This window comes from Nicrophorus vespilloides, unplaced genomic scaffold (assembly GCF_001412225.1).
Source record: "Nicrophorus vespilloides isolate i.1.1-1 unplaced genomic scaffold, Nicve_v1.0, whole genome shotgun sequence".
Lineage (NCBI taxonomy): Eukaryota > Metazoa > Arthropoda > Insecta > Coleoptera > Silphidae > Nicrophorus > Nicrophorus vespilloides.
The window spans coordinates 30,283-102,371 of record NW_017097424.1 but is presented as its reverse complement, the minus strand read 5'-3'; the positions used below and the strand labels follow the sequence as shown (position 1 = coordinate 102,371).

Genomic DNA, 72,089 nt, shown 5'->3' with positions numbered 1-72,089 from the left:
ATTAATTTTGTTTAGCTAAGTTTACAACTAATTCCAAAATATCTACTTAGCTTGACTTTGACTGACTATTTTTTATACAAATAAATATTTTATCTATTGAAACGTATGAATGTTTTGGTTTGCGAAAATTTGTGGTAGGAAGTTCATGTCGGAGATGTTGGAAAATTTTACATATTGAAAAAGTTCTTTCTGATAAATTTATATAAATTGTAGCTCTTTAGCTTTAAGTTGTGGAAAGATGTTTTATGGTGTTATATAACTATTATTTTTGATATAATTTAGTGCAATATTTTGTAGATACAATGACAAATTATCATTCTTTCTAAGGAACATTATTTATTGAATAAAATGCAATAAAACAAGTTGTTACTTTTTATTACATTTCTCTAGTCAGAGTTAGTAGTAGCTTTAAATTAAATTTAGCTCTATTTAAGTTTCTATCTTTGAGAAGTCTATATTTATATAAGATACTTCCTAATATGCGTTCATATATAAATCAATAAATAATGTTCCTTGATTTACGGATTTAGATGTACGTTAGATGTTTGATTATCATAGTTTATATATCGAAACATAGATATATTTTGTGTTCTAAATCTTTTCATTAAAATTAGAAAGAATCCTTACGCCGGATTTAATACGGGGCTTCCGTTTTTCTCTTCATGTTTCAAGGAAAAAATGTATTATAAAGTAAACAAACGAGAAAAAAAAGTAATTTCGGTATTCATTTAGATGTTCATTACGCAGTGCCTTTAATATCTTGCAAGATACACACGCTGCACAACAAAAAAAAATCAAAAAACAATGGCTAATTGATTTTTTTTTCCTCTTTGTTGGCTCCGGGGGCTGAAGACGGAAACACCCAAAAAGCAACCACCTGAGGTCCTCATCCTCTGGAACCGCCGCCACCGGCTGGTAGGGTGGTTGCGCTCTGCGTTCTGTTTGTCGCCGCGATAAATAATCATAAAGTGAAGGGAATTCATCGGGCTAATGCATTGTGTTTGTTATCTATTACACCCTGTCCTTGCGGGAGCAGTAAGGAAGATAAATTAAAAAAAATATAATTACGAGCCTCCACTCACTCTCTCTCTTTCACCCTGTCTGTCTGCTTGTGTGTGTGTGTACGTTCGTCGTGCGCTTTTTTTTACCCTCTTCCTCCCCATTGATATAAAAAAAAATGCCACCCCACGGACCCCTCAGACACCCACAAATTAAAGCAGCGGTCCTAAATCCTGCAGAACGGCACACGATTTTTCAACTAACTCAATTTCATCCTTCATTTGCCCATCAACGTGAATAATAACTTTCTGGAATACTTAAATACTTTACGTCCCCCGTCATAAAATAGATGTTAAGATGCAGGCATTACTCTTCACTTATATAACTCGTGCAATTTACGAACAGGAAAAAAATGCTATTGCTTTTTATATATATAAAAAAAGAAGAAGAGGAAAACTAATAATCGTAATGTCGCATTGATTATTAAAAAGGATCTCTTGAATAAATTTAAAATCGATATTTGTTGAAATCTGAATTTCTTAATAACCAATTAATAATTTACTATTACAAGTTTAAACCAATAAAAAAAAAGTTTAAAAATTGTTGCTTTAGTAAAATTTCTATGGTTTATATTAGTAATATTTATTGAAACAGTTAAACATACATCAAAGAATCAACTGATTTTTTGTAACTTACAATAGTAAGTTGAGTATGTGAATACAAAACTTTTAAATTGAAAGAAACTAAGCACCAAGATGCTAAATTTCAGCTAAACAATTTCTGTAATTTCTTCATAAAATCTTCAATTTTCATTTATTTTGTGCAATCTAGTTTCTCCAACTTAATGAAATTTTATAGGATTAGCTTTTTCAACGTTTCCATGTTTAAAAATTACAATTAATTTATGTTCATCATGTGATTCTTACCTTAATATTCAGTTTTATAACTTATTACCAAAATACAAAACTGTTATATTAAACATGAAGATGTCAAACTTTAGCTAAACAAAATTTGTAATTTGTTCAAAAAAACGCGTCCCTGATTGGATTATTCAGTTTCCGAACATAAAACCTAAACAATAAACTTTCCACTATTGGAATATAATTTCGGTTCCCAAACATAATTCTAAAATTGTCGGTAAAATGAAATTTGATTTGATTATAATATAAAAAGAGATCAATTACGTACGTTAATATATATGTTCAATTACATTTTTTTGATAAACATTTGTCTCATCGTTCGCACGAAAGTACTTAACATTTCATACGGACGTACACTCTGCTGGAGCCTGAAATTACTCAATTGGATTTAAGGACGATAAGTGTATGCAATGTAGAAAGTGTATTAATTTTGGTTGATATTAGTTGTAGGTGAGAAACAAATGCTGTTTCTTGGTAAAATAATCGCATTAGTTTTTTTTGTATTACACTTGAAAGCAGTGATATGGTAATTTTATTTATATAATATTTTTTTATTTCCTCTCGAACCCTTCGACCGTTTTGGAACCGCTAGTTAACGGCGGTGTGCATGGAGAGGAAAAAAATAGCAGGAGAGAAGAAAGGAGTCCCTATAAAAATGCATGAACCCTGGAGAAAGGGTAGCAGCGAGCGTCTCACCCCACGGGACCAAGGGGTAGGCCGAGGGTAGAGAGGCAAAAAAAAATCTACATAAAAAATAAGCGTGCATATATAGCGGAGGCAATTTCTGCAAACGGGCACCATTAGCGGGGCGGCCATTGTTTAGCGCGCGCGGCAAATTAATTTAATCTCGACCCCCTTTCTTTCTCCTCTGGGGGCGCCCAGAATCAACCACCCTCCTTTCAAAGAAGTATACGAAAAACCCTCCCTTCTCTTCCTCCCGAGCCCTAAGGGCGCACGTTACGCATTCCGAGCGCGGACTCTTCTCCTACGCCGCTCCCTCATCCGCCGTCATCTCCACCACCGCCGCCTCCTTCGACGCCGTCGCCTTTGCTTCATTCGCCTTCCCCCTGCACCATCACCGCGGAGATAATGCCTATCTCGGTTGAAATTTTAAAGAACCTTTCTTGAATATTAAAATCAACAAAAACCTTAATTGCACCGCACCGCATACACACGCCGGTGGATTTTGCAGGGATGAAAAGTTTGCCGCCCCTCGCTAAAACCCCACCGCCCCAATCCAACAACGCAGCCAACTTATAAATAATTGATACGTCACGTATACTAAGCTCAGACGCAACGTGATCAGACAACACACAGATTCCATCTTTAGATTTACTATATAACTTGAAACATTAAAATTACACTGATAGTTTATACCTGTTTGCATGTGAACAACAACTGCTTGATTTCATTGACAGTCCTTTTATATCAAACATATGTTTTCTTGGTATAACTATGGACGCTGGGTATTAAATTAAATAATATACGACATAAGTCATACGTGTCAATGCGGTGGCAATCGAAATGCCGACAACCGATGCGGAACAGCTTGTTTTCCAGGTACTGCCCAACGCAATTCGTCGATGCTGTAGATGCAGCTGACATCGAAATCTTCCAAATACGTTTGATCTCTTAGATGGAAATGACCTATGACAAAATCTGCTTGCTTACGTTGCAAAGCTCCAATTGCACCATCATAGTGGGAATCAGATTTAACTCCCCAACTGGTATAAGCTGTTTCATCAAATACTATTTTACATTTAAGGATGTCAGCTAATAGTTGGACGACTTGTACTTCAATACCAGAATTGTTGGATTCAACGTAAGGTGGTAATATTAGATAAGATACTTTTAAAGTTGAGTTCCTCCACTGCTTATTCAATTTGGGAGGAAATGCAGATTCGCACGATTCTAATTGGACTGGTTCTAGGTTTGGATTGACAAAATCTTCAAATTGGTAAGGAAAGTACGTGTAAAGTTTATTGTCGTTTAAGACTATTACGTTATAGATATTGTATTGATGTATTAACTTGAAGACGAATGCTGGATTATGATTGAGTATTATGAACTTGGCCCTTGAATTCCAAGCGACGGAAGAAGCTAGAGCTTCGAAAGTGCCAAGTAAATCCTCGGGCTGCACAATATACACATCGTATTTCTTGAGGCCCAAGCTTTTTCCGGCTTTGATTATGGGGAAATGTATTTCAATCTCCGGCTCTCCCGGAACGTCTTGCAAGTACAAAGCGCGATCGCTCGCTTCGAAGCGAAAACAGTTTAGTAAATCCGCGCCGATTCGTAGGGGTGGTGCGAAAGCTAACAGTGTCAACGATAGGAGATCCATCGTTGCGACTGAATCATATTCACACCTCGATTGCGTTTTAATTATACGCTCTGCTTTGTTGTTGTTTCCAACGTTGGCATCGATCGTGGCCTCTTTCTACACTTCCTTCCTTCTTGCTGCTTCTGAATTAATTATATAAAGGAAGAGCAATTAAGAAGGAAGCGAGGCGAGGCATTAGCAGGTATCCTCCTTTGAAGTTATGCGCTGATAAAATTCCTTTTGGCAGTAAATACGAGGGCGTCTCCTTTAAATTTAATAATTACTCGCTAATTTGGATGAGAGACACACACAGAGAGATGGAGATGAGGAAGAATTCCGAGAGGGCGAAATTGAAAATCATCTCATTAATTCGGGCGAAGCAAGCCGGGCCTTGGTTCGCCCGGGCTGATTTAATATACGCGATGAAATATGCATTCGGGGGATGTAATGAAAAAAATGTAGTGTGTAAATTTAATATTCCAGAGTGTTTCACTACATTTATTTAGTTTTTTTTCTCTCTCCACCCGGACACTCCTTGCCTATTTCACGTGTGCGCGAGGTGCGTGGAGAGGAAGGATGGAGGGCTGTGAAAGTAAAATAAAAAATCGCCGGGACTCGGTGTTTTATGGTAAAGGGTGAACCTGTACGACCCTACTAGCTGGCTGGGCCCATTCGGGGATTGATCGGGGATCGGGGAGGCATCCAATTTGTGACGTGTCAATAACCGAAACGGTTCATCGTGGATCGATAACCGATTAATAAAGATGTAGGCTCGAAGTGGGCCTAGGTGCGGACGAGCCCTCATCATCCCCCCATCCTCCGCCCTGTTCCAATCATTAAGACGTGAATTATGATGGATTAATGCTAACTAATTCTGTAATGGACCTAATAGAATAACGTATGCCAACACCCACAAAAAATGTTTTGTTTGCATTTTTTTTGTCAATGAATTACATAATGGCAGCTTTTGTTTTTAGCATTACAAGAAAATGTACTAATTAAGTATCATAAAGTTACTATTAATTTATAAAAATTGGAGTTTCTTGTAAAATAATATCACTGACCTAAACTTCTTAAATTAAGTCTATATAGAAAACTATGTAAACTTAATAAAATCAACATATATAGTCATAATCATTTAATGGTGAGTTTTAGACAATAAATTGTATATTACAAAAATTCCAATAAAAATGATTCAGAAAAGATTACTAAATTTTAACACTGAAGATATTATTCCAAATATATTGCCAAACAGTTCTAACAATTAGATTAAGTACATACAGAAAAATCTTTAGAAATCTTATATTTTTGAACTAACATGAAATAAAAATATAAAATATTTAGTTCAAAGGTTTTCATTTCTTGTATATTGTCCAAAATCTGAGAACATTGTCAAGTGTGTTCTTTATAAAACAAACCTTTTCTTTGGCTTTTAATTTTATAAATAATACTGATATTATTTCTTTTATAATTTCTAAGTATTCAATGAAAAATATCCACGACACTCGGAAATTAAATCTGTATTTTTATTGTCTTATTAATTTTATATTTAATAATCTTTCTAAGATTCAGTCATCAATCCTTAATTCATTTGAAGTTCGGAAACAACGTAATATTTTTGTAACACAAAAATATTGATTTGATCCATTTTTTTCTGTAAAAACGAAGATTTTTGTTTTTGAATATATTTAGTATTTTTCGATTTCTCAATGATAAATATTTCACTAAAATTTTTTTTAAAGATTCAGTTGAGCAATTATTATTTTTTTTGTCAAAAGTTACGAAACATTTATATTGTAAAATTTGTTAGAAACAAATTCTTAAAAATGAATATTAGTCGATTATAAACAAACTTTTAAACTTTCTCATGTCCAAATGTTAATCAATATTTATTTTAATTGTTAAGTATTATTGTCCAAAATTGTCAATTGATTTAGGGCAATTTTAGATTGGTGTAGTAGTTAATGGTAAAAATATATTAGTAAAGTAGTAATACGAATTGTACATTGTTGTACTAATAGTAGTTCAGTAGTTGAAATATTCAGATTTTTTTCTAAAATAAATAACAATAATTTTATCAAATTTAATTATTCACTGAATTTTAAATAAAATAATAATAATTACCGGTTAATCGGGACAGCCGCTTATTAGAAACAAATCATAAAGAACGGAAACACAATCGCGAAAATAACAAATTGAAATGGAACTTCGAATAATTGGGACACATCGGGATGTCCCGATTAACGTTCCGATGTGTCCCGAATAAGCGGAATCGACTGTACTTTTGATTCCTTAAAAAAATGAAATTTGACATGGAAAGATCAAATTGAAGGAAAAAGAGAAAAATTAAAATACAGAATAGGGCGTCAGCCGCAGGATCATGGATGCTTCATGGTATATTATCTTCAAATGGAGACAGTAGAGAAAACTATTATGAAAAACAGTAGCTGATACCAAAATCGTCTAGAAAAACATCAAAATATTAGTTGCCAATATTCTTGACACTAGATGAAAATTCCAGCGATTGAAGCGATACGTACCACAACGATCTATACAATTGAGATTGCTAATGGTATCCAATAAAATTTTGTCAACCGGTAAACCAATTACTAAATATTTTTATGAAATAGATTGTAAAGAATGAATGATATAAAAAAGTCAAATAAAATAATTATGACAATATAAATTGTTTACTTGTATTATAGACATAGAGAAAAATTAGGTTAAACTTTTTCAATTATATTCTTATCAATAAATAACTTAATAACAGGTTTCCTTTCCACCGTTTCGTGTTACACAAAATACAAATTAAGTATCATCAAAAGCAATGAAATAGTTTATTTCTACATTTGCTATTCGAAAATAATTACATGTTATATCATAAGGAAATAAGTATGTAATAGAAACGTGAATTTATTATTCATGAAGCTGTTGTATAAATCTGTTGAGGTTGATCTCTCTTTCTTCTCTATCACTCTTCTTTCGTGCGAATTTTATGCGATATTATGATGGAAGGAGCGACGAGGAGAGATGTTAACAGCGGCAGAAGAGGAAAGGCGAATCCTGGCAACAACCTGATGAACGAGCTCGAGAACCCGAACGACGTGTCGATATGTGGCTGTCAGAATAAAACATGCTCAGCTTCCTCAATCCCATCCAATAATCTATATATATACATCCACGTGAATGTGTGTGTGTATATATACGTTTGGGAGGGTTGCAAAGCGCATCGAATGCCGCGAACTTCTTTCTTATCCGCACATCCATACACAGACACAACCATACGGAAATATATTTATATAGGTTTGAAAGAATAACTTGTATATTAACTTTCCTTCGATCGAATCCTCCCATCCCCTATATTTATGGTGAAGATAAAACAGCTCCAATGAAAACTTCATAATCATATTTCATATTTGGATAAAACTTGTTGAATTGAATATATTGTTAATACTATCAAACTTACTGCACATATTTTTAGTTTCAGAATACAGTGGAACCTCGCTTAACAAGCACTTCGCTTAATGAATTATAAGAAAAATGACTCCCATAACGAGTGGCGATGATAAGAGAAGTCCCGGATTTCGCGCCAGATACATCATTTTTAAAACTTGTGTATACATATTATGTGTATTTTTGAATATGTTTCGCTATATCACGTATTTCAGAATACCAGTAAAAATCCGGAAATTTTGAAACGGATTAAACTCGTTAAACAAGGTTCCACTGTATAATTTATTTTCAGTTGTCTGAAATGTGCAAAATATTCAGTAGTAAATACAGCAAATGTGTAACTTCGATTATTACGGATTTACTATAGTCCGGTTTAAAAAGTCCTAGTTTAGTCTTGTTTCAAATAGTCCGGGACAATAGGACATATCGTACATTATAATAACAAAAAAGAAGAAATACTCTAATAATAATTAAATATAATTGATTTGTTGAAACTAAGATACTTATAAAATTAATCTAAATTACTATACATTAAAATCAAACAAAAAAAATATCTGGTTTTAATTATATTTTGAGTTTGAATAAAGTACGAAGGTTTCTATGGTAATTACCTAATATTTTATCAGAAAATTCGCACAGAGGCAGCATGTCAAAAGTATATATATATAGTATATATATTCCGGAGAGCAGATAACGAGCCGCTTCTATTTACATTTAATCTAAAGACCAAGAAGCGTACAAAAAAAAGTGGAGGAGTTTGGAAAGATGAAGAAAGGGGGAAAAAGTAACTTTCATCCCGAAGGCGGCGGTCCTTGGGGGAGAAATTGCTATCTAAAATTAAAAGAATATTGATTACTGCAACCAACAACAAAAAAATGTGATAGCAAATAAATTAGTTTTTGCCTTAATGAATGATTTTTGATTTGAAACGAGTTTTGTGATTCGTAATGATATTTTTTTGATAAAAACCGTGATAGAAATAGAAGATATGACAGCATTTTAATGTTTGATATATTTCGTAACATTGTGACTTTGCTCATCAGAAAACGACTAATATGCATGAATTCTATTGTTTATAACTTATTTAATTATAATCAATTATGATTAGTATCCTTAACTACAAGTTTTGTTTAGCTATATTCTGGTATGATTATTTGTATTCATTATTCATATTTCGTCGTACGTACGTAAGTCGAGTAATTATTGTATTTAATATGAATTGGAATTTATTTAGAATGAGTTTTTTTTAATATAATTGGTTTTAGGCTGTATAATAATTGATTTTCTGACGAATTTTATAAGATTTATTCTATATTTAATAACTTCCGTTTATTTCTAGACGTTGTATTAGTTGTATTTAACATTTTGCTTAAATTTGATAATGTTGATAAATTATGACAAAGATGTTTATAGAATATACCGTTATAAAAACTGCAAGAAATTATTTGTTTGATTATTGTAATATATTATAAAAAATTGTATTGTAAGATATGGCTTTAACCTGGAATACCGGGAAGTCATCATCATCATCACCATCATATTGGACACATAGTTTACTATATTAATATTTCATGTACTTGATAAATAAGTAAAATAAAATTTTGCTATCGAAACTTGGATTAATTTGTTCAAATCTTCACCTATTTTTATGAAACCTAAAATCATATTATATTACTAATATAAGTTATCCAGAGCTTTAAAACATGAGTCTGTATGTAATATATATATATATAGTATTTTTCTATAAAAGAATGAAACTTCTATTAATACAGCTTAGATTAATAAAAAGTCTGCTAAAACCTTCACCTAAAATAATTTAAATCTACTGTTTTTCAAAGTTTCTGCAGAGCTGCTGAAGATATTTGTTTGTAGTTGCAGTGCAACCTAAGACTATTTGACACAAGGTGACAGCTGTTATTTCGACACCCATTAAAAAATTTACGTGGAAAACATTACAAAACAAATATATATAAATATTTGATTTAAACTTCTTTAATCTTTTGAGGGGCTGTAGGACACGCATTGTCCCACCTTTTGAACATGCCTAGTGGAACATTATTATAATTTTCAAGGAAATGTTCAAAAAGTGGAATTATCCTTTAATTTGTTTGGTATGTCAAATGATGAATCTTGATAGGCCATACCATCCGATGTTGATTCACTTGACGTAGCTTTCTGATTCAGTTTTCAAAGAGTTAAGGTAAAGTAACCACATTTTTGTTCTAATATAAACGAACATTGTATATTAAGGCACATTTATAAATATTTTTGTGAATATTATTGATATTGTTTAAAGATCTTATATTTTTTTTAATAGTAAATATAAAATTATATTCAATAGCCCTTTGTATAAGTTGACTTTTTTGAAATTATATATATTTTGTTCATTTTATTTAGTTTTTATATGTTTTTTTTTGTACGACATGATGCAATAAACATTGTTATTATTATAAAATTACAAATGACATTAAGAGTGTTTAATATTAATTTACTAACTTTTGTTATTACTGTTAATTTCTCAAAATTCCACTAATGCTATTCATGTTTTTTTTTTCTAGACTTGATCGTGCGGACAAAATAAATGCGTTTCATCCAAAGACTTTTAACCGATATGCAGGAACGTGCCGAAACTGCAGAGAACGCCTTCCGAAGAAGGAAGAAGGGAAACAACTCTTCGCTAATGTATACCTATAAAATATTCCATTTAAATTGATTTAATACCTGCAACAGCTGTGCGTTCGTCCGGTGGGTCGGTCTGCAGTACGAGCGAAAGGGAAAGCATTCGTTGCGCATCGATATGCAAATTGTCGAATAATTCAGTCCTACGATAAATTATTTACGTCGCGTGTAACGCGCCCGACGATTTTCTCGCATTTTAAAATTTAATTACGCGTCTGAAACAATATTAATCATTGAGATACACATCGAGCATATCCTCAGAACTGGATTATTAATTTTCAGACGATTTTTGTAATGATACTCGAACGTGCGCTCAGCCAAGATTTATTACCATTCAATGCATCCATTATCGAATACCTCTATACATTTACGAATATGTTTGTAATGATATATTCCACAAGAAACAAGCAACATTTCAGCTGCAAATGCTTTTTTTTTATTCAAAACTTGATTTGCATCTTGAAGCTTATATCCTGAAAAAAAAAACACATTTATCTGTTCATCAGTATGAAATATAACTTGAGCAGCTACTGATGCTTGTAATTAATATTATTACTCGTCATATTAATGTAGTGTAGATGAGAGTAACCCAATTTGGACCGGTTCCTAGATTGAACCATAAATTTGCACCATGTGATCCAATCAAAGTTGTTTAGGCGTTTCATATTAAAATGCCTCTTGAATACATATTGAGAATAGTATTGTCTTCTGGTTGTTGGTAAAATATCATTTTACTATAAGATTGTGAGCCATTAGGCTCCTAACGTAAGTAATAAAGTATGTCTAAAATACGAATATTTAACTACAATAAATTGTGTAAAGTAAACTATAATAGTTTTAATAATATAGTTCAAAATTAAGTTGGATAAAGTATACTAATTTTGCACATACAGTTGCCTAAATTGGAACAAAAATCCTGGAAATCCCCAGGAAGCAGTTGGATTTCATAAATAGTTTAAATATATCTATATATAAACAAGTTAAGGTAAAAATAAATCAAGAAATTAAATATTTTTAACAATCAATAAAAATATGTACTTAAATCCACATAATGTGCAGAATTGAAAAGCACCTTTGCTTATATTGTATCAGTTACAAAAACATAAATTAAGGCAATCGACCATCCTGAGAAACCAGTTGTTTTGATTGGACCGATAACTACAAATTTTACATTTTCTACCAATGTTAATTATAGTTTTTTGAAAACTAAATTGTATCATTTTGATAAACTAGACTTAATTTATCGAAAGATCACAACAGAACAATATTAATTATGCAGTATTTGATAAAGGCAACAAAAATATGCAAAATATTTAGATGAATAAATATTTATTTTTTTGATATCGATATATCTAAAACTGAATGTACTGTGAACCTTCGAACTTCGAACACAATTTTTTCCATTGGAGATTATGTATTAATATTTACGTAAGTAATTGCATTTATTGTGTTTAGTCGGTAAATGAGTAAACTTCTAGTTTTAAGTTGTTAGACTTTTGAGTTAATTTTTTTCATTACAAATATATAATTGAATTCATCAGTTTCCAATTAACAAAATTTACTAAATATAAAAACATTTTAAATATTTATTAACTTTTCATTTATTTGGAATCTAGTTAATATTTCTAATTCATTAACATTGCTTTTTCTGAGGAGAAACCTATAATTTTTTTATTTATATTTTTCCAATTTTTCTTATTTATTTGTTGTTGGATTTTAAAGGTATCGTAAGATTAAACCCTTTGATCGTCAAATTTCTTAGCAAATATATCAATCATCTAAATGTATTTGCAAACATTTATGTAAATATTTTTGAATTTTAAAAATTATTTAGATTTGTATGTGTATAAATTCTACTCAAATTAGTTCATCATTTTCAAGTTTAAAGCTACTTATGTAATAAAATTTAACGTGAAAGAGGTTTGGCCTTAAGGCTGATTGAAAACACACTCAATGAACATTTTAATACTCGAAATGAAAAAGCCCCCCAAAAAAAAATCAAAGAGGAAACTAATTACGCCACGAATATATATGAATATTGACAAAAAATACCTAAACTCATGTAATCGTTTCACTCGTCGGGGATTTGCGTTCCCCCTCTCCTTTCGTGTATTTTTTTTATCCGTTCTTATTTCTGCGAGATTTATTTTCGTTTTATTCTATTTTAATAAATCACTCAGAGGGTCCCGCGCAATTAAGGCCTTAAAAACGTTGAGTTTCCACGATAATGGATTGTTAATCCGGAGGCCTTCTTTAGTCGCTCGCAGCGGAAAAATGCACGAACCGTCGCTCTCGCTTTTACATTGTCTCTTTTTCTTCTGACTCCTTCCTTTTTCGCTCATTTTATTTACGCCCAAAAAGACATTACTTTCGTCGAATTAAATTAAACGTCACAAAATGTCTTTCAAAATATTCGTTTGTTAGATAATTTTTATTATATTCATAATTTGTACATTCAGGTGGTTTTAGAATGTTGATATATTAGATTGTAAAACATTTTGTCTGTATATTTAATATTAAGGTTTATACTAATAACAAAATTTATTATAACAAACTTAAATTTACATAAGACGAAAAATGTTACTTAATTTGGACAAAATCCAAAGACTGTATTAAATATGTACAAATTACTATAATAATTTTAATATAGTTCATAATTAGACTTAGATCAACTAGTTCCAAGTATTTGTCATGATTGTTTAACAATTATTTGCCTAAAATGGACCAAACAAATTGAAGAATATTGCCAGGTATTTGTCAATATTGTTTAACAATCAGTTGTATGTACAATTTAGTATAATGATTATAATATAGTTCAAAATTAGACTTAGATTAAATAGTATTCAAGTATTTGTCAAGATTGTTTAACAACCAGTTGCCTAAATTAGACCAAATAAATTGAGCATGAAGTTATAATAACAAATAGTTCCTACAAAGGTTTTCATTTGAAAAAATAGTCTTACAGCAATCGATCAGTGCTTTACTCAAAATAAAATAAATTTTAATTGACAAAATATTGATCTTTTTTTTACTATATAATCAAATCTAAGTTTATGTAGTTTTAAGGTCTTCGATTAGTCCGGTTTTAAATAGTCAGGGATATTGACTTAATTGGATTCGCACTATGTAAGGTTTTTATGAATTTTCTTACTTTATTCAGTTAACAAGGAACAAAACAACAACTTGAAAATTTTGTATTTTATTTGAAAAAGTTAAGGATGAAGACCTAAACTTGCACTAGAGATCAAATAACATTAGTGGTCTTGTGAAAAAAGTTGCTTTAATTGGACAGATTGACAAATATTTATTTTTGTAATAAGTAAATAATATTATTTTGTTAGCATAATTGTTGGTACTACTTCTTTAAATATTTTTTATTGAATAAATAAAAAGTCAAAAAATTTTCTTGTGGTATTTGTAATATTTGTCCAAATTAAAGTTTCAAGAGAGTTTTTTTTAATAAACACATTCATGAAGACTCTTCCCCTATTTTTTTTTATTAATATTTACTAATATTTCGTTTTCTCGTATCCATTTTTGAAATTTGACATGAAATATCGTTAGACTTTAACAAATTGATAAACCATTTTTATTTTTTCAGAAACAAATGAATTAACGCTTACTTACGTAACCTTCGTACATTGGAAATTCGGTTTTCGAACATTATATGTTCCTAAAGGTTGTGCCATAAGATTATTTATATAAACATATGAATTTGGTAAAAAAACAGAAATTTAAAAACCTACAAAATATAATCAAATTTAAGATAAATATATTAAATATGAAATTATTTATTTATTTACAATATTGTATGGGGCTAAAGAGCTAGAAAATCTTGTAAAGTAATAAAGTACAAAGTTAACCAAAGTAAATTCTCAATTTCAACGGTTGGAGCTGCTCAATGGTTTGTTCACGATAAAGTATCGGAACATATGCCAAAGTCAGGTCTCGTCGTCTGCCCTTACAAAAAAAAGAGGGTCAGTGTTCGAAGCTCGATAGGTGATTGCTATATAATCTACTCCTACCGAAACCGAAGATTAGTCATCTCGAGATATACAAACGACCGCACCAAAAAAAAAATTAAAAACGTATACTTGACTTTGGCAAAGCAAAACTGTTAATAATAATGTTCTGCGACGTATTCACTCAGCACTAATGCAAATGTATCACTTTTTAAATGGGACATTTACCATCAATCAAACGTAATTCAGTTTGTGACGAGTTTATCGAAGCGCGGATGGAAGGATCTGTTGTATTGATCCTGCACGTAATTGATTGCTTTAGCGTTATTTTTTTATCTATGTTTTTATATAATATACAATTAGTAATTATATGCAAATTGACTTTTTATTAGAAGAAAAAAAAGTTATGAGTTATAAAGTAAAGTTTAGCTTGTTTCAATAAATATATTATATAAATATATATTCTAGACTACATTTTATGAACTTGTCCCAAAAAATATCTATGAAACTCTTTACTTAACTTTTGACATAAAACTAAGTTTATTTCTAATTGAAGTAAAAAAAATATAGAAAAAGTAGAAATCTTTATTTACATACAATTGAGTTATAAATTATCATATTTTTTTGGAAGATAAGATGAACCAGTTTATAAGAATATTGTAACCCAATTCTAAATTGATCATACAAAAATAAACAGAAACTTGATTTTATAAAGAAAAATCCAATCATTTATGTATAATAAATAATTTTGTGTACCAATTATTTCGAATTTATTCTTATTTTGCTTAATTAAAATGTAGTTTGTTTCAAAACTTTCAAATTAATCTGCACTAATTGAAACCGAATTATAAATATTACTTAGATGAAATACATGATTTTATAAGAAAAGGTATCGAATAAAGTTTTCGTATTATTTATAGGATAATCCACTACGAATCTCTCAATCCATATCCGACTTTTGCTTACTCAATTTTTTTTATATTTTATTTTTCACCCGGCCCCGTCCTCAAAATTGTCTTTCGCTCTTCACATTTTCGTCGTCTGCGCGAAACGCATTGATAAGTGGAATCGAAGGCACAACAATGGTAAAGTAGAAGAGTTTCGTTCGCTCGTTCCCCCTTTTTTTTCTCCTTTTCTTTTCTCTCTTTATATTCTTCTTCTAGCGCCGCCGCCGCCCTTCCGCCGCCTCCACTCTTCTTCTCGTGCTTCTTCTCCTTTTCGTCCTCCGCTCCTCTCGAACACAATCAGGCAGTCGCGTAGGGCAGCAAAGAGTTAATATTGATCCGTTTTTTTATTTGAGTCACCCCCACGGTTTTTTTTTTCACCCTCGCTTTTTTTCATCCCCGGATGAGTGTTACCATAGAAACTGTACAGCAGGTGCCAGCAAACACGCAACATGGATATCATGTCATTTTTACTTTCTTATTAGAAGATATCATCGTATACAATTAACGTTGCAATAACTTGCAATTATTTATTGCTATTACCTTCCTATAGTTATTTATTTATTTTTTTGTGTTAACTCATTGATTTGAACACGCGAAACGAATTTTACGATCATTTCGATAACTGTTGCTCCCTTGTTCGTATTATCCTCGGGGAAAATGATTACAATTGTTATGTGTGTGCGTTTTTTTTTGTTTCGTTGGAATCGATCTTTAATGGTGGTGGCATGTGCGGTTTATTGACGATGCCTTTATTGGTAAGAATTCTGCGGATGCATTTGACAAGCATCGATAATTTCGGCGTCATTTATTCCATTTCGTTCTTCGGTTTCTTTAAATCTTTAATTTCCTCATGCGGTGCTCGATCAATCAACGCTGAGGCAAATGGAAAGTCTCGGGAAGTCGATCATTAAATCCACTCCATTCAACTACTGTTTCCTATTATTTGCACAAACCATAGCATCATCCCATTTCCACTTCATTCTTCATAATAATTATAACAAATCTAATATTTGCTGTAATTATAACATATGTAATATTTCTTAAGATTGTTATTTCATAATATGAAGAACTATTGATCAATATTATTCTAGTAACTATATACAACAAGATTCGTATTTTATATTACACAAAAGACAAATTCGAAATGTTTTACATCACCTTAAACCATTTGATATGTCTACAAAAATATACATTTAAAGCTAATTGCATTAATTTATAACTTCTTACATCATATTTAGTTTGATATGAACAATTAAGTTTCTACGTTTCAAAGTATCTTTGATGTAAAATGTAAAATGAATTATTTATTTAAGAACATTGGTACATTTAATCGTGACTACGGTTATATATTCTAACTTCTTACATAACTTTTAACATTTAGGTATCTAATAATATTTTAAATCATTATCTTTTCAATCAGCAAGCACAAACAAATTTACTCATTTTGGTCATATGTCAAAATCATATTTGATCTTATTACATTTTGTATAACTTTTTTTTCAAGACATTTGTATTTTGAATACTCTAATTATGCAATATGCACAAATCATTCGCATACTCAAATTATACCTTAACATCAATAATTGTATTATTTGATACTTTTTATCCTACTTCAGCTTGAAAGTATGAAATCATCAGAGCTTATAATTCAAGTAATTTTGCAATCCTAGCATCAGAGGAATCCTCTATACTTACAATATACTTACATTTTGATACTTACAACAAGAAATTGAAATATGATTTAGAAAATGGTAAATTGGTATAAACCAATCAAAATCTGTACATGTTACCTTCAATGTATAACGAGGCCCATGTCATCCAATAAGACTCAACAACAATGTAGTGCCAAAATCTTCAAGAGTGAGATAGTTAGGTATATGATATCATCTGGACAAGGCTCACTTGGGAGGAGCACATTCAGTATTCAATTGTAGGGAACTGCTAGCTCATGAAACAATAATCAGATCAAAATATATCAATCTAAATGTCTCAGAAGTATCGCAGATTCACTTTGGAATCAAGACAGTGGAAAAGGTTACCAAAGACTCCTTCACTAAATATCTATTGAAACTTCAAGAAATGCTGTCACTGCGAGTTCTTAAAGTCAACAGCGAACCGATTTGTTAAACGTTCCATCAAATATTTTTAACAATAAATTTGTTATTGCAATTGGTGATTTAGCAATTGTTTTGTTGTTGACATTAATTAATAACGATGTAAACTACTCATCTATTTTTCTTTTCAAATCAGTAAAAAAAAAATATTTTATGTGAATTTACAAAAAAAAATAGAAATAATTTTCTGCGTGAAAATAAGACAATTTCTTTAATTTCTTATTTTATCTCATGCTAAATACTGTTTTTATTACAGTTTAGACTTATGTGTATAATATTTTTTCGATACTTACGAGATTTATGTTAAGAATTAATTATAACTTAAATATTTTTATCTATAATTGAAACAAAATCATTATCAGAATATACAACGTACATTCAATAAATCTTGTCTGACTGATACTCGATTCTAGTTCAGGAAACAATGCTTGCTTTGAATTATAGTCCGGTTGAAGTCTAGGTCCCTAAATCCCCAACGTTATTTGACTGTACAAGTTGTAATACATTTAAATAAGTACCAAGTTTCAATCCTATTTAGTATATAAACGAAGTTGGATATAGTTCGAAATAGAAGCAATTTACAATGGATTTCTCCACAATTTTTTCGAATTTTATAATATATATTTTAATGATGGTTTTATAATTTTTATTCGTATGAGTACAATATATTGAAGCTAATATGTAAAGAAATATTTTTATTTTGAATTCATACATTTTTTAATATATTTATGTATACAGATATGCTTTATTTATAAACGTTGCTACAGGTGAATCATTATTATTTACTATAATAATAAAACACAATCATTATATGATATTCAAAACTGAAACTATAATCACAAATTGTTGAAATATTCTTGAACACATAATTTAATTGAATGTATCCTGTAATTATCCAACACAAAAAGGTGCTACCATTATTACCATTATCATGTACATGTAATTTTTCGTGTTTCTGTTAGATCCACCTAACTTCGTTGTCGTTGTATAACTATATAAAATCGAGCATGCGTTTCGGAATTACGATGCGGAAGAAATTAGAATAATTGAATTTTAAAAGAGTTAGGTTGGGTTATGAATTAGTTAATTATATACGCCTTTTACGTATTCTCCGTATGTGTACGCTTGAGTCCGTGTGTGATGATGATGATGCATGCCGGCAGCGAATTGTATATTTTAATAAATTATTCTTTCCTGCTTCTAAACAGCTCGAGTATCCCGAAAAACAAAAAGAACTGAAATAATAAAATGCAATTTCGTATGGAAATTCTGTTGCATTAATGGTATAGATCGGATCTTCTAACTATGTATATTTAACTAAGTAAATCCAGTTTTTCTTTTATAATTTAATGTTGAGCTTAAATATGGTAAGTGTAATCATAACATCGGACTAGAGTAAAAATTAAATTATATTTTTTTTCATATTTAAATAAAAAATAATTGTTATAACAAATTAGAGTCAATAAAAATTTGTACGCAAATTAGCTTTATCTTTGAATTTCCTAACTAAGGGTTATTTTTTAGCTTGGTTAACGTTACCCCCTCGTATAACGAAGCTTTGATATAAAGAAGTCCGCAATTGACTGAAAACATTGATAGTTGTTAGAAAGAAGTCACTAAGAAATGCTTAAATGGAGTATGGTACAAAATATTGTCACAGGTTGTACTAATAAAATTAAATAGCATTCCAGAAATTAGAAATGAAGTTATGGAGATGGCTCAATCAATAAGAAACTATTGATGACAAGGAAGTTAAAAATTTGTTGAATGCTGAAGTAGTTTTGCAGTAGAAGATTTAAAAAACTTTGTTAGTATTTATGAAAACTAACAGATTTTGAAATTATTTGGTTGCAGAAGATGATGGTTTTTCAATTTTAGACAAAAATATAACTCATTTTGCTTTGTATGTCATTTTTCGTTCGAGTATTTCGCTTAACGAGCAAAAAAAAATTGTAAGAAAAATGACTCGCAAAATGGATTATTGTATATTACATTAGTTTATATGGGGGAAATTACTATACTAGTAAGAATCTGGAAATTTTGGAACGGATTATGCTCGTTGAGCGAGGTTCCACTGTATTTTTATAGCAGTAATTTTTATCTACTTTTAAATTTATTTCAAAAATTAATTAGTTAAGAGCAATTTAATGTAAAATCTGGTATGCAGTTATGAAATTATTCATTCTTTTTTTTTTAAATAAAAAAGAATAGTTATATTAAATAAGTAAAATTTAATTAAACAAAGTTCCAATTAATATTTTTCAGTTAAATTTAATGAAAAATCTGTTAATGGTAGAGATATTGCAATGAAATTATTCATTCGTCTTCTGAAATAAAAAAAAATAGCTAAATTATAAAAGTAAAATGTAATTAGACAAAGTTGCAATAAATATTTTTTAACTAACCTTAATGCAAAACCTGTTCCTGGTAGAAACATATTTCTGTATTTTTTATTTGAAATGGTTGAAAAAAAAAACGTATTACATTAAATTTGTCTAGATCTTCAATTATAACGACTTATGGTTTTTCATCTTCGTTAAGATTTCCTATTAAAATACACGTATAAAATAAAAAATTAGTGATATCAATTACATAAAAATAAAACAAATGAAATGACCATTTTTTTGAAGAAAATATTTGTAAAGTAATGAATCGAATTAAGAATTGCTTGACGTTAAACAGAATATTTAATATTTTCTACAAAAAATAAAACATATGAATTTCAACATCTAGAAATTACACACTTTGCATAATATATTTGTAATTATACAAGCAATGAGAAATCTTAAATTTAATAATCGTATTAAATTTAAGATATCCATTGTGATCAAGAAAAAATATAAATATTTTAGTACTATAAAATTATAATATTTTATTATTAGTATAATTACAAAGCCTCTGATGATGCTTCTAGTGAAATTCATCTTATAATTATTTACTGTATCATGAACATTTAGGTTTTTTTCATAAAATTAATTGTGATTCCACATTAATTTACTGTATCTTCTGAAATAACTGAAACATTCAAGATTTTTTCAGAAAATAAAGTACCAAGCATTTGATGATGCTTGTATTCAAATTCATCATGAATTACACACACACATTAAACGGTATCTTTGTCACTATTTGTGCGAGCAAGGAAAAACCCCCCATTCTAATAGGATTATGTCCACTCTGGAAGATTGCGGTAACGGAGCGAAATGTTGTTACTCCTCCGTTCAGTCCCGAACCAACAACACAAAAAAATGATTTATTTATGTGGTCGTGATTTATGATGATTTGGGGCACGCTGCAAAGTCCCACACGTTTTACAATCCTTTTTCATATAAACAAGGGCGGGGGTTGGCCAATGTTTCCGAAATCCTTCGGCGTGTTTTATATACGTGTTTCTTCTTCCAACGCGCGACATAAAAAAAAGGGTAAACAGAGAAAACCTTTCTGCGACTAACGTGAATGTGCGTATGTGGAGGGTTGGAAGAGGTTTTTGTGCTGTTGCTTTTCTTTCTGGGATGAGGATAAGGTGTATAACGGGATTCCGTGTATAAAATATAGGGCAAGTTTTGCAGTTTCCTGGAAAGGGCTCCGCCGACATGTGCCCGTCATTATGTTTAAGAATAAACCACTATTATAAGGGTAGAAACGGTAGGAGAAGCAAAAAAAATGAGCGGCTGGCTAACGGGTGTTCGCAATTCTTAAATGCGAGGAAGGGCTGAAAAAAGAGTGTGTAAGGGAAGAAGCGCGTTTTCATGTGTGTGTTCGAGACGTGAGCGGGGGGTGTTTAGTTTCCCCTAAAAAGAGGAAAAAAGCGAGCAAGGAGGAAGGAAGAAAAAAACCCTTACACACATTGTGAACGTTCGAACGACCTTCCAAGGGGTTGTCAGACGACGTGTGAGTGGGTTAGACACGCTTACACGTTTATTTGACATGTTGCTCCTTCTTACTATTATGTCAATGTTTTCATCCGTTTACAACCACCCCGTCTAACCCATCACCAAACACACGATGATCTCGTAATCAGTTCAAAGCAATTAAAATCACTGAATTGTTTTTGTTTTTGCTGTTTCGTTTTTCATTTCTTTCGCATGCTTCCTTTATTTTAATTAAAACGTTCCCCTTGTTTTCGTGCCTACCGAAGAGCGAGCGGCGAGTGAAACGAACGAACAAAAAAAAAATATATATATACATGCCTGGCATGGGATTGAATTTGCCTTTAATGCTTGGGGAAGAAAAAAACGTGGGGGTAACCCTATCAGTGTTCTGGGTAAGACACAAGATCGATATAACTCTTCCGTGGGGTGAAACTCCGTACGCGTGGGGTGAACTCGCTACCCTCGGCCAGCGTAGACTTAACAAACGAAAAAGAGAGCGAATTTAAATTTTAAATCGAGTCCCAGGGTTGCTAGAGCCGTGCAATTCTTTTATTTACTTTGAAATATTGTTGTTCTACTTTAGTGAAAACTTTGTTTCGCACATGATTGTTATACATTTTTTATCGAATCGAAATAAAGACATTAAGAGTTATTATTTTAAATTTATTTTCTACAAAGAGTATAATCAATACTGAAGTCCAGTGTTTTTATATTAAGTTTAAAATGTATCCAAATTTTATATGTTTATCTAATTCTAAAGTAAAGCTAATAGAAATGTATAGATTTATTTCTCATTTCAAATTTATAGTTATATAAAGTTGTGATTTATACTGTATCAATTAGTTCAACATTTAACTAGTCTAAAATAATGTATGACAAAATATAAATGTATTATCAAGAAATCAATTAAAGTTATCTTTTTGGATAAATACATACCAGAGGATGCCTTTAATTGATAAAATAAGTAGAAGTAGTTTCCCTATTTAATAGCAAACAACATTAAGATACTTCACTTTTATCTAAATGAAGTGTTGAATCAGTATAATTTTTATTATTTGTATCCTATGTTCTCTTTTTGTAAAATGAATTAGTAAATTTTGTAAAAGTGAATAAATAGAAAATAATAATAATCTTTATTGCAACAGTCAAAAACAAAATGAAACATTTTCGTACACAGAAATAATAATAAAATAAAAAATATTAATTTAGCAAGAAGCAAAATTGCAATGCGTCTTTGGAAATAACACAGCTGATTTAGTAAAAGGGATTTGAACAAAAAATAATATTGTATTATAGTACAAAATTTTAAAATCTTGCAAAAAACTGTCAAAATATTAAAAGAAAATCGTATATAATACGTAGAATGTCTAAAATCGTACAAAGTTTTAAATTCTTGCGAATAACATAATCAAAATAGTAAAAAATGTATCAAATTCATGCAAGTGTCATAGTAATAAATTCGCATATAATACGAAGAATCATTCAAAATGTTGGTATAATACAGTCAAAGTAGTGCAAAAAATTAATAACACGCACAATGATTCAAAATCTAAAAAAAATTGAAATGTGCAAAATGTAATTAAATATACTAGTTAATTAATATTATTATTTATTATAGCACTTATTAAACATTAATTTTTAATTAATAAGAAATAACATTGAAAGATATACATATAATAGGTATATTTCTTGAGATTGATTTCATTACAATTAAATAAAATTGAAATTATATTACTATACTTGATAGACCATTGCTCCCTGCACAATAATTATAGTCATTGTTACTATTATAATAAGGCATACATTATTATTTAATAATATATGTTTGCTTAAAGTTGATTACTATTAGGAGGTACTATGTTCAGGGTAAAGAGAGATCGTGTTAATTGCAGCAGGCAACCGTTGCAAATAATTATTTTTTTAAATATCATCTTTAGTGTAGACACGTGCGCTTGTTTTGTTATATGCCCAGCGGAACATATGTGAGAGCGAAAGCGTAAGGGCTCTGAATAATGTTGAAAGTTGATAATTATGGAAACGGCGAGCGAACACGTGAAGCAATAAAGTCTGTCCGTTGATGATGCCCGTTGCTGTTTGATGTTGCTCCAAGCAGCACTTTTTATCCTTGTTCTCTGCACGCATTCGTTTCCATTCCCGTTCAGAATTAATTGCAGGACATTAAGGATGTGCCGCCGCGAATTACGGGATCGGAAATACGAAGGGCAGCCCAATTTGTCCGGCCGATTCATTATTCATGCGCCTCTCGCGATAATTTCGGGTTGCACGTAATTGCGTAACGAACGACGCGCCGCCCGTCCATCCCGAAACCGAAGCCGTCTCCCCGCCGCCGCACGGCCCTTCGCAAAGGGAAAAAAAAGGGGAAAAGGGCGCGCGCGATCCGTCGACTCGCGCCGTCCCTCTTCAGCGCACGCAAATGAAAGAACGAAGAGACGAAGACGGGTACGACGACGGTAAGGGTTCGTATATTTTTTTTTCTGAAGGGGGTGACTGAGATAGATAGGGAAAGCTCCGCCGACGTCGCGCACTTCTTCAATAATTCATATCTTATTCCTCATGCAAATCAGCAACGAGCCGTTGTTTTTATGTTCGATAAAAGAAATAAGGGGCAGTTTGATTAAAATTCCTCTCGCAAAGCCCGCGGGGGCTGCGAACCCCGAAAAACTCGGTGCGGGGTTGAGAAGGAGATGGAGGTGGTGGAGGGACGCAACAGAATTTGCACAGCGCTGCAGAATGTCTCTATATATCCATCCACCCTTCGGTATTCTATTGAACGGTAACTCGAATCCTTCATTCCATAAACAACGCGTGTTTACAAACAATGACCCATCCGCTCTCAGCTCCATCATCTGCAACTTTATAATGATCACGAGATGCTTTACTCGCTTATTGAATACCATTATTCGATAAACTTTAAAGCACAAAATAATAGATCAACATTTTTAACGAAATATACATGCAGCATTCACTTGACGTACAATATTTCGAAGTGTATTCGACAATAGGTTCATCATTATTCTGAGTATTAATTACATGAAGCATTAAAAATGTATATTACTGCTATTGTGAAAACTCATTTTAGGAAAATTTATCTTCACTGAATAACTAAAATGAAAATGTGTTCCATTAACAAGTTGTGTATGGGAAATTAAATATTTACTCGCTTATTGAATAACATTATTCAATAAACTTTATAGAACGAAATAACAGGTCAAATTTTAGTTTGAAGTGCATTCGATAATACGTACATAATTGTTCGGACTAAACCAATGTAGAAATGTTCGTATAAGTACAATTGTAATAATTACATGGAGTATTCAAATTGTATATGACTTTTACAGATAACTGCTTTATGAAAACTCATTTTATATAACTTCACTGTAAAACTGAAATAAAAATGCAGTCCATTTGCAAGTTAAGTACGGGAATTTACATGATGTGATGCAAAGCGTCCGACGGTAAGTCGTACGTTCGCACGAACATTGAGTACGTTCATCTGACAATAAAAAAATATTGTAAAAGCTTGTAATCAATTAATATGTATTTGCTTAGCGTGCGATATTTATCTTTCATTGCGTAAGTAATTAATTATAGTACAATTATGTTGTAATTTATAGCTTTTCTATAATTGGAAAGTATCAATTACAATTAGGCAATTTTAGTAAAAAGTTTTTTTTTTATAATTTAAAATATTTTTTGATGAAAATTTATTTATGTATTTTAATTTTCTAGTCATATTCTGTAACAATATTGAATAAATATATCTATTATTCAAATGTTGAAATTGTGTTTCTAAAAAATGAACTTATTCAACGTTATAATCATTCCATAACTATTACAGAAAACTCAATATTCAGTCATCAATTTGTCGTTTTACCTTTAAAAGTAGATGTCTCAGAATGGTATGTTTGGAATTTAATTTTCGCTGATAAAAGTAACCATATTTTTATTCATAAGTCAATATTTTGTAACTTTATTTCTTGTTTTCTTTTTGCTCTTTTCTTTTGAAAGAAGCTTACTTCCAAGAAAAAATTAGATTATTATTATATTTAGAAATATGCCTCAATATGAATATGCTTCAAATATTAATCTCTCGTTAAAAGCTATATTACTTATTATATAATATTCTTATAACAACATCAATTACAAATACTGACTTACTGTAAATACCAAATAAAGTAAAGAGTCTATTTGATAATGTTTTGATTAAAATTGACTAGATAATCTATCTTTATTTACAGATCAACTTTTTATATAATACAACTGCGCATTTGTTATTTATATTTAGATTAACTAAGACAATATTTTAATACTAGAAAGTACAATATTATAATCTACATCACGTAGCTATAAGGTGAAAATAAGTTATAATCAATTCATATCTAATTCACGACAAACTTGAAAATATATAATGCATATATTTATATAAAATTGCAGTTGATAATAGTTTTTATTTTCTATTAATGTTTAATGTTATTTGATAATATTTACACCTAGATCTTTATTTTATAATTATTGAAAAATGTATACATATTAGTATAATAATTAAGTTGTATTAAATCATTATTTGATTTATTAATTGTCTATTTTATAATTGAAGATTTATTTGCATTGGTTTTCTTTAAATATGTATACAATTTCTTCAGTACAGCAAAACCTCGAATAGTCCGAGTAATCGGTTCCGCCAATAACACGGTCGGTTTGAATCGAGAACTTTAGTACCGCACAAAAATTGCTGTATAAGTAATGTAAAAGTAAAGAAATAATTGTGTACTCAAATATAGTTCTTCGATACGACTATTTGATTGTAGTATAATCAACTAAAAGCGGATATATACGCAGACTTATAAGCACTTCATCTAGTTGCGCCTGTATCGAGCGCCTCTCTTGTAATGTAAATAAGATCATTATTTACGTTTCCAAATTCTTTATTTGCATTATTTTATACAATATCTATGCATTGTATAAAAAATCGATATTACCGCCAAAATATGTATGTCAAATATACATATTACTGATAAAATAATCGGTATAAAGTAATCGGTATTTCAGTATTAATCAGAAATTTATTGATGGAATATTCGGATAGAACATTCGAAATAGACGTACACGGAATTCTCGACCAAGGTAAATGGATACACCATGAGGTCCTTCTTCCTCGTAGTCATGATGAACATGGTGTAGTAGCCGTTAGCGAAGATCTGGTTGAAAATAATAGTGAAATGCCAGACGATCTCGATTTCAAACATGTCGTTCATCATGCGCGACATCGAGACGAGCTCCTGGTGGAGATCCATCAGCTGCGAGAGTTCCTTCTCGAATTTGTACACGTTGAACGAGTTCTGCTTCAACTTGGAACGTTTCTTAACGCTTCGGAAGCTTCCGTTCAAGATTTGAATGCGGTTCCTCAGCACCGAACACCAGATGTAAAAGTAACACTTATTCAACGTTCCCACATACGAAGGTAAGTAAATTAGATACTGTTAATTCTACGAAAATTTAAGTTTTACGCAAATGAATTTACTAAATGTTGAAATCTAATATTCTCTTTTAGATTATTGTACAATTAATCTCTAATTTTAGAACTGTTGTCAAAATTAAACTATACATTTACTATACATTTTTAAAAACGAAAAATACATCCGCACAGAGGATGAGATGAGACATTAAAATATTATTTTCTTTTTTGGTATTTTCTATCTAATTTCATCAATTATGGTAATTATATTGGTAGAATCAACATTTTCTTATAGAAGATTTTATATATTTTCACCTACATGAGTTCTATTCAGGACAGACGGGTTAACAAATGTTTTCAAATTTCTATTAGTAAATTCTTTTAATTTTTTTTACTTCTTTTAAATATTATTTCCTTCAGACCTTTTGTATAACAAATTTATTTAGAATTTTTGTAAAATAATGAAATATGTAAAAATATTTATTGATAATCTGTTTTGCCAATATTCGGGACTGTTTGAAACCGGACTATTCGAGTAAGTACACAAATAAATACAGAAATTTGTAAGGTTAATTTTTGTATGTATTTAGTTGTTGACTGTATAAAGGGAAAGACATGACTATAGTGAATCCGGACTGATCGAAGCCGCAATATGCGAGGTATTTATGTAATTATTGTTTCGATAAAATACAAGTTTATACAATTTGTATGTATTTAGTTCTTCGATACTTGACTGTATAAAAGGAAAAACATGACTATAGTGAATCCGGAATGATCGAAGCCGCACTATGCGAGATATTTATGTAATTATTGTTTTGATCAAGTACAAGTTTATAAAATGTTTTAAAGTTTACAATAATATATAATAACACAATTTGTATGTATTTAATTCTTCCATACTTGACTGTATAAAGGGAAGGACATAACTATATTGAATCCGGACTGATCCAAGCCGCACTATGGGAGGTATTTATTATTTCGATCCAATAATATATAATAATACAATTTGTACAATGCAAACGTTTTTAGACAATTGATCAATTTTTAAAAAATTTACTATGATTTATATTCAAACCATATATATATAATTTTACTAATATATTTGCAATCTTTGTTAAATATTTGTTGATATTAATTAATTTCATAAACTAAAATAAATAAAACTGAAAAAAATTGTAAGTAATTGCTTATATATGTTAATTATATGATAAAATACACGTGAATGTTGGTATTTTGGATAGATTTCAACGAATATTTAAAAGTATTTACATTAATATCTGCCTGTGCCTTACGTTCTATTTTGTTGATTATAAAAAGTATAGGATTTATTTAAGGACAAAGTAATAAAAAACATGTTTAATTTTTGTAAACGAACATATTATATTTATATCATATATATAATTTTTGGTAATTTTAAATTTTAATAATAAAATAGTTATTGACATAAAATCGTACATTTATATTTTTTAAGGAGACGGGTTTCAGGATATGGGGTAAATTGCATGGGATCAGGAGTGGTGGCAGGTTATCAGACATCAATCAAATATTTAGGTGATCACATATACATAGTATAACGGGGAAAAGAGCGGGCATTATAATACATTTTACATTCAAAAAATTTGTCCAAACCGGAGGGGTAGGTTTTCACATATCCACAGCTTAATATAATTACGTTACATCGAAACGACTAATTGGATTTCCCCAAAAAAGGAAATAGGTAAAACGAGAATGAAAGAGGACAGAAATAGAGAGGTATTAATAATAGAGCTTTAATAATTCGGAAACCTTTCGAGAAACAGCGATAATTAAATTGGTCGAATATCATTTCAAAAAGTTTTGTACTTGAATTGTTGAGGTAGAATCAGTATACATTTACAATAATTCGTTTGTTCGTCATTTTCTTCTTCTTCTTCGTCTTCTTGTTGTTTCTTTTAAAGAAAACATTAACAAAAGGATCAGAGAGCGAAACGAAACGTTGAGTGAGAAACGCAACGATCTTTAATCATATAGATCAAATTGCGTTTTAACAGCAAAACAAAAACAACCACGAAAAGATGCAACATTTTATGGTTTACTTGTTGTTTTTTTTTGTCATTCATTTACTTACACACGTAATAATTCTGTCTACTTAGGAATCTATGAAAAATCAGTCTTGTAAAGTTACATTCATATAATATATGGAAATAGTTCGTGTTTCACAACAACAATCTTAGGTACTGGGAGGTAGCGTTTTGTACCTTCTTTCGTATATATACAAAAATATATTTATATATCATCTTTTCTTCTTCATTTTTTTTTTTTGGTTTTAAATTCTCGGAATTAAATAAAAAAATCATAAATTATAAAAATAATATTAATATAATATTGGTAACCCTGTTATCATTTTTTTTTTGTTATAATAATATAGTTTATAAAATATAATTTAAAATAAAAACTAATAGGAATCCAAGGGGGACAAAGCTCCCTCACAAAATAAAAAATAGTATAGAATAACTCATAGATAGAGAATGGCACTTTACATAATTTTTTTTATAAGGTACCTGCAGAAACAACGTTTCTCTTCTAGTCGTATGGTTTTAGTTTTTTTTTGGCGCATTTTTATGTACAAGAGATGAGATGATTTAAGGACTATTTACATTCAATAATTTGGGGAACAAAAATATACCGAACCTAAAACATTGGTTGGCTATAGAGGAAAGGAAAGGGTAGTAGAAACGTCTAACAATTAAAAAATAATAACAATTAATACAGCCACAAATTTACAATAAGTGTCTCCTAGAACATTCACACAGATATCGAATTATATAGGTTTTAGGATTATTTACAATGACGGAAGGGTGCAATTCGATTACACATAAACATTTACAAACTACATCGAGCGGTGGTGGTGTAACTTTGCTTTTTAACCGTCGCGAAGGAACGGGTTTCGAACTATCCGCAGAACTAGTTTCTTTTCTATTACTTATTTTATTTCATTTTTTTGATAAATGAGCTTCGATTGTTCCGCTCCGTTGTGTCCATATAATTTTACAAACGCGTTTCCCAACTTTAATTGATCCGGGGATTTCCTTTTGTCTTGCGGTCGCGATTTGCACGGGTCGTAAGTAACCCAATAGGTCACCATTGTGAAATCGAGCGACGGTAAGAAAATAGGAAAAGCCGTTATGTCTATATTCGGGGAGGGTGCACATGTTTATCTTTTTTTTTGTGCACAACAAAAAATATTTGATAATTGTGTTACGGGCGTGGGCGATATTTGAGATAGTCCCGTTTTCTTTCCATTTTTTTTTGTGTGTTTTTGTATTTTTGCGAAAGGGCACCCTTGGCAATAATAATGACCACCCGAACGCATGGTTTCTCAAAACTGGAGCAGAAACGGCCTTCGATTTGGCCAGCCTCTTTTTATCTTTTTACCGGTATGCAAATCCAGGTATCGAAGGCGGACTTGTAAAATTATATGGAACTGGAGTAAAAAAAGGACGAACCGTTACGTCCTTCTTTTCATGTTTTTTTTGAAAGCACGATTCATCCTCGGTTATTTTCTGTCCATCACGAATATTTAGAATGAATTTAGAGATAAACTGGCCTTTTTTTATGTTAAATATCATAAATATATTTATTTTATGTACAGAGAATAAAATGTGATTGTTACCACTTCTGTCGTTTCGTTAAAAAGCAAAGTCTCCTCTCGTTCGTGCATTTGTTTGTGTGTGTTGAGTGCTTTTCTTATTTGTTTCTTGGAATATTGCGCAAATGAAAAGGAAACAACACTCGCGTTAAAACATCTACACGGAAGCAGTAACACATCCTAGGCTATTGTTTTTGAGGAACTTGCATACCTGACTGTACAACGAAAACATCCCGCAATATACACGAAAAACAAAATAATAATAATTTGTTAACAAAAGTAATAATGGTTAAGATTAATGACTTGTACTCTTAAACTATGCGCGACGGGTGATTCAACTAAGAGTTCACCCGCAGGAATTGGTTTGAATCTTCGATCTCGTCACCGTCGACGGAGGACTCCCTTGAGCTGGGCGATCGCGACATTGGGGAGTCGCCACTGCTGTGGGAGTGGAGGCCAGTGCTCATGGATAGGTCTTCGGGTTCTGTTTGTTCGGGGAGTCCCATCATGGAGATCGGTACAAGTGGCTCGTTAGACAAACGCATCAATCTCATGGGTTTCACGTCCATCTCGGGTGACTCGAATCTTTCGGGGGTGGTCTCCTTCTCTGGTACTCCGCACTTGTGGTGAAGAAGGTGGTGCCTCCTGCGGAACCGACCCTCACAGCGATCACAGGAGAACGGCTTCTCGTTGGTGTGAATGAGGACGTGCGCCTTCAACTGGTTGGAATCTGAGAAGCGTGAAGAGCAGTGCTCGCAAGAGTACGGCCTTTCACCTGTATGCACCCTCAGATGTCTCCTTAGATTCGCAACCTGAACAAATTGACGATCGCAGTGCTCGCAATGGTATGGCCTTTCACCTGTGTGCAGCCTCATGTGAGTCTTCAAATGATGATCACGGGTAAACCGTTTGTTGCATTCGGTGCATTGGAACGGTTTTTCTCCGGTGTGCGTCCTCTCGTGATTCTGGAGGACGTGCTTGTAACCGAAAGATCTATTGCAGACGCCGCATGTGAATTGTTTATCCTTGCTGCCGTTCTCAGATTGAGGAGAAGAACTGGACGTGGGCGACGTCAACGGGATCTCCGTTTCAGACTTCCTCGACACCTTCCTCTTAGGTGCTCTCGTCTCGACCATGCTGCTTGTGACAATGTTGTTATTGTTGTTGTTCACTTTCCTCGATTTCAGAGCTGGCGACAGCTGTTCTGTTGGCGGCGATGGTGGTGAATTCGCGGCCCACGGGTTTGCAAAAAGACCGGGATGGAAGAATGCCGGATTCGGCTGTAATCCAAGACCTGAGGCTGCCAACATCTGAGAGGCCATCAAAATTTGCGTCGGCGTAAACATCGCAGTGTTTCCGAATGCCGGGAAAGACATGGCGGAGATTGGGCTCATGGTGTTGGTTTCGTCCTCTCCTAACATAGCTGCAAGAAATAAACAACAATTAGGGATAAGCAATGGAAGAAAGCGATGGTTGCGTAAACAAGTCGTTGTGTGCTCAGGATGGATGCGTTTGGTCGGGCGGAATGGGATGGTACATCATCATCATACAATGCCATTCAAAAGGACGCGTTCTATTGTGATCCGGCTATTGCGACACACGTCGTGCAATGCGAAGACATTCCGCTTGAACGACGCCCAATGGGCCGCGTGTCCCATCCATTGTCATTCAAGACTGTTGCAGTTTTCTTAAGAAACTACCCCAAAATACGAAGGGATGTTATTGTAAGTAAGCGAGCAAACATACGGCCAACGGTTTTGCGCCTTCTTCACCCACCCTCATACGTTTGCAATTGACGTTTCGCGTATATCTCTCTTGAAAAAATCGTCGGTTGTGTTCCGAAGGAAGGGTTGAAAGTGCGAGCGAGCTAGTGACGAAGAAAAGGGGTGGAGATAATGGTCTCGAGTCTAATGGCTCGCGTCTGCGCCTCCTGAGGACATCTCCGAAGAGGTGGAGTTGAGGGATACGCGCCGCGTATTTCATTACGCAGATCATTACCGTCGTTACCGGGGAAACATGCGTGCCAGCCCTAATTACATAATGCGGGCGGAGCTTCGTTTGCGCAAATCATCCCCACCACCACCACCCACGCTTCATCTCTCTCCCACTTCTAATTAGCCCCGATTTGCACAAATACGAACGATGTATAATTACTACGAATTCTTTGCGTCGGTCTCTTTATTTGATTTCTGATAACGACTGTGGGAAATTTCGCGCCTTTCTATTTCTAATTAAAACTTTAATTATACCGTAATGGTTATTCGAAACCTCCTCTTATCATCAAAAGCGAAATAACAATCCATGTAAATATTGAACTTTTAAATCATGGGAACTAAACTGCAACTACTGTTATCACTCACAAAACTTCAAATCAGGAACAAATCATCTACAATATATTAGAACGTCCAAAACAAAGCCTAACACAAAATAATTTGATCATTTATCTAAATGTAATCATTATTGACAACAACAATATATTTTTTTAATTACCAATTACTCATGTTCTTTCAACTCCAATCATCAATTACAAAACTTACTTTTGATCTTAATCTTTGAAAAAAATTACTTGCTTTGAAGTCAATTAATATTTATTCAATGAATTCATTAAAATTGCACTACAATCTTTAATAAAATAATTGTTTAATAGTTAATATAGATTTTTAACAACTATATGAATTATTATAATTAAAATTACATTGAATTATAAAGTAAACAGAAAATATTTGGCAATGAACAAAGATATTGTTTAAATTATTAAATCTTGCATAACTCGATAACTTATAGTCAAATTATATTTTTATAATAATAATTGTTGTTATTTTGTATTGAGTTTCTGATAACAATAAGTTTTTCCTAAAAGAGACTTGAAATAATTTCGTATTTGTTGATTTGATACATTTTTAACTATAATATTAAAATTTAGTTTTGTTGTTGTAAACATTTTTTTTACTTTGAGAACTTTTGAACTTGACATTGGATGATCACGTGTGGGTAGTTTGTTTACAGCGGGTATGTTTCGGGATTCGACTAGAATTGTTGTTAAAACTTACCTCTGTTAGGTGTGTTTTCTTGTAGTAGAGGCATTTCCTCTCACTGTCGTCGATAAATAATAACAAATATGGTTTAAATCCACTGGGGTAAAAGTCCAATTGGTCACTTGTTTGTTGCTAGCATACACACTCTATAAATGGTAAGCAATAACTGAAGGAACTCGTCAGTGTCAAAGTGTTTATATGTCCCTGTTATGCTGTTCGTTACGTAACTTTGCGTAATGTTTCTGCGCTACTGTCGAGCTGTGGTTGTGTCACACATGAAACTCGAAAGCTTACTGAATACAAAAAGCTCATGCACGCACAGTTAACAGAACCTACGACAACGTAACGCACCTACCCCCTCTCATTAGTATATAGTGGGGGTGCGTTCGAGTTGCGGCGGTGGTGGGGAGAATTGGAGTACCCCCTGGGACCGAAAGAAGAGCGAAGATGGAAATACTACGGACAGAGTGAACGAATTTTTCCTGGTTTTTTGTTGTTGTTAAAGTCAGGAGAAATAGAGAGGGCGCGTACGGATTTCGTATTCCTCTTCCTAAATCATCCAGGAAACTGAAAATATCTACAAACCGTGTTTTGTCTATCTCTCGACACCTCTCTTCGGTACAATGAAACAATGCAAATCAACTTTGAAGAGGAAATCAACGTTGCAAAGTAATGCAATTTAATTCGCGCACAATTGAAATTTCTCTTCTTTGAAACCGATTCCGTCAGAATTGTTCAACATTTAAGAATTCAAATTAAAATAGAATAATAGAACGTTATTTAACACGTTTTATTTATTTTAATTCTTCCACAAGGGATTAACTTCAGTTCATACACACTAGACGATATAAACAAGCTGACTAATATTCAAAATTATCAAGAGAATCGTTTGAGAAAATAATATTTTACGATTCAAAAAAAATCGATAAACATTTATAGTAAAAAGATGCGATTTAGCAAAAAAAGAAACATTTTAAAAAACAACTACTTTTCAAAACGATTAGAAATAAAACTAAAATATTATTTTCTTTATAAAATTATAAACTTTTATGAATGATTTTCAATGAAGTTATCACTTTTACTTAAAATATATCGTTTTTTTTCTAATTGTTTTTCACTCATAATTAATATTATAGTTAATATAATTCAACTATACATTAATAATAAATAATATGATACAATTCTAAACAGTTTTAATAACAAAATTACATAAAAAAATAAATAAAAATGAAAAAAAAAACTAAATTCCTAAAATTTATGTTTCATTTTAAGTAAAATGAGGTAAAATTAGGATGAACAAAAAAATGCTTAAATAAACTATTACTTTTTTACAAACAATTGTGTAATCATCGAATAATATATTAATAATAATATTTGCTGTATAAATAATTGTAATAAAAAAAGTATGAAATAAACACTCCAATCCTTGCAGTTAATTTAATTTTGCATCCAATGTTGATTTTGTTGAATAAATCAAAATTAGTATGCTTTTTAACGAATAAATATAATGAAACATAAATAAATACAGTAAAGCATTACAAAGATTAACAACTATACATAAAAATATGCATACAAATTGTTGAGTTTTCTACTCACACGAATAAGCTGCATATTTACAAGATTTTAATAAAATAAAAGTATTTATTCTTAAGTAGATTTTTTTCTAATTGTATATAACTTTTGTTAATTATATCAAAAAAGAAAATAACAATTAATTTTATATTTAAATTATTTTATCGTTTATTTGTGGTATCTGTGGTTTGCATAGAATGAAGTGTAAAATGGTTAAAAAACGGTCATTACGATCATTACGCTAAAAAACGAGCAAAAGTAATAAAACATCATTTTTTAGCCTGACCAATGATTTATGGATAAAAAACCGGAGGTTGAAGCTTAAAAAACGAAAATTTACGACCGAGTCCACGCAGTTCGACGGCACGCGTAAAAAACTGCTGGATTGTTAAGTTTATGGGGGTTGTTTTTTACCGATTTGCCGTTGGAAGTGTGCCACCATTACCATACTGCATTTTTTAAGCCAATACAACTGTTAAGGTACCTGGATGCACCATAGACACATAATTCGGCAAAGCACGAGCACATTTTTTTATGTAGATTTCCAAGCACCACCACCCGCCCGAATAACGGTTCCACAGCAAGAACACACAAAGAAGCAAAAAACCTAAAACTGTTTTTTTTGTACAAGTTACAACATATTTCGTTACGTTTGTTTTTAACTTTAACAAATCGAATTATTTCTCAAATTTGTGATGTTTTTTATGCGTTATTTTAATAGTATTTATATAAAATAATTGTAGACAAAAATAAGCTTTTTACATCATATATACTACTTTCAGGAAAATTACAAAATATAATCATAAAGTGATTAAAGCTTTGGTTTCAACAGCAAAACTGTAAGAAACTGATAATTAAATTACAAAAATAAAAGAAGAAAGAGAGGAGAACAAATTTATCAAGATTAATTAGCGGGGAATGGAAGTATTGCAGGAGTTTCGCGTGAGATGGTGAGTGCTGCGAAAGCAAAACTTCATCCCTTAAAAAAAAGTTTTTCTCGAGATCCGAAGTGTTGGAAGTTTGAAAGGGTTTCCACGGGATGATGGGAAGCTGGAAGCGAACACACAAAAAAAATACAGCGAGGGTGGAACGAGTCCAAAGGACGTCCATTCAAAGTTTTTTTTGTGTGTGTCAGGACTTCGACGACATCTCCAGCGTCGGAATTTTGTTTGCGTCGTCCTCCAGGACACCGGAACGCACTCACTTTAATTAATGCAATTACTTAACGGCTGGCGTCGACTGGGAATCCCCGCTTCCTCCGCATTCAAATCATAATGACACGGCGCGCACGAAGGAAACCGCTTCCGATCGCGGTTTTCAATTCCGCGACATATGCAGAAAATTAACGCAATTTTCGTTTACTCGGAAAAGCTTCACTACGTTATTTTTTTTAATTATTGCTTTACTTCTTCGTGTCTTACATCCATCCTTCAATGGCCGATTTAGTTACAGCGTGGCGCCACTAGATGACGTCAACGATGAAATCCACGTCAATTTTTTTGTACACGCTTTTTTTAAACTATATAACAGAAATAAAGTCTATTTCCTTGAAAAAAAAAACGAATTACGACTCTTTCAAAATACCCTTTTTTAAATACGCCCCTTTCGGTATCTGCAAATACATTTCAATATTTTTTAAATTTACTTTTTTTACTTTGACGTTGCTGAAAATTACGTGAAATTGTAAACCGTTTCAGTTTATGGCAAAATAAAAAAATGTGTAACGTACCGAAAGGTTGACTGTATTCAAATTTTACAGTGGATAACTTCTTTTTAAGTCACAATCCTAGAAGCAACAAAAAGAAATCGTACCTTTTTAGCATAGTGTCACTAAAAAAAAAAGTTTACCCAAATTTTCGCAATTTTTGCATCTTCGGCAGAGCAGTATAAACTAATTGACCGTATAAATCAGTCTGCCGCCTGAAACGCATAGGCAAAGTCATCCCAGAATTCCTAAGAAATTGTCGCCTTTTTTTTTGAAAGAAAATTATTTTTTATATTTTACATTTTAGTAACAATTTTTTATATACCCTAAACAGTCTCGTTGTATACAACAAAAACGTGTTCTCAATATAGTTAACTTTTTTTAAGAATTATTTTTATTTTCGTTTTCGCAGAAAAAAAGGCTTGTTCCTGCAATACTCGGGTTGTGTTTTTTTTTTTTTGGAAAAATGCAATTTACAATTCCTAAAAAAAAACAACGCTTCCTGCGAAGAAGAAAATTGTTTAGTAAATTAATTGGTAAAAAAACAATTGATTGTATTTCAAAATAAAATATTAGGTAATAATCATTATGTCTTTATTCTTTTCAATAATCGATATTATAAAAAACTACCGCATTTTTTTAGGGCTGGAAGTGTTTTTTACGCGTTTAAAAAACGGAAATGAAGTTTATGGACTTGAGTTTTTTACTAATAAATCAGCAAGCTTAAAAAACAGTCTTGACTTTTTTACTGTGCTTAAAAAACAGCCTGACCTTAAAAAATGACCACTACCTACTATGCCCCCACTCTTACTCGTCTGTTTTTTATGCACGCAGGTATTTGCATTTCTTCATTTGAATATGCAAAACTTTGACAAAAAAAATATTTAAAAAACTCAATGTTTATTTTGTAATAATAACAATATTCATCCAAAGAATGTAATAGATTGAAACCTCACTTAATGAGCACCTTGCATAACGAGCATTTCGCAAAATTAATTATATGAAAAATGACTCGGATTAAAATGACGGATTAAACTCGTTAATCGAAGTTCCACTGTATACAAATTGCATTAAAAAAACAAAACAAATTCAATTTTATTTTTGTTTATATATTATTATTATTTATTAACAAAATATTAATTTCAAATAACTATTGACCATAATATAATTCTTTATTGTACAAAAAGCCTAAGATAAACACAAAAAATCATGTAATTGAATAATCAAAGTATTTCATCAAAAAAAAAAATATTAAAAGAATATCATGAAAATAACAATTACATAATTAATTGTTACATTCTTTTCCACACAAAAAAAATTAAAAAGATTGATAATAATAATAATAGAAAAAATCAAAGTAACTATTTTTTTAAGTGCATAAAAAACTCGTTTCGTGAAAACGGTTTTAAATCAAATTTACAAAGATCATTTAGTTTTTTACCAAAATGTTGGTTAGCATAAAAAACTAACGTCGTTATGTTTTTTAAGCTTCCTTAAAAAACTGACCACCTTTTCATTCACTTTCTGCTTTATTGTTACAGGTATCTTTTTTCTTGTTTTTATTATTATTTACAACATTTTTTTTTATAACGCCACTACTAAATGAATTATTAATGACGTCCATAAAAATAGAAACGTTGTCCTTTCTTTTTTTACCTGCGCAATTATATTTTTTTTTCTTGAGTGATCCAAGAAATTGCATTCTCTATTCAAAACTTCTTAACTTTTTCAATTGTATTGCACCCCTTGCACCGATTTTTATATGCATTATTAATATACATCATTTGTTTTAAAGAGACTATTGACTTTATAATATAATTGTTTATTATTCAAAAATCTTAAGATACATGTAAAAATCACGTCTGTAAAGCATTTTTTTTTAATAAAATTATTTTTATTTTTTTTTAAGATTTTCAATTTAACATATTAATCTTGTTATTAATAATAAATAGGTTAATTTACATAACAAAGTTAATTTTATTTAATATTTTATTTACATCATAGTTTTGAGTGAGATTTAATTTTTTAATAATACTATTATTAGTGAGAAGGAAATACATTTTTCTTCATTTGTTAATAGAAAGGTACGCACTAATCGTATTTTGCAAAAGAATTGAAGTAAATTTGATAATCAAGTGATGGAGAATACATAGAAAATGATATAGAGAGGTTTTCTACTGTCTTCAAATTTGCGTCTACGGGAAGCAATGAAACTGAGTTTTTAACTTTCCATGTGCACAGTTCTAACTTGTGAAAGCCTCTAATTTTCATGTAATTATGATAATATTTTAATTTGCTCCTTGTATGTTAAAATTTAAAACGTTCAAATTGAGAAATGTTAATTTCAGCTACCAATTATCTCTTTTTTAAATTCAAATTCAGAAGTTTTGGTATCGAAGAAAGATATAATTTCAATTTGTAAAGAAATAAATCGTGCGACTATTTTTCTTTTCGAGAGCCATCGTACTTCTATATGAAGCATTAAACACTTAAAATCAGAACCATTGTTTCACTTAGGGATGCAAAAAGACTGCAATATAGTGAATAAGAATTTATGTATTGACACCAATACTTCGCGGTCATGTAATGTACAATTTTAATTTGAGATTTGTTTTCCACAAAGCCTTTTGTCGACAATTCATGGATGAAGCTCCATCAGTGCAAACGTTAACACAAGAGATGCTTTCAAGACGACGTTTTGAACAAAGTTGAAGACATCTTCTCCTGTTGATCTCTCCATTAATTCATAACAGAACTGGCTTATAATATTATCACCTTTGATCGTTCTTAAAAAGGAAATTAGTTGAGCTTTGTTGCAGATGTCCGTACTTTCATCGATTTGTAAGACCCACAAGTGTTCGAGTTCATTGTTTGCTCCTTAAGTTGCCGAAGGCATTCGAATGAATATATTTTTAAATGTTTAGCTGCATACAGTTTGACGGTCACTGATTTAACATTTTCACACAGTAACAATAAACATAAACACAAAAAGTTAAATATTTTTATTGCGAAAAGATTTAATTTTAACTTAAAACGTAAAGAAAGTTTGTAGATCTTATAAATCATTAAGTCGTTTTTTACTGATGGATAAAATTGTTAAAAAATTAACTTGTTTTTTTAAGGAGAAAACTGACAATTTGCCTAGAAAAACCCAGTATTTTCTCTTTACATCTGCTTTTATATATGCAAGTTATTCTGACTCCCTTCCCGGGAACTCATAAAACCCATTTTTTGAAAGAATTATTAGCAAATAAAAAACCGAAATCTGTTCGGCATTTCGGTAATTTTACCTTTTTTTTGCATGCCCATTGCACAAGCGGCATAGGGCGTCGCTTTACAGACGGACATTCAACAATAAATGTTTATGGGGTTGCTCCGTGTCGCCCTGAAAAATTGTCTCACTTTCCACGGTTTCTTCGCTCCAATAAGCCGGTAAGCGCAATCCGCAAAAGAAGTCTTCCGATACGTAACGTAATAAGCGAGGTCCGAGAGTCTCGCAATAAAGCCAGCGCATTATTTGATACATAAAGTATTGTAAAGCTTCCTCCTTGTTAATAATTAACCGGTAAAAGTAGGAAGCTAAGAGCATCAAAGAGAAATCTGTCATGGACAATATCCTTTTGATGTGCGCCTTTATTGATGTACATACAGGAGCGCCGCTGCTCCCCGTCTTCTCCATCGCTTCATCATCATCATCAGTTGCAGTCTTCTTCTTTCCATTCTCGTTTGTTGCTGCTGCTGTTGCTACGAACTTATTAAAACGTCTTCCTCCTGGCCTCTGTTGAAATCAGTTTCCTTTCAATTCGGAAAACAAACGGATTTCTCTTCTCTCTCGATCGATTGATTTTGTAATTGTCGAAGTCTTGCACGAAGCGGCAACTAACAAAAAACAAATAGTATTGACACATTTTATTTTGTGTTAACAGTACGAGAACGTTCGATTCCTTTATGGGATTTTCGGTTTTGCTACACGGATGTAAGCGTTCGTCTATTAAGCGCTAATGTTCCCTAATTACCAATAAATAATGTAATTATTCCGTTAACGGATCAATTAAAACCGTCTAGAAAGTTAAAAATAAGACACGCCGCGCGACATTAACAAAGGAAGATTAAGCCAAAAAAGAATTGAAAACGCACTGGACGTGAGCGATTCAGTTCTTTCTTCTTGATTTTGGTGCTGTTCATGATTTGGTTTTAATTGAGTCTCCCGATGGACGTCTACGTTTCATTTTATAACGATTTCCACGTTACATCAGAATTCCATGAAATTAGTTTTTTCTTACACTCAACGTTCAATGAAATGTAACTCTTACTTACATAACTCTTACTGATAAACTTCATTCATTCATTTATTCATTTTGTAACTAAAGAATAAATTTAATTGCGATCAAACAAAATTTAATATATTTTAAAGCATCAAAAAATATATTCAAACGTTCTAATGCAACTTTCTTTTTAAATTTATTATTTCTATTGAGATTAATCATTATATTGATGTGAAGTGCAATTAAATGAAAATTTTTTAAAGGATCAAATCAACTTTTACCGTAGAGAAAACAAAGTGATTTCATAATATTCAATACATGTTTTAAACTAGTTTATATTTTCATCATTTAAGTCAAAATATGCTAAATTATATTTAAAAAAATTCAAAAATTTCAAATTTGGTTAGTAAAAGTAGAGCCAATTGAATTACTAAAATATTTCTTTAATTTCATTATATGATAAAAATGTATGTTTTATTTTTAATAATGTTATAATACTCAACCATATTGCCATATGTCGATAAGATGAAATGGTTTAAATGTATGAGTTTAAGAGTTTGAAGAATGAATAAGATATTTAGTTACAATGGTCTACCTCTTCAATATCCTTTTGCTCTTTCAAAGCTAAGAGGTCTATAATATCTTCCATATGTGTTTTAAGAAAATGATTTACATCAGTTTGCAAATATATCAAGTTCCAATTTATTCTAGTAAATTTTCTATTCTAAACAATATTTTTCCATTGATCTTCAAAAGTGATCTATAATATAAATTCTTTGTTTTTAATTACATTTAGTTGCTAATAAATTAAGATTTCATTTACTATATTAACTAAACCTTTCTTGCTTATTGAAGTGTAAACACTAATTGTCTTAAATTTTATTTAATTATTAGAAATTTTACATAATAAAATTAAATCAAAATTTTTAAAATAATTTATTGCGTGCTCTTTAATAACGAAATACCTTCAATATGAACTAATTACTAGTTAAATAATTAACCGCACAAATGGTGTTTCATAATTATAACAATGATATCATTAATATAACAGGTAACATGAACATTAATTAACTCGCTCGTTAACTAACGGTCGATCAATTTTACATTAAAAGTATATTAATAGACATTCATTCAACCAATTGATGATTTAAAAGAACGCACATTTGTGCAACTAAAAATAAAACAAATTTTAACATTTTGTTTATTTTTTTGTTATATAATTAACGAGCAAAAGAAAAATAACTCCAAAATGGAATGCATTATCGTATATTTCATCTGTTTATATAGGGAAAAATTGTTTCACTATACGAGTAAAAATCCGGAAATTTTGGAACGGTTTTGTAAGTGGAAAGGTCAAATTTATCGTTTTTTTCGTAATTTAAAAATGCTAGATTATTCAAAATTACGTAGAAAAATGTATGTAGATTTGTGGATTTTTGCATATACATATACTTTTTCCTACAAATTATTTCATAAATATCATAAAATGTTACAATTCTGATAGTTCTTTTCTTACTTTTTATTAAAATTGATGATTATTCACAGACCTTAATTAGGCTAAATTTGTAATTTAAAGTAAGAGGAAAAGAAAAATGAGAGCACATCATTAATTTGATTGCAAACAGACGTTGGCTGTGTGAATTCCTGAAACAATATCCAGGATAACAGACGGGGAATAACGTAAGGAAAATGAATAATACCGATAATTACGTTTCCCTTTCACGTGAATGTATATATATTCTCTCGTCGTCGTCGTCGTCGTCGAGAAAGTCCCTTTTTGGCAGTTTGAAAAGGGGATTTAAAAAGAAGTGGAGGTGAAAAGGGCGTCAGGTGCTGCTCCCCCCCAAAACGCTGGACGCAGAAAAACAAAATATTTGTGAACTCGAGGAATGGATTGAAAAATACCCAACAAAAAGAAAAAAAATCGAGCGAGAAAAATAAAAATAAATTGTTGCCGCTTAATTGATTGAAAGAAATGGAGTTTCGGGTTTTGTTGAAAGAGCGAAGGCGGCGACAATTAAAAATGAGCATTCTAATTAGAAACAAGGGGACAGCAAAAAAAAACGTACAAAAGTAGAATTAAAAAAAAGATTGTAGAGAGAAAACAACGAGAAATAAATTTCGATGTATTTTTAACAGTTCTATTTTCGGTGATTTTTTGAACAATATGAGAGGCGGTGTCGGCCACCCTCTCTCGATGTACACACATTTCGAATGGATGGACTATTTTTTTTATTTTCGTGAAATGTGTGTTAAAAAAAATTCGAGTCCTGTGCATTTGTTCCGTATTTTTGGAATCTTACAGCACCTGGCCCAGCCGCGAAGTGTGGCAAAAAAGCCACGTGCACGTTACTACCCTGTCCTCTTTCTCTCTCGCTCTCTCTCCCTTACATAAACTCGAATACTCTATCTCTCTCTTTCTGCTTTTTTTCCTGGTTTCAACGCTCCGTATGTGGAGAGACATGTTCTACCCTAACGGTAGCACGCGCGTAAAAAACAGACCTACCCCTAGATTGCACCCCAGTGGGATCACGCTACATTCAGTCTATAGCTCGCGACAAACTAATACGATTTTATCTTTACGGCAAACTACTTTCTACCTCTCAATGGAAAAATAAGAGACTCCATTTGTTGTTTCCTCCTCTTCTCCTCTCTTTATTTTTTTCGCCTCCCGTATTTTTTTTTAATATATAATTTAAAGGGCACGCGATACTATATTTCTTTCACATTCATTGATTCTTTCATTCATTTATTTACAACCTTTAGGGCAATGTTTTTCAACCATAAACGCAAACAACAAAACAATTCTTCCAACCACAATGAGTATCATAACATTCAATGTTATCTATTGTAAATAAGTTAACAGATTTTTTTTACAAAAAATTCTTTATTTTGTTTTGATTTCAAGATAATTTTAACATTTATTGTCAAAAAAATATCTTTTATATAATTTAATTGAAACTGGACAATTTTATTTACATTGTTTATTCAAATGTTTATGATTTATTTACATATTATAATTTATTATTGTTATTATTAAAAAAAGTGTAAAATATCGTATAATCATTAGTTATAATCGAAATTTATTTCTGTTCCATTAATAATGATAATAGTTTCAATATTAATTATTTATTAATTTAATAAACTAAAAATCCTTTGATTCTTTATCAAATTGAATGAATCTCGAAAACTCTAAAATATTTAATTATACAATTAAATATAAAAACTTAAGGAAATCTGTTAAGAGTTTTTTTCTCGTAATTGTTTAATATCTATCATTAATTATACAAATAAATTTAAAACAAATTATTTATAAAATGTTAGAAAAAAGTACTGAAAATTTACATTTCAATTTGTTATATTTTATTTATTTAATGACATAAAGTATAAAATGTTCCTTAAATATAAAAAAAAAGTTCTTGTTTTAAAGACAATATTTTTTTTTTAAATAATTATGTCATGATTTTGTAAAAGTTTTTCATTAATTAAAAAAAACTACTTTTTTATATGTTTTTCAATCAAAACTAGTTAATATATTTTTAATTTTTATTTAACTCCTTTAAAAACGAGTCCATTATAAGTTTTTTTAAGGAAAATTTTACCTTTATTTCTGTTTTTTGCTTTTTCCCATCATTACGAAAAAAATATCGGTTTGTTGTTTATTGATTAATAAATTAATAATAACATTGTTTTTCAATAAAAGCTATTATATTATTTTTGAAACAACTTATCTTTAGGTAAATTGACCATCGGACATATTTCCTAATACTGTTAAGAAATGATTATACCCGTGAAATTCTTTATTTTTTATACATTCGACAACGCTCTAATCCTATTGTGGTATTAGCATGGAATTAAAGAATATCCCATTTCCTACTTCCTTCTGCACACACACATACAGCATTCATTTTTTTTGTGTTGTTGTTCGGTTTGCTTAGATATTTTTCAGTATTAAAATATTATGTTTCCTTTTGAGATTTGCGGCGATTGAGGGTGGAGAGCAAAAACAAAACAGCGCCGGAGGGGCCTAATGTATTTGCAAAATACGTGGTAAATATTTGTGTATTAACGTATAAAAATGAGAGAGATGCGAAATATTTGTGTTTTAACGTGTTTATAAGAAAAAAGTGAGAGAATGAGATGTAAACTGTTTGTGCATAAATGTGTATGTATATAGAGGAGAGAGATGTAAGGGAAGAGGAAGTTCTCGCACAAACAAGTCGCTTATACATGCAGTGTATGTTGGAACAAGTGGCGAAAGACATCTGCCGAAAAGCAACCCTTAGTTATAAATTCATAAGATGTGATAGCACTTCCTGGTGTTTTTGTGGGATAAGTTCTGAAATCACACGACCGCTGCATCCGCGCGCACCACTTCCTCCTGATAAGAGAAGAAATAAGAAAAAAAAAAGGTCGCAGCGAAAAGGGCCTTATCAAAGTTTGGCTAGCAAACAGAACGAAAAGTAGACAACAACAACATAAAAAAAATAAACGTTGCGTAAGGCGAAAGGGAAATCGTAAATGGAGCAAACGATTACCTGGACACCAATATAAAAAGTCATATAACCGGTAAAATGCACAAATTTTTATTTTATATTGCGCAAATCGTAAAAAAAATATGTCCGTAACAATACAAAAAATACGATTGCGAATAAATTGCACAAGTTTCACTTTTTTTCTATGGGCGCCTCCTTGAATTAGGAGTGCAATTACGATGTTTTGGGTATTACGACTGGCACAAGAAAGGGTGCCGTGAAAGGGGTGGAGCGGGCGGCAATGTTGTCCCACATTTACGTGGAGAAAGGTACGAAAGGAAAAGTTGCGAATCCTTTTTTTTTTTTGAAGTGCCGACCATATAAACGGAAAAGGACGACTTCGGAAATGCACCAATCGATCCAGTTTTTTCTTCTTCTTTTTCTTGACCCTTTTTCCAGTCGTAACTAAATGGAATTTTAATGCGGGCTACCATAAAGCCGCACAAGCTAACAACCGTACAACTCATTCATGTAACGAGCGAAACGCGCGTTGACATTGCCAATCTTTGACGAAACTTATTCTTCAAGTTCTTCATCTTTTTTTCAGCCTAAATCGAATAGAACTTTGTAAATCATCCCGTTGTTTGTCATTCATTATTTGCAGTCGATCGATACCGTGCCTGTGTTTGTTCTGTTATTTCTTCTCCATTTCCAGCCGACCAGGAGATTACTCCTATCGGCTGGACCTTCAACAGATACCCAAGAACTTTGTAACTCGGGCCAGTATTTATACACGATTTATCACAATCTCCAATCCGCAAACACTCCTCCACCGTCCTTCTCCGCTCAGCGTTCTTCATCCTTTTCCAAAATGTTATCAACGAATTTCGAAAACTATCTGCGTCTGTCCAATCACAGAAATTTCCATTTCCAAAATGTTTATTATCTCTTAATCCTTAACAGAACATACATGAAACTCTACTCAAACAATATTAACTATTTTCTTAGAATCTTAATGTTTCTTTTTAGAAATGCTGATTTATCTTTTAATCCTTTCCAGAACATACGTAATACTCCAATTAAACAACATTAACTGTTTCCTGATTATCCTTAAATTATTATAAAGTAATATTTATTTTGATCCTTAATAAAACTTTAAGAAAAAAAAAACATTAAGTTTAAAAGCATACATTCTTTTTTTTAGGTTATGAATAATTTTCGAAATTTATCTGGGTTTGTCCAGACATAAAATTTTTGGAAATGTTTATTATCTTGAACAAAACACAAATAAAACTAAAATCAAACATCAGTAAGTATTTTCTTAGAATCTTAATTTCCTTTTTGTAGATGTTGATTTACTCTTGTAATCATTACCAGAACGTTCTAAATACTCTAGTTAAACAACAATCACTATTTCTTCATCATTCAACCATTTGTTGGAAAAATGTATCAACGATTTTAGCAAATAATGAGTTTTTCAAAGCAGACATATTTTCTCTTTTATTCTTTAATACAAGCAACAAAATGTCTGTCGGAAATAATAGTTTGCCAAATCATCGATTTTTTTTATTTGGAAAACTCTTATTATCTTTCTAATCCTTAACAGACCATACATAAGACAACCAACACATTTACTATTTGATAAAATTATTGTTTTTCATAATTAACGGAGGTGGCCTTTTTGGGGTCTCATTTGAAATTTAACAAACAAGAGATGAACATGAATAAAATTTGTAAGTATTGGGATAGATTTTTGTTAAAGAGAAAAGACATTTTCATAACTTTCGGACATTATAGATTTTAAAATTAAATTCTTACGTAATATTCGGAAAGAAACTAATACTAAATATAAGTCCTCGGTAGTATAGTGGTCAGTATCCCCGCCTGTCACGCGGGAGACCGGGGTTCGATTCCCCGCCGGGGAGGCTTCTTTTAATATTCTTCATTGTTATTTTTAGATAAAAGCATTTATTTTAATGATTAACAATAAAATGTAAATAACAATATTATAAAGTTATTGTTATATTCATAAATTTAATTGTAAGAATCAAAATATAGCTGTAAATGTATTAAGTACATTTTTGTAACGCGGTTATTTGTACCATGTAATATGAAAATCGTGTTATAAGAAACTTAGTATTAGTACAAAACACATTCATTTGCATTGAGTTCTATTGAATACAGCGTTGTATGGAAATATCACATCATTTAATTTGATATTGTCAATCCACATTTGTGTCTTATTTAAGTACTATTAGTACAGTGGAACCTCGCTTAACAAGCACATAACGATCATTTCGCTTAACGAGTAAAATGAATTGTAAGAAAAATTACTCGCTTAACGAGCGACGTTTCGCATAACGAGTGACGACGAGCAGAGGATTGCGCGCATGCTACATCATTTTTAAAACTTGTGTACACATATTATGTGTCTTTAATGTCTTTAAAAATTGGTATTATTTTAATAAATAATATTAAGTAAGTATTTTGTTACAACTTTTATAAAATAAAATATCATAAAGTAAGTTATCTAATTTTAGAACTAAGACGCGGCCCTAATGTGGATTCAGATGCAGCAAATGCGTTTTTATTTAACCAAATTTGCATGAATTGCATGTGGAACATCAGTATTTAAAAATTAAATACAAAAAAAAGTGTTTAAATTTGTACTTCAATTAAATTAAGGATTCTGCAGAACTGAGTATCTCTAATACTAAGAAATTAGGTGGACGGAATTTTAGTATATGGAAAAACCAGACAAAAATATTTTCTAAGGAAATATTTTTCTTCGTATTTATTTGACATTTAATATTTTACTTTAAACCTAGAAATTTTACTATTATCAATTATAAGTTGTGTTAAGAAAAGGGTTTATTTTATAATACGTTTATGATTTTAGTTTGATTTTAGTTTTGTTAAAGATATTAAACATTTTCATTTCAGAAGAATGAAAATGTTTTAGTTTTTCAGTATTAATTAAAATCTAATTATCTAAATCAACGTCAATCAATTCATCCCTACTTTTTACATTATAACAAAAAAAACATAACTTGTAAAAAATACAGGAAGATATAAAATATAAACATATTTTTTAACAATAAATATACTTAAAAAAACAACCTAAAATCTTTGAAATCACAAAATTTATGTTGTATATTTGATTTGCATTATATAATTTTTTTCTATGAAACTAATGTAAAATTTAATTGGAAACTTTCCTAAGAATTATTTCTTAGAAAAGCAATGTTTAATTAAAAATACTGATGATATTGTGTTAAACAAAATAAATGTCAACAACTGTCAATTTTGTCTATTATCAGAATCATTTAAATAAATTATCAATGAAATATATCTAGAATGTATATCAAAAGTTGTTTAAAAAGGTAAATAAATTATAAAAGATAAATCGCGTATCAATTGGTAACAAGATATTTTCGACATTTCCCATTGAACCAAAAAATATGATCAAAATAAAAACCGTTGAAAATCGGGCCTTTCGTCGCCGATCCGTGACCTGATTTTATTCAAATTTTGACTTCTCCATTAGCATATCAATTTTTCTGAAGAATTGTGAAAAAAAAATCCTCCCCAACTTTATTTCTCGTCCACTTTTAATTGATACAATTTTCTGGCCCTCCACACATAGAATTATTTCCATCTCAATATAAATGCACGTTTGTACCGGACATTTTACCTACAAACAACTTAATCGGATCCGGAATTGAAAAAACATCAAAAACCAATTCATCGCACGTCGGACGTACGAAGAAAGGAAGAGGAAAGGAGAGAAAGAGAGAGAGTGTTGAGGGAGAAGGATAAGATGGATCGTGGAGAGAAGTCCATGGGGTGGCGTAGGTATGACCTGTCAACGACCAGTGGCCTTCTGTCAAAATTATTAAACTGCGTTATGATTGCAGAAGGACCGCTCCTTGCCAAGTCACCCCTCGAGCGAATGCGATTTTCCTTGCAAGAAAGCAAAAAAAAATATATATAGAGAAATACAATCGCCGTTGCCTCTGCAATTGATTGACAAGTTTTGTTGTTTGCGTCCGGGATGATCACGAAAGGAAATAAATAACGTATTTGAAAAGGAAAAAAAAGGAGCAAATATAATGTTGGGACGCAGAGCGAAAGAGTGATAGTTGCTGCAACGTGACCCTAAGCCTGGGCCTTAATCTTAAGACAAACATAACCGAAACTCATTTTTCTGTAATTTGCTTTCGATTATTCCGCTGTTATCAGATGTTTGCTTTTGACCTGCTTTATCTTGGTATTGTGTGATATTGGAAGTACATAGGAGAAAAAAGGTTTCGCAGCAAAGTTTTCCTAACTTCCGCACGATATATTTATTCTTTCTTAAACGTCTTTATAAAAAAAATAATATAAATCTAACTTAACACATTTGTTATTAAGATAAATAGACTATTGATTCTTGTTTGTTTATTATTTGTGATAAAAGCCAAGAAATTTTCACACATTCAAAAACACTATTAGTTTATTTTATTGAAAACTGAAATTTCGACATTTGAAATCTCGACAGAAACTTTTATTATTTTATAGACTTATTCAAAATAAACCTTAACAATGAGAAATTATCTAAAATATAATTATATTATTAACTGTTGTCATTTGTATTAAAAAAAATATTTTTAAGTAGCATGAGATTTCGGTTGTTGGGATTTTGATATACACCCTTTATTGTAATAGTAACGAAATAATAAGAATTTTTGGGCGAAAAGACCTCGGCTATCGATTCTTTCGCCAGCCTGTTAACTATTTGTTTTTTGTTAATTTGAGAGCAATTATTATTTTATTGTTGTTATTATTATTAGTTATATTTATCTGTAGAATGTATTTTTTTTGTACATTTACTGCCTGGCTAATAAATTATTATTATTACAAGAATTTGATGCAGATTACTTTGATTGATTCATTGTATATTTTTTTCTATAATTTTTGGCCAATAAATTATCATTATTATTTAAGATCTATTGTCAAAATATTTTCGAAAACAAATAATATATTATCAACACGATATTTAGTTCAAAGTGCAAGTAAAATTGATATTTTTTTAGTTTTTTTCCACACTTAATAAAATGTTTAACAACCAAACATTTGTAGGATAAATAAGGAAAAGGGTTAAGCTTTAGTTCTTACTGATCTAATTAATACTATAATTATTAACATTATATACTTCTTTATAAATAAGAATTAATTGATAAATTATTACTTTTAACAATAATCTGGTAAACATGGATCTTTTTTTTTTGAATTAATTGAATTCAGGTTAAAATGTTTATTTCTTTAATAATTTTATTTTACTTGATATTAATTATATTTTGTTTCATTATCTTTTTTGCACTGAATTTGGGAATAAAATTTTAAATTTACAAAATAATTAATAATAATAATCAAATTTATTGACCAAAAAAACAAATACAAAAGAAAATAAAACAAATTGACAATACGTATTTTTGGGCATGCACAATTAACTCATAAATAGAAAGTAAATGAAACTATAATAAATAAACAAGGTAAAAATTATATAAATAAATACATAACACTAAAATATATAAAAGAATAGCAACAACAAATAACCAAATAAACTAAAACTAATTAGTTTTTATTTATATATTAAACTACTAACTACTAACTGGTGAAATCTCAAAAAATACTATTTTATTAAAATAGTTATGATTTTATATAAAATGATTTATAATTATATATAAGAACATTTGAAGACAACTACACTTTTTCTATTTTTCAGTAACTATATTTTCATTAATCTTTACAAACATCCAAAAAGTAAACATAAAATTAATCAAAATAATTCAATAAATATAATACCTTACATAACAAACACTTTTACGACCGATTGACGTTAGTTACAAATCAATGAAATAATAAAATAAAAAGAAATCTAAAAAATTGAGGAAAACAAACTTTTCATACAGTTGATTATTATGAAAAATATTCGTTTTCTGAAATCAATGTAGAAATATGTTGAAAATAATTAAATTAATTATTCTGGAAGAAACTTAAACAATAATTAAATTAGCTTAAACATTGGCTTTAAAGTCGTGCCAAGTCCATATATTTATTATCATTCAAATTGGAATATCTTCATTTCATGTCATTTATTATAGCAGATATTTTTCCAGTAATTTAATAATGATTTATTAATTATTTACATAACTTATACAATTCTTATTATCTTATTAAAATAAACTCTTTTTATATTGTAAATTAACGCAAGATTTGATTTTGCCGCTATTTGTGCAGTAAAGTGTTGGCAACCCCAAAATCACAATCTGAAGACTAAAAACTGTGTTTGCTATTTAATTCAAATATTGCGTTAATTTTGGAACACCTTTTATAACATCTATTTCATATACAATTCATCACAAAAAGGACATTAAGTAAATTAAAATAATAAGAAGAATGTGTTATTATTCAAACATTATTTATATATAAACTACATTTAAGAAATTATTTATATTATAAGTTTGAATTTGAGTTATATAATTTTGAAATCTCACTATTCGTTCAAGAAATTGTTAACAATATTTGACAAGACATTATAAAAACATAAGTCATTAATAAAAATAAGTGTTTCACCAGATGATACTTTTTGACAGGTTCGAATTGATGACTTGATTTCTTTGAATTTTGAATTTTTCAAACACCTGCTCTATATAATTAATATAAACTGCAATATAACTAATACTTTTCATGTAAAATTGGATTTTGTAAGCGAAAAGCTACAAAGCGTGTATCAATATTTACCAGATTAACCCTACAAATTGACCTGTATGATAATAAATAACGGCGAGCCGGTAAAAAAAATCTGGTACGCCACACTTATGTAACGTGAATGGTGGACGGCTTTGTTACCGTTCTCTCTGCTTCTATTTCTTTTTTGATACATGTATGATAGTTTATTATATATATTGTCCACCGATGACAGCAGGGAGTGAGCGCACCAATGGAGCCTTGGAGTGCGAGGAGGGACAGGGCCATAAAAAAAATGCCAAAATCCCGCCACCCCTTTTTACGTGCAATTGGTGCTACAACCCCGTCGACAGATCTCTATCCATCAACGGATTGAGTCCTCTCCATTCAACCAGACGCAGAGAACATATTTGAACAATGCGTTTAATTATCTTTCTGCTTGTTTTTTCTCTGTCTTTCCTGCGTTGATAAAAAGTTTGGCTCCAAAGTTATATGTGCATGCATGTTGTGGAGATAGTGCGAACGGAAAACGAAAGTCAAGGTCTGAAAACTCACAACCTATCCTAACCAAATAGAGACGTCCGTCCGTCCACACACACACAACAGACGTTGGGTTTCGAGTAATTTAAAGTAAATTATGATAGCGAAGGCGCGGAGAACAGTTTTTATCAGGGAAACAGAAGCGTATGTAGTAGACACGACCGTGAATCGCGTGATTGTCGACTTGGTGAAAACACATCCTCTCATTAACTAAAAACCTGTTGCTTCATTTTATCAGCGAGACTACAAATATTTTCTTTTCTACAAAACTATGTGTCTCTGGTAGTCATACTATAAAAAAACCAAATTTATAGACAAAGCTATAATTAATAATAGCAATTTTAAATGATGATGGCAATGAAAATTTAAAATATATTAATTCATAAAGACGTATTAATTAAGATGAACGCGATGAATCTTGAAGCTAATTTTTTTTTGCAAGAAAAGAGAGAAAAATATAAATTTAACATAAATTCTGGAATAAATTATGAAGTTCATTACTTCTTGGGACATTTGTATATATAATTCATAGCAAATATCAAAATAAGTCAAGAATTATAAGAGAATTATAAAACAAATACATTTGAAATTGTATTAACAATAAAATTCCGTAAATTTTTAATTCAAAAGATACCTTAGAAAAAATCAAAGAGATTTGCAAGAGAATTTTAATATTAGAAATTGTATTGTAATTGTATTAGAAAACTAATGAAGTTGCAGGTCATAAAGCGCTTTATGCTACGGGTTGTATAGCTCTTTTAATTTGGTATGAATATAAAAGCAGGTAGTAATATTAATGATTATACTAAATACAGTCATACCTTGGTTAACGTTACTTCTGATAACGAAGCTTTGATGAAACGAAGCAATGTTAAGACCAATTTAATATAAAAATGTTATTACTTAATACCAATAATCATCCAACAATATGTGGCAAAATAACTCAGTCAAGTAAAACGTAAATAAAGAGTATATTAGAATTTTTTTGAATGCAGAAGTGAAATATTCAAAAGACCTGGTTAATAATGAAGATAAAGAATATAAAAACGAAATTAATGAAGCACTTGTCTAAAAATATTATCAAACAAAGATTTGGAAATGAAGACTAAAAGAATAAAGACAAAATTAAAGAAGTTCTTGTCCGAAAAATGGTGTTAAATAAAGATTTCAAAATGTGCTTAAATGACAATGAAAATGTTTTTTTTTTTAGTAAAATTAGTAAAAAAAAATATTATTATAAAACAAAATATTTAGCTATAATGAAGTTAAAGATACTAAACAATTTTTATTATTAATTTAGAAGGAATGATTTTTATTCATTTCAGAAACTTTTGATGCAATTCATTCAGTTTCTGTTCTTAATACTTTCCAAGATAATATTAGTTTGTAAACTTTTTTGTTTCACGATCTGACTTTATAGACAAAAAAAAAAGACAAAATTATAGAAGTTCTTGTCCAAAAAATGGTGTTAAATAAAGATTTCAAAATGTGTTTAAATTACAATGAAAATGTTTTTTTTTAGTAAAAGTAGGTCCTGATGTAGGAAGATGTGTTATAGTTAAACTATCAGTATTAAATGCAATAACTCCTTACAACCAATTATTGACAATACTTCATGTTTATTGTTACAAATGTTGATATTTACTTAAAAATGTGTCTTTTCTTCTTAATTGTTGTTTTTTTTATTATATTTATAATTAATATTTTATCAATTTCGTTAGTTAAGTTGATTTCAATAAATATAAATAAATCAAAATTGAACATTTCATACACATATTTTTTTGTACAAATTTGATAAACTAATAATTGTTAATGTCTTTATTTGAATGCAGAAGATGATTTTTCAGTGAAATATTCAGAAAACATTGTTAGCAAGGAAGACAAAGAATATAAAGACGAAATTAATGAAGCACTTGTTTAAAAAATATTGTCAAACAAAGATTTTAAAATGTGCTTAAATAACTACGAAAGATGTGTTATTGTTAAACGATCAGTATAAAATGCAATAACTCCTTATAACCAATTGTTGACAATACTGTTACAAAATTTGATATTTACTTTGATATTTAATTTATCTTTTCTTCTTAATGATTGTTTATTATTATAATTATGATCAATGTTTTATCAATTTCGTTAGTTATGTTACATTAGCAAATAAATTAGCTATAAATCGTGAAGTCACTCGCAATGTAAGGTGTGGATTGATACGATGTTTAACTTTCGCAAGATATAAAATATTAATTATAAATAAGATAACTGAAACAAGTGCAGTATTAAAACAAGAATAGTAATATCAGGTTACAACATTTGAAGATCTCTTTGAGATTGAGGCCTGTTAAACCTTTTCTTTTCCCACATCTTGTATTTTTTTAAATATTTCAATGTCAATAGTAAACATTAAGGAACCGAAAAAAATAAAGAGAAGAGAAGAACCGAGCAGACCAGTATTAATATTTGGAAATAAATCACGGTCGCCGGTGATGTCGCTGCGTCTTTGGCGAAATGCCATTGATGGATGGGTTTTTATAAGACTTCTGGCATGTGGGTGTGTTGTCTAAATGGCTCTTCTCATCCCTTTTTGCGGCCCCGGTACGTTTCCTCCGCTTTTACGCACAGCCAAAAACATAAATATATTTTAATACCACTGCTTCTTCTTTTGTAAAGTTGCTACTTGCTTTAGTTTTGGTAGTAAACCTAATAAAAATCTATTACATATATAAAAAGATTAACGTTATATAACTGCAAGTGTTATTTAAAATAGAAATTTCATATAGTAATAAATATTTGTTAGAGGTGAGCCAAAAAATAATCAAAACATCATAAAATTCCGATTTTCTTCAAAAAAGCAATAAAATGAACAATTTCATGCTACCATTTACAATTCTTTTAATAGTTTAAATATTGGCTCAATATACTGGAAGAGCTTAAAAATATTCTATAGAAAATGTAACAAGCTCATTTTTATTGCACAGATTTAATAAAATTGTAAATAGTTTGAAGTAAAAGTGAAAGGGATAGCCATTATTTTCGTGGTATAGAAAACCGGGAGCGGTCATAAAATGTTAATCTCCAGTAGCTAAGAGCTGTTCTCTAAGTCGAGTTTAGGGTTAAAATCTTTGCTGTGTCTGGAAAATAAGGAAAGCAATAAATATTAACACTAATTTCAATGTAAATATGGTTATTTTGTGGAAATAGGTGAAACCGAACGACAAGAGTTCTTTGAGGGAAGTGCTAATTCCATGTTTTTACAACACTGAGTTATAAAAATCGCGCTTATTAAAAACACAAACATTTAGAGAAATTCATTGTAAATTTGTTTGCGTTTTTACTTTGTAAAATACAAACGTTCATTCATAAATAATGCACTTTTAATTTTTTCAATGCTTTATGTAAAAAATATGTATTCTTTTCATTATTAAATAATTATTTAAGAAAATATTGATAGTACTAAATAATATTTAGTTTTTTATTGGTATAATACAAAATATTTAACTATAATAAGGTCAAAGATACCAAACAATTTTTATTATTCATTTAATAATAATATAATTTGAGAAACTTTTGATGCAATTCATTCAGTTTCTGTTCTTTATACTTTACAATATAATATTAGTTATATCTTTTCATATTTTGTAAACTTTTTTGTTTCACGAACTGACTTTAAAGTTGTTTTATAGAAGAATTTTGAATATGTGGACACTAGTAATATTAAAATATGTTTTGTTTTTGAATAAAATGTCTAATAATAACAAATACGAATAGTAACAAAAATTAATGCAACAATTGTATAATTAACAATAACATAAATAGTTGCATGCAAAAGCAATGAAAAATAAAGATTTAAATTATTAATGGACAAATGAAACGTAATAAAGATTAAAGAATGTGGAAATTCGAACTGAAATGCTAAAGTGGACAGGAAGTGATGTATTAATGAATCGTCCGTTTCTCTTATTTATCCTGTCCTCTGTCCGGATCCTCCATATTTGCGGATTGCGTAAGTTCGATGGGATAAAGCAAATATTTTTCCAATCGGTAACGCGATATTTCGGGGGGCCAACAAACAAATTTCATAAATCGAATCAACATGGATGGTGGGCGGTTGAAGAGATGGAGGAAAAGAAGAAAAAAATCGGTTTGGAGAGGAAACCCAAAACGTCTGGGCACACAGTCAGACTCCATCCTTCCTTCCCACAGGGCAACCACGGCCTGCATCTCGTCCGAACTGTCCACCGGGGGGCGATGATGACATAACATTAGGTCAGACTGTACCGCCGCGTTCGACTTCCCTTTCCGGGTGCAACCCCTCGTTTCTGGCCCCGAAAAATTTGGGGAAAAATCGGGGTTTTACTCCCTTTTCCCTATATATGCTGGAAAGAGGAAGACCGAGAGCGAACCCGACCACCCCACCAAATTGATCTCCGGCGAGTATGTTAAAACACGAGACTCGTGTGGCTATTTGGGGCGGCCAGAAGGGGTGCCGTTAATATCTTTATATACAGTTGGTGAGGTTGTGGAGGAGGAAAAAAGAGGAATAGGAGGGCTTATTGGAATCGCTCAATAAGGGCCGCTTTCGGCTACGAACTTGTAGACACATTGTTTTAATGCGGGACGAGGCTGGGGTCAGGGGAACGCACCCCCACGGCTAGGGAGGATTTCTGCTCGCGTTACACCAAAATCACCCTTTTCCACAGGAAAAGAGAGGCCGCGATGATTGATTCCTCCTTCATTTTAGGGACCCCACGAATGCCATTTTTAGCAGAAATAGTATCTCGGATCAGATACCATAAATACATGAACTTACCATGAATCAATTCATCAAACTACATATTTATACAAGAAATCACATAAGTTCAATTATTATTTCTTTGGCAATCAATTTTCTAAACTAACGATGACAATAACATCAAATTAAAAAAAAACAATAACATTTATTAATTTCTTCTAATCTTATTGGTATTAATACTGAAGTACTTTGTCAATTTATGAAATTAAATAAAATATTAATATCTTCAAGATATTTGCATCCTATTAAAACATTCTTAGTTTTTATAGAAAATTATCATCCACTAAACTATTCATCACTTTATTTTTAAACCCGAATAACTACAATAATATTTATTTTATAAAACAATTACTTAGAGACATTGAATTTTTTTTTTTTAAAGTCTTGTTATATAACAAATCATCTCTGTTTTATTAAATAAATATTTAACCTAATTATAAATGGGGATTTTTTGTTGGTTAATTAAGAAAATAATACAAATTGATTCAAAGTTTTTCTACTAGCTATACTTTTTTAAAGTCTTTTTTTTTGTAATATGAAAATGTTTACGCAATCTTTATTGTATGAATACACTGTAACAAATAATATCTATTTTATTAAAGTGTCTTTCTCTAAACTCATTCAACCTGATTATAACTATTATTATGTAGTAAATTTGTTAAAAAAAATGACAATACTAAAAACATAACGATTCAATCAGGTTCTATTTATTAACGTTCGGATTACAAAACTCATAATGGCAACATAATTCCAAAACCGTAGCATCTGCATCGAAAAAAAAATCACTTGCATGTAGTCGAACATCTGCGTGTCCAGGAATTACCGAATCAAATTCGATTTTGTGATCTACTCAGTTGTTGTTGTGACTTATTTTTATATATTTTATTATAAATAATAAATTATTATTGTATTATTTATCTTTATTTATTTTAAAAACATAATAAGCTAAAATGTTGGCTTAGATCAATTTGTCCAAATTTGTATTAATACATCAAATTTTATAAACTTCAAATTTGAAGTGAAATCTGAAAATTTAGAACAGAGATTCTATTAAGTATTCTAAGTCTACAAAGCTTAAGTCGCAACATAATTATAAAGTCGTTGCATCTGCATCAAAAAAAAAACACTTGCATTATGTAGAACATCTGCGTATCCAACAAACACCGAATCAAATGCGATTTGGTGATCGACGTCATAGTTGTTGTTGTTGCTTTTTTTTACTTGTTGTAAGGAAGATTAGCGATCATCGGTAAGACCACTCGAAGTGGCCACGCACTTTTACGCATTGTCCGCATATTATCAGATCAAAGACGTATCGAGCAAAAGAAATTGAATCTTTATCCGGGTGTGCCCGGACCGAGAAGAATGCGGAGGATATGTATTTTGCTTTATTTCGTCTTTCTCTCTTTCTCTCTCTCTCTTTATCCATCTTTTTTTCTGAATATATTGGAACGAGCCGTGGTCTAATAAAAGAAACCGATTGCGGGGCTCTCCGAGGTGGACAAAGGTAGCAGGACCTTTCGGACAAAGACTTTGTATACAGAAACAACGTTTGACCGTTTTCCGATCACTCCCCAAGATCTCCATTTTTTTCCTCCCTTATTCCTTTCCTTGAATATAATAATCTTTGTCCGGACGGGATTCTGTATCGTGGAGTGAGTGAGAGGGATTTCTCTGCGTTACGTAAAGAAAATTGCAACTGTCCGATCCACCTTTTAATGGATTTATTTTTTTTCCTCCTCCCCTCTCTCTCTCTCTTTGCCCCCGATATTTTTAGTCGGGCACGCTTTTTAAAAGAAGTCTTTGTTGGACACACTTTAAATGCGGTTTACCTGACGATTAGCGTGTTTTTTGTCGTCCTGTGTTTGTTATAAAAAAAAAACACACGTGCCCTTTAAGTCTAAATCTGTTGGAATACATTTTGATGTGGGTCGCGTGATTTGATTCCATTGTTGGAGCTCGCGTCCGAGACTGAAGTGGACATCTGTAGTTGGAGGAGTAGGAGGTAGAGAATGACGAGGAAGAGTATGAAGAGATGGTCGAGGACGAGGAAGAGGCCCTCTAAAGTCTGGAAGCGTTGCACAAGTCGAAATAAATTAGGCATGGAATTGTGCATGGCGTAGGTGCGCATAGTGGATCTGCAGAGAATGAGGAAAGAGCGTGGAATAACAATATTGTTCGGATTCAAGTGTCCTCTCGATATAAATGATGTCCCCTCGATTTATCATCCGAATTGAATGGTCTCTGTATTGAAATATATAGATTGTGAATGACAACTCGAAAAAAGAAGTTTTTATACAGATCGACCCCCGCACACGCATTCAACGCGTTTTTTTCTCTTCTTTTGCTTCCTTTTTTTCTCTCCACATATGAAATTATATATGTGGTGCAAGGATTCATTGTTGGTTTCTGTGCGAAATCACCGGCTCGACCAGAACCCAATAGGTTTTCCACTTGAAGTGTCCTCATCATTCATCATACACGCACTCCAACGCCACTGATTAAAGCATCCACCAACTTCAATTCACTTCAAAACGTTCAGCAATTACTCTTCAGTATTCTATGAAACCTAATTTACTATAAACATTTCTTTATCAAAACTAGAATTTAATAATAAATAATAACTTTATAAATATAATTGATAGTTGACTTGTTTTTTGTGACATTATATCTACAGATTTGAAGCAAAATAGAACACTTTAAACCTTCACTCACTCATTACTGTTTATAATACATTATTTATTTTACAAAATTTGCTATAAAATCAAATTTACTATAATAAATGAATTTGAAGGGAAAAAGATATTTATGCATTCTATAATTCCAAAAGTTTCTAGTTTAGTTGATAATTATAAATTTTATTAAGAAATGTTTCTGTGTTTAATTTTTCTACCTTTAAAATACTTTTTTCTAATTACAATATTCATTGATTGAACCTAAATTAAAAAGTATTCGAGGGCCGTGTACAATAATGTCAGGGCTATAGGAGGCCCGCGGGCCACTTGTTTGAAACTACTGGTTTATTTCATTCTACTCACTTTCCAATTTAATACAGATATTAGTTTTATGACAATTTACAATCAAACAGTAATTAACAATGAAAGTTTATATGGTTAAGAACTTTTTTAAGTATATTTCAAAAATATTATTTAATTTAATATAGACATATGGTCAACGTGGTCAGAAATGAAATGAAATGGAAACTTTTAGATTGGAACACACCATTTTTTTGCAAAAAAAAAATAACGAGATAAAGAGGATCCATTTAAATGATTCCCATTACCATCAACTAATTTGAAGCCCGGTGAGCTTCATTGATCTACTCGGACGCCGACCAGGTATATAGATTGGAATAGTTAAGGAAAAAAAAATGCGAAAAAGTTTGCGTTTCTAGTGAAGCCAAGAAGAAAAAGAAAAGAAGCACACACACACACACACAAATATGGGAAATAGCACGAACGATTTGGTCATTCCCAGAAAGTTGAAGTTCATTGTACCACTCGAAAGAGAAAGAAAAAAAGGGAAGACAAAAGGGAAAGGGCAAATTAAAAGCGCCACCATCCTCCACCTTCTTCATCTCACAGTTTCGATGTGGTAGCCCCGGCAACGTCTTCCCTGCGTAAAGAATAGATGTGGAGTCATGATGGATTATTTACAAATGTCGGGGGCTCCGGGAGTAATTAAATTATTTTCTCACTTTACCGCCCGACGTTTCTTCTTTTTCTTCTTTACTTTGTTTCTCTCTTTCTTTCGCGCTTCTTCTTTCCACCCTTCGTCTTTTCATCTCACGTTTTCGGGGCGGCCTATTTTTAAAATTTTGCTTCTTAATTGTTTTGTTTACGGCGCCTCTTCTTCGGGAGCGGCCGATAGGAGGAGAGGGCGAAAGAGGAGCAGATGAAAAAGTTGAAGAATTAGAGTGGAGAATCATGATGGGAAACAAAGGGAACGCGGAAGCCCATCGATCAGTCCGCCGTTATTTTGCTTCATATCTTCTGCGATTAATTGGATCGTTAACGTTAGCGCCTTCTGATGTATTTATACCCTATAGTTTTTATACTCAACTTCTTTGCTTGTATTACGTGATTCACATTTTTGTATACTTGTTTGAGTTTAGATACACTATCAATAAGATGTCACAAAAGCAAACATAAAAGCAAATTGTTTTTTTAGTTTTCTTGTATTACAAAAATTCTCGATTAGTCCGGTTTCAAACAGTCCGAAATATCATTAAGTGCAAATGTGAACATAATTAAATATGTTATGACATCTTATATTGAAGGAAATAACGTATTTTACATACATATTCAAGTCTCATTAAACTCTTAATTAAAAGCAGATACACTCATTAACTAAGTAAATTGTAGATAACTATTACTCTAAATATTATTGTGATCATGTGAAAGAATATTTCAAAATATTTGTACTATAGTTAAATCAACTATGTTCATAAAATTATAGTACATTTTAATGAATAATATCTAATAAATTCAAATTGTAATGGAACATTTATCCATAATTGAATTAAATAATTGCAAATGCACTTTTTTAATTAAATATTTTATAGTTTTTATAGACGTTTGCCATTATTATATCATTAAGAAAACTATTTGAAAACAGTAAAAGTAATATTTTCCATGTCTACTTTATTAATTTATTTATTTTATACAAAATATTTTCATTTTAACTACAACAACTTATAAAAACTGTTACTACAAAATTAAACTCTGAGAAAAAAATATATAATATTACACAAAATTATGGTTAAAATCAAATTAATTATTCACAAATAAATAATTATTTTTGCTAATAAATTTTAATAAAAAAATAGAAAATCCTATAAATGAAACTTACAGTTAAATTCCTATGATTTGTATGGATATTTATGTTTTAGCTTAATTGTTGCAATACAAATTTTGTATTTTTTTATATTTAAAATATAATTTTCAATTTATATTAATTTCTTTTTTAAATAATTAATAAAGCAATAATATGAAAGTAAATAGGATTTAATAACAAACCAATCAAAACATTGAAATAAATATTGTAGAAATTTTACCAAATAAATGACTGAAAAACTAGTACTAACATTCTACAGATTTGATCGAAATTGGTCATTTTAATACATGAACATTATCGGACAATCAAATGATCTAATCTTTAAAAAAATCATGTAAAGGACTTTGAAAGATACAGAAATAATTAAAAAACAGTTAATTACATTCTTCAGATGCAATTGGTCTTAATGCTTTAACATTGTTGTTCTAGATGAGGTGCACGGCTATAGGTAGGTTATTGATCGATAAGATCCTGACGCAACAGTTTGTGCATGAAATTTGGCTTTGTTATTTGTCCTAATGATCGCTTCTTCGGCCTTCATCCTCCTTTTCGGCCGGCTCTGCGATTTCTGGGAACTTTTCCCTTTTTCCCAGTGAATCGAACCGAGGGAGGAAGGAATATCATTTTTCACTTTCAACTGGAATAGTTTTCGCTTTCGTGGGTGCCATCCACCGTCCGAAGGGTGATTTGGTAAACGGGGGTAAAAAAAAAGTAAAAGAAGGATAGAGAGCAAAAAAAAAATAAGAGAAGTACGAAATCATAGGTTACCTGGATGCGTGAAATTCGGCCATTGTGAGAAATGCCCTCAAAGAGGCCGATATTAAATTATACTTTTTTAAGTGCGGTGCGTTGACCTTTCCTGGGTCTGTGCAAATACGGAGCCGGTGAGCTCCTGCCGTATTCACCTCACCTTCATCTTCTTCCTTCATCTCCTTCCCCAAAAGCAAAGCATACGTGTATAAAAAATGCATTGTTGTCCGGGGAGAATACACATGTTTTAGCGATTATATATATTATTTTTTTGACCTTTTTTTTATATAAACTCGAGAGGGGCGCTCCTGTGTTCTGGTGGGTGGGCATTGTCGAGGACTTCCGTATATGCTTTCTTCCTTGTTAATATTTTTTTGGCTGATGCCCTCTTCCTCAAATATTCATAATGTAAATATATCTGATGCGAGAGGACTTTGATGGGGGAAATACCCGATTTTTAACGAAGATAGTTTACGCTTAACGTTTACGGGTTGTCACCTGTAACCCTTTCTGGCAGGTCCCTTTGTATCCCCCAAAAACCCTTTTTCCGAATCACTTAACACGTCACCGGAACATTCCCATCGACAATCGGTAATTATGATTCTGCCAATTTTTCTCCCTCATCATCTCATTTTCTATTATTTTTTTTTGTGATAACCTTTTTTTTTCGGACTGAACATCGCCTCGGGGTTGAGATGAGGAAGAGGATTGAAGCAATCCTTAGAGATACGGGTTAAAGACCCCTGCAATTCGAGCTGTGGTTTAAAATTACGTAATGTGTGTGTGTGTGTTTTTTTCGATTCATTCACCGAAAACACGACGATGGCTTCCGCGCCATTTACAATGCGAGGATTCGCAGAAAAATAGAAAACGATATCTTCTCCTCTCCTCTTCCACGATAACAATATACGCACGCATTCAAGTCGATTACCTGTTGGAATGAATATTTATTCGAGCGTGAGGATTCAAATTTATTGTCTCCATCCAACTCGTAACCAACAATGACGCAGTGCGAATGGTTTTCTCTTTTCCCTTTCATCCAGCCTTCGAATCCAAACGCATTCCATTCACCTTTTCTGATTTTCTACCAAAAAAAAAAACAAGGCAAATGCAAACTAAAAAACATAAACACCAATATTCGAGATTTAAAAGTTATTCCTCAAGGCTCTATAATTGGTCTTATAATTAAAACATTATAGCAACATTTTCATAAATTTACCAATTAGCAACTTTCCACATTGGAACTCCGGTTCGATTTGACTCCTATGTATAATGTATCATAAGAGGTGAAAACCTCAAGGCAGAGAGAAGAAGAATTTTCCACATTAAATATTTTTAAATCTATACTAATACAGTAATACCTCGCATAATCCGGCTTCGATCAGTATAGTACGGTGTGAAATTTTCAAATCAAATTAAATTTTAATTGAGGGAAAAATTGTAAAATATTTGTAAACAAAATATTTAAGAAAAAAAATTCTTCTCTGCAGTTTTAAAGTTCTCGATTAATCCGGTTTTTAACCAATTATCCACGTTATACGAGGTATTGCTGTACTAAAATATTAGTATGTTGGCTACCATATGACATATATTCCCAATTTACTATAATGGTCCAACCTAGGACCAATTATGGAAGTTCGCCATCAGGTTATATACAATTATTTTAATAATATATGAAGTAATATGAATTGTGACTAAAAACATTTTTGTTTATCATACATCATACAAATTAAAAGCAAGCTTTCTTTTCCAGACAATTTTTTTGTTACATTTATGTTTTATCTACGATTATAAAGGGTGTATTAACTCAATATTTGAATTTGCCATTTGTGCAGTAATGTGTTGGAAACCCAAAAAAAAAACTTTATTATAAGATTACCTATAATAATTGTTGAAGTATTGTTTTTTTAAATATATATATTTGTATTGTTTATTTTTAATATATTTAATAATAAATAATAAAAAAATCTTTATTAGTCACCAATTGTAAGGAGTTTCTTGATGTACTTTGTGTTAGTAACATAAGTGAGCCTTCTTTGTTTAAATTTGATTGACATTGACAACAAACATATTTATAATTTGTGGTTATAGATGTTATAAAGTTATATACTTGACATTCATTCGAATTAGAAATGTGTATGACATTATGATGAAACCAAATGTGATATATTGCCAAATTATAATAGCAAAAAAAAAGCAAATGATAAATATGCATCGGTGGGGAGTTTATGAAGGATAATTAAAATAGTAGCAGCTACCGCTTTTCAAGGGTAATAATTTCCGATTTTTGTGTAATAAAAGAGCAGCGAAATGAATGTGCGTCCCGGACAGACAGAACTAATCCGACACAATATTCCGCCGTAACTGACCATTAAGTCCATATGCTGTTTTCGCATCCGACGTGGGTAAAAACCGTTTTTCCTCATCTCCTCTATTATTTTCTTCTTTTTTTTTCCTCTCCTCTCTTCCACTTTCCAAATTCGGGACCCCATCAGCATCCACCATGTTTTCGCGTCCACGCACATCCGTGAATAAATTAGCAAATTTTAGGGTGAGAGAAAAAAAAAGAAGGGGATGAAAAAGGGAAACGATTTTGGGTGCGAGCAAGAGAGAAAGAATCCTTTCACCCCGCAACGTCCAGTGCCCGTCTCACAAAGGGGTCAAAGCCTCCCCACGGACAATGGGGGTGCATTGGACCCCTCTTACATAATGCGACTCGACCAATCGAATGATCGTCCATAGAATGGGGTTCAGAAACAACAACAATATATATATATATATAGTTTCGGGCGAAATCGATAATCACGAGCTGCCATTGTTTGATGAAACTCCAATTATTTTTCTCTTCGTTTTCGTTGTTGTTGAGTTTTTCTTCTTCTTTTTTTCTGTCTCTGTTTTGTTTCTTCGCTTCCGCTTATTCCCGGATATTGATGGATTTTAAAAGTTTACCAACACAATTTTTGGAAATTCCTCTAATTGGAGGAGCAGGGTGATGGATGGCTGTTGCATGGGCGCACGGATCATGGGAGCAGTTTCTCGTAAAGTTCGCAATCAAAACAGCATTTTTGTTTCCTTCCCTTTTTCCTTTACTTCCCACGTTCCGCAACTCATCGCAAGCAAATCAATAACCGGTTGGGTTGATATTACGATGATTATTGTCCTCATTCGATGGTTTTGCGAACGTCACCCCCTGTCCAATCCGACCATTCGTATAGTGGAGACAACCCATTTCCTACACATATTTGCGTTCCCACGTCCAGAGGATGCGAAATCTTACATAAATCTAGTCCTTTTCAGTGGTTGAATGCGTATCGGAACTCGAGGCAGGTTACACCACAATAACTGGCACTTTGTAGCCAAAGGGACGATCGAGACCTTCGCACTGCTCGTCTCTCCTTCTCGCACTCCTCCTTATGTATATACCTACACTCACTCATTCACATGCACAGCACAGGCACACACACTAACATACAAATTTGGCGCAATATTTACCTGGTCAAGGAAAAAAATGTATTTCCATTGCGCTCGGGTTACCTGAACCCGAACCCCATTATGAAGCCTCTACTTTCTTATATGCATAAAGGTCCATTGTTGCCGAATGCATTTGCAATTCCTGGGCAGAACTGAATGCCACCGAGTTTTAAATACATGGGTTACATGAGATTCGTTCTACTCAAATTGCGCAGGTATTTCACAATCCTCCACTCTCTATGCATGTGCATATTATTTCCTATTCTCCTCATCCAGCGACACGGAAATTTAATTGCAGTCCCCACGTGAAAAGGGTACTCTACTACTGCATCCACCAGTATTTTTTGTTCTCTCCTTATATGCTCTCTATTTCCACTAATGGGATTACACCAATCCGATACCAATCTCCGTCCGCTCTTTGCATCCTCCGATCGATCTCAATACTTGAAAACATAATCTCCTCGTTTTCCATTCCGTCTCTCACAACTACAAATAAATTGTAAAAAAAATGGACTTGATCAATAAAAAATCGTATTAGCTTACTTCAAAGTTTTGTTAAAAATAATCAATTAAAATTAATAACAAATCGATTTAGTCACCTTGATTATTCTCTTCAATGTCTGGTTGTTTAAAAAAAGCAAATTTTGTGCACGATCTGGTTCTATACCTGTTCTCGGTACGGACAAAAGGCGTTTCAGATGATTGTTGGCTTAAAAAAAGACCAAAAACAGATAATAATCACCTCCGCACATAAATTTTACCTCAAATTGACGAGAACAAGGGAAAATTCCAGAAACTGTTTGGACAAAAAAACGATTTAATTTAGATGCAATTGACACTCGGCCACCGTGTTTCCAACAGCATATTTTGTTATCTTCACCAGGATTTGCACACATCTATTGACAATTATTACATAAATATTTAAGATTTCACCATAAATCCTGTTCACTTTGACACTTGTCCAATAAAATATTTATTAAATTATAATATTTTACTCACTTCATGTCCCATTGACAGTAAAACAATAAATAACATTGTCATTGATAGTTTTTGTTTTTGAAAATAAGTATTACATAATTATGATATAAAGCAATTGAGAAATGTTGGTATTGGTTAGAAATAAATTAAATTTCAGAGTAAATTAATTCTATATTTAGGTTATAATTTTTATAGCGTGACACGTTTACTGTCACTGTGACATTTGTCTAATAAGATTTTTTCTCGTCATTCTTTAAATCGTTTATGTAAGAATTAAATTCTAGAAATGGAAACTCTTTCGTAAAAGAAAGATTGGCATCTGTCAGTTAAGTCTGTCGAGATTGCAATTAATTAATTAAGACAATAAGGGATAATGAGAAAGGAAGAGAACCTAAGAGAAATCTGAGAGGGTAAATTGGAAATTGGGTATTGATTCAAGAAGAAGTCGATGCGAAGTGGATTTTCAATTAAGTTCGTTAAATGTTGAGGAGTCGAAAGGGCGAGTCGTGCAGATTAAATGATTTATTCAATTATCCTGGATACGTTCATTTGCTGCCTCCATTTTACTTGCGTCCAATGATACTTGATCCCCAACGCAGCGAACCCTTCCATCGCCATTGGCGCACTTAATCCTTTCCCTGCCTCTAATTAGAAGCCGGCGGCTCTGTCCTCATTTTTTCTTCATGTATGTCGTTATGCGTGTAATGAAAGGCCACGCCCTTTCCGAGACCCCTTTTTTACGCAATTGCGTACCGCTCGAACCCTTTCGTCGATGTCCCCCAATTCAACCCTTTTAGCGAGCGCTTCATTAACGCCCGGAGAATTCCCCCTCGACTACGTAACCCTTTCATAATACCGACCAATCGCGTCGCCCGTACTCGTTTATTTACTTTTGTTTTGATCACGTAGGGCGACGGTCTCCAATAAAATTGAAGCTTAACCCTCTCGATTTCAGTATGGAAACTTTTTCAATTTCTGGATTGAAAATGGAAACCCTTTCAATTTCGCTATCCTATCAAACATGGATTTTGTTTCGATGACCTAGGCTCCAATCAAAATACAACGTAACCCTTTTGATATCTGTATCAAAAATGGAAACCCTTATGTTTTAATCACTTATTAAATTGGAACTTAACGCTTTCAATTTCAGTTTGGAACATATAAATCCTTTCAATTTTGAAACTGAGGATGGAAACCCTTTCAATTTTGTTTTATTTGTTTAGGCAACGATCTCCAAACAAATTGCGATTTAACCATCTCGATTTCAGTGTCGAAGATAGAAACCCTTTCGATTTCGGAATGGTGGATAGAAAACCCTTTCGATTTTTACCCGAAAAGAAATTGAGAGTGCTTCTCCGTTCGGTCATCATTACCTGTCTTTAACCCTTCAGGAGAGCCATGGGAAAGAGAACAGGCGTGGGAAGAGCCTCTGCGGTCTGGGTCCCTTTACTCTCTTTCTCTGAATGTGTGTTTATATAATATCATGCAAAATGTGCTCCTTCTGACCATTGTTGCGGGTGTGGGAATCACATATCGCAATTACTTCCTTCACCTTTTTTTCTTCACCCGCAATTTCGGCTCTCGTCCACCGTGGGAATGATTTGCATAACAAACGGGGCGACGACTGCGATCATGATGGTTCAATAATAAATTTCGGTAGTCCCGGCAATTGCATTCCGAATCACGTAACGACGATTATCAGAGGAGGTTTTAATCCTTCTGCATGAATTGCATCACGAGCTTCGTTCAGGTATGTGCAGATTATCTTCACCTCTAAAATTTTATTTCATGTTACGTCTTTTTCACTCTCTACTCCACCTCCTTTTTTCTTTCTTCTTTTTGTTATGCATGCATTATTATTTTTTTTTTCGACATCTGCGAACGTTTCAATAATTCCTAGTCCTACGTTGCGTATCGCTGATGGAAATCGGTGCGATTGTGCCCTTTTTTAAAATCCTTGCGGCAGTGCTCGGAACACGAAGTAGCACTTTTCACTACTAATTTGCTCCGTGCTATTTCACTTGATTCGCAGCGCCATCCATTTTCTCCCTGCGACGCCTTCAAAGTGAGCCCTGAATTATTAATAATGCTATTAGAATATTACTCGAGCCCCGGGAAAAAACATGTATATATATATATACATCTCTCTCTCGCGCTGTAAATGACAAAGCTGAAACCGGGTAATTTTATATTAGGTCCAATGTGCAAATGGGATTCCTTCCTCCCGTTTTCCTTTTTCGCCTTCTTTAATAATTCAATTCGTTTTTTCTTTGTTCTTCAATAAATAAAAACACCATCATTGTAACACCTACATATATAATATATCTCAATTACAAAGATTTTAGTTATTACATCCAAATTCATTCACTCTGAAATTTTATTTAAAAATAAGATAAAAAATAACATAACATGCGATATTACGTATTAGGAAGATATAAGTATAAAATAATAATATTCATTACCAAAATTAGTCAACTGCAGCATCAGAAACTACATAAAAAAGTACATAATTTGATTTTTTAATTATAAAAAATATGTGAATATATTGAGACTAAAATTCAAGAAAAATATGCATAACTTAGTATTTACAGCAATACCTCGCATAGTCCGGCATTTATCAATCAAAATTCACAGTCTGGTTTCATAATTTTGAAACAAACTAAATTGAGTAAACAAAATCATAAAACAAATAATATATCAAATATTTGTTTCATTTGTATTATCGTTATTTTTCCTTTTTCAAGTTTCATTTTGTGCGGTTTATTTTTATACAATATTAAAGTTCTTCGATTAGTCCGTTTTCAAACAATCCGACTATGACTATTTATACGTCATATTTAACAACTGTCTTTTCTGTCCAATATCATCAAAGTAATTGTCATTTTCTTTAATTATACACAAAAAATACATTTATTTACAGACTTTACGTTGATTTTCATTATATTTGACAACTGTTATTTGCATCGAATATCATCAAAGTAATTATATTTTTTTTTTTTAATTATAGACAAAAATTGATTGATTTATGGGCCTTACGTTGATTTACGTCATATTTATCAACTGTAATTTGCGTTAAAAATCATGAATGTAATTGTCATTTCTTTAATTCTGGACAAAAAATTACTTTCAGAAAATACATGATCATTATTTGTATATAGTTTTTAGAAAATAATTGAACAAATGACTATCTAATATTAAATACGTTTACATAAGTGAAGTATATTGAAGTTGTTGGCATTTATTAGTTATTTTTAAGAAATGAAGTTTTTCCTATATGCATTTGAAATTGTTTAAGTTCTACTTGATTAGTAAATAACAGTTTATTATTTCATCCAATTTTTGAATGATGACAAACTTCAACTACCACATGGATGTCAACCATCGTTGGTAATATTATACTAAAAAGTAGGGAAATAAGTAAGTAATTAGTTTAAAACATGGGGGTTAACATACATAATCCCTATAATTTGAGCTTCAATTATCTAATGGATCGTTTTATACTAATATTATATAATAATACTATGAAAACTAAGTAAAGAAAACAAACAAAAAGTTCTTAGAAATTATTAATTCAAATGGAATGGACACATATTAAAAAATGTGTCGATTTTGGCAAAGCCGCTTCGGATGATTTATGGGATGAGTGGAAATTAATAGAGTTCCTAGGCGGTTCGGCAGCCCCACAATTTATCGACACTTAGGTTTTTTACTTGTTCATCGAGGCCTAACACCGCCACTTATTTGCACCCTTTTTTAATATGCTGTACCTACGGAAAAATATACACATACAACATAAAAAAAGAGGAGAGTGCGTCCCCGCTTAATAGATACGTGTGCCGACTAACTGCGCCCTTTTTTTCCATACACTTCATTCCCTAATGGCAGCTGATGGAAAATGTGTCCTTTTTTCGGGAGGCCGCATATTTATATTTATTTTTTTTATGTGCCCGGCCCGTAGGAGGGCGGTTTAATAAGTTCGATGCACGTTATTATGTAACTGAACGTGAGGTGTTGTGCATCCGTAACGTTTGAAAAACGTTCAAAGAAAAATTTTCTAACGAAATTTTTAGAAAGTTTTACTTATTATTTTCAATTCCACCTCTTAGTAGTAATAATTTAATTATTGTTTTTATAGATAATTTAGTTATTAATTTGGATTATTATTTATAATATTTAAATTATTTCTAAAGTTTCATTTCATTGATTATATTTATTATTGTGATCACTTAACTTCATGGGAAAACTATGGCCCGTGGGCCAGATGGGGCCCGCGTCAGATTTTAAGACAATAGCATACAAATTTTTAATTTGAATGTTTAAGGGCGCGTTTCCATTTTATTTCTTTTGATTTTCGGACCACTGTTAAAATATAGAATGGATAAAACATTTATATATACTTAATAATAAGTGATTTTACATTCAATTTATAAGCATTGTAAACAATGAATATTGACTGAAGAATTATTATCATTCCATCAGTATATTATCTAAATTAACAAGAAACTATACCTAAAAACGTTCCTTTCTCACATTATACTTGAAAAAAGGATTTTATGCCAGATCATCGGTTAGAATTT

At 31.2% G+C, this 72,089-nt stretch overlaps 1 protein-coding gene and 1 non-coding gene across 2 annotated transcripts; one reads left to right on the top strand and one right to left on the bottom strand.

Annotated features, from left to right (window-relative positions):
• Positions 1 to 29,117: 29,117 nt before the first annotated feature.
• LOC108560048 (protein krueppel-like) lies at positions 29,118 to 34,183 on the bottom strand. Its single transcript, XM_017917474.1, has 2 exons — positions 33,418 to 34,183; positions 29,118 to 31,790 (listed from the first exon to the last, which is right to left on the bottom strand). The coding sequence occupies exons 1-2, from the start codon at positions 33,449 to 33,451 to the stop codon at positions 30,706 to 30,708; spliced, it is 1,119 nt and encodes a 372-aa protein (XP_017772963.1). The 5' UTR covers positions 33,452 to 34,183; the 3' UTR covers positions 29,118 to 30,705.
• Positions 34,184 to 47,272: 13,089 nt separating this feature from the next.
• Trnad-guc lies at positions 47,273 to 47,344 on the top strand. Its single transcript has one exon. It is a non-coding gene; the product is annotated as a tRNA-Asp (tRNA).
• The last annotated feature ends 24,745 nt before the right edge of the window (positions 47,345 to 72,089 follow it).

What these genes read in the sequence shown, in the direction of transcription:
- LOC108560048 (XM_017917474.1), bottom strand. Translation starts at nt 33,451, where the DNA reads ATGCCTCTACTACAAGAAAACACACCTAACAGAG. An exon ending in AGAAAACACACCTAACAGAG is followed by an intron (nt 31,791 to 33,417) that starts GTAAGTTTTAAC and finishes TATTTCTTGCAG; the next exon opens with CTATGTTAGGAGAGGACGAA.